This window comes from Daphnia pulex, chromosome 7 (assembly GCF_021134715.1).
Source record: "Daphnia pulex isolate KAP4 chromosome 7, ASM2113471v1".
Lineage (NCBI taxonomy): Eukaryota > Metazoa > Arthropoda > Branchiopoda > Diplostraca > Daphniidae > Daphnia > Daphnia pulex.
In genome coordinates, this window is record NC_060023.1 from 3,400,761 (window position 1) to 3,461,708 (window position 60,948).

A 60,948-nucleotide genomic window follows, 5' to 3' on the forward strand; every position below is an offset into this window, starting at 1 on the left:
ACTTTGAAATTGAGGGATTTGACTGTCTGACAACTGATAACGACAATAGCATCAATCAAACTAAATCTGTTAATAGTTAATATCTCAAGACCATGACAAAAAGTGTTTATCCTTGAAGTATTACTCACTGTTTTTGGTACTTGAAAGAAAGACAACTGGGAGGAATAGGCACAAAAATTTCCTTTTTTATGACCCACACCCCTTTTACAAAAGAATCAAAAGGGGACGAAATGTGAAACGAAATGTGAAGCGAAATAATATCATACAACAATGGGGAAAAAAGAGAACGTACCATTCCCAGCTCCAACGGAAAAAAGGCAGACATTTTGGCATTTTGCCTTGTCCTTTTCTCTTTCTGACATTCCCACACTGTTTCGTGAAATCAGCTGTAAGAAAATGTCCCAGCCAAACAGACAAGGATCGGGGTGGAAATCCAAGTTGCGGCAGGGGTGGTGGTTTTTGCCAACTTCAGCAGCTCCTGGTGTACACCAAAACCCTGTTATATAGAAATTTAGGTTTGTAGATTAATTTAACGAAAGAAACGTCCGTCAGACCGAGGACACATTTCATCTAAATTCGGGGTATGGTCGTTAATTGTGGTGGGGAAAGTAAAAACACTGATATTGAGATGTCCATCTTTGAATACGGCAATGTAGTGGAGTAGAGAAAAAAACAGAATTGAAGATCTTGAATGAAATCAATTTAAGCTAAGCAGAGGACAGATGGTTTGATCGCTGGGTTGAAAGAATACAGTAATTTAACTACTCACACGAGAAAACCCTTCATTAGGCTACTACAAAACCCAGGAACCCATATCTGGGAAAGAGCTAGCAACATCAGCAACATCATTTCAACATTAACTGCGCGAAGAATTTTTTTTAGTGATGTGAATTTCATTATGCCAGGCATATTGTCAAGAAAACTTCAAAGGTTGTCTGCCTTTACTGAGCTCATCACTGTGACTTAATTTAATATTCTGGCCTTTAAAAAACAGTATCAGAATTTTGCTTATCTTATAGTGAATACTAGGCAAAAATAATGTGTGGAATTAAGTTATAAAATAATGCAGGAAACTTAAGATAGCAAATGAGATAGAAATGTCAATTAAGGGTTTACCTCATCATGACTACCTCGTCAGATGGGTAATTGTGATACATGCATGTCTGCTCCCAGCATAGCTCCAATTGGTGAGATGTCACGAGGGAAATGTGTAGCATCAACCAGTTCACCAGGTTCAGAAGCAAAATATTTGTCTCGGCTGTTGACATCTATTTTCAAAAAAGTTTTTTAGGCTGGACTATTAGCGAAACATACACAATACACTAAAGGTTATTAGTTATTATCATCCATACTTGTGAGAAACTGGGCAACAGTCCTAATACCATGAAATATGAGAACTTCTATTCTAAACCATGCAAATAGATTAATAATTGGTTATCTGCTGACATGGTCCATATGGACCACTGGGATGCAATAAGTGTTCAAAACATGATACAGAGAAGTTTTTATCTGGTGCCATCCTTAACATTCACCATTCGAGACAAAATTCGAACGTTGGATTAGGTTGGATTTCTTCTAGTGCCAGCCTATACCGATAACCGATTTACGTATTCAATTTAAATGTAAACTTTAAATACAGACTTGCATTAACACGTTTGGTTTAACCATGGTTCAACGTGTTTTGCAGACGAGATTAGGCGTTTTGAATCACCATCGATAGATGTCGATATCGGGCGTGTTCTTTTCTGTTTAAGCGGCAATTTCGCGAAATACAAAATCAATAATAGAGTAAATAGTTATAAAATCCCAATTCAAAAATGTTTATAAATTATAAAATTATAAAATAAATTATGAAATCCATATTCAAAAATTGGATTGGTGAATTCTTAGTTTTACTAGATGGATTCAGGAAAGGTTGCTTTGTAAAAGGCTAAAAAAATTTCCTGTCTGTAGCAAAAAAAAATGGGTGTGGACACATTCAAGATTTAATGAACACACAAGGACATCAGTTAATCAGTTTATCCATTTTATTTTTCAAATTAGTTGAACAAGTACGAGCGAAAACGCAAACTTCTTCATATGATTAACCGAATGAATAGTATGAATTTCCGATTATATAAAGGAAGACAATTTCCCCAGATTTACATAATTCGTGGAATCTCCGATCCATACAAGCATCGCACTGTCGCAACCATCGGAACCATGAAGCAAACGGTAATTCAAAAAAACTAGTCAAATATTTATTACGCTGGTTAAATATTGCTTCTATTCACCAATGACGTTATTTAAATCGCTTGTTGAATTCCCGTATTTACATTATTTTGATCTTTGTCACCCTGACGGCCTACGGTTCGACCTCCTCTGCCCAGCAACCGACCACCTGAACCTTACTACCCAAATTACAACACCCCACTTGCCCTGCCTACCCAGAAGGTCGCAGCCGATGAAAAAGCAGGAAAATCACATTCTGCATATTTTTCAATTCGTCTCCCAGGGTCTACTCTTCGCTTAACTAAATTTGTAAGCCCCCAGACCTTCAGAGAAAGAAAGAAACTGGGGAGATAGGCGCAAATTTCCTTTTTGATAGGCGCAGTCACACTCGTCATACAGAAAAGAATCAAAAGGGTACGAATGTAGAAGGGACACATTTACATGAATCAAGTTTATTTTTTATCTAAAGTGAATTTAATTATGCAATGGATATTTAATTTCATAAGTGTATGCTAAAAAAATAATTCGTATATGGTGTGCCAGTAGGAGAGACGATTAAAATGGAATAGATTTGGTCGTCAGATCAAATAGAGAAATAAGCGTTTCCTTAAGCGGCATATTCCCTTCTACTTGACATTTTTGTCAATATATAAAAGAAGATAAAGTTACAATAGCAAGTCAGAAAAAGTGACATGTTGAAAAAATATGCAAGGAAACAATTGGCACACAGGCAATAAAATATCGTTATAAGTTCATCGAGATGATGATTGAAAGTGAGTCGGTTCTTTCTCTAATTTGGAGAAGATAGTGCAACGACAGAGAGTATAACGTTATAAAATTAATATTGCATGAAAGAAAGGTGTGAAACGGTTTGATAAATTTAACGGTAATTTACTTAATCAATCTGCTCAAATCTGATCGTTGTACACTCCCACTTCTTCGCCGTTTTCAATAAAAGAAATCTTTTTCAGTTTTTCAGCAGTCATCAGATGTCTCCATGATGACATAAATTTTTTTGTGTTTGCATACACAGGAGAATCTTGTTCGATTATGGAAACTGGATATTGATTATTTTAGATTGGATGGTCGGACCAAAGTGGAGAAGTGGCATAGCATATGTTAAACAATTAATGATCCGAAAAATAACAGAGGACGATTATTCCTATAATATCAACTAAAGCTGGTGGAATGGAAATTAATTTGATAAACACGAATCGTGTCATAATCTTTGACACATTGTGGAATCCTTCGCACGATATGCAAAGTATATTTCGTTATAGTTGAGTTTTTATTTTTATTAAGAAAGATTTGGCCAACCAAAAATGCGTTACATTTTTCGTTTTTTACTCATGGAACAATCGAAGAAAAGATATATAGCTGCCAGGTAAAAAATTCATTACAGAATATCTATAAAAACTTGTTTATTTTTTTATTTAAATATTAAAGCATCAGTCTTGTTCGTGCCGAGTTGTTGATGAACAGCAAATTGGACGCTATTTCAAGCCTTCTGAAGTAAAAAAAAAGTTATGAGTTTGATCCTGAAAGCCAGACACATAACTCTACTCCTGTTATCCCAAAAAATCCCATTCTTGCTGAACTTACCATATCAAGTTGAAAAAATTGAACGTACCACGAATACCGCTCCCTACTTTCCCTTGTTTGAAGTGCGTTTGCAAAAAGGAGAAAACTGCTACCTGCATCAAACAACTTCTTGATACCAGTCTCCAGTTATAAGTTGTGATTTAAAGATGCTTCGATAAATTTGAGCGGTTGTATGGATTTATTAGACACTATTGCGTCATTGTATAATTTCTTTTGTAATTCACAACAAATAGTTCGTTGGCGTGTTGTTTGGAATTTTCAATTGCTCATATTTCAAATTGTATGACGCACACTATTGCGTCATTGTATAATTTCTTTTGTAATTCACAACAAATAGTTCGTTGGCGTGTTGTTTGGAATTTTCAATTGCTCATATTTCAAATTGTATGGTGCGTTTTTGTACTTACACGACTTTCAATATTCAATTAAATAAAAATATAATGAAATTTTTATGGAATTGAAGGCGGGATATCGAAAAAATTATCGCGAAGATTTCGTTTTTAAAATTCTGTAAAAAATTTACTCGTGAAATGTTTTGAAATTCATTGGAAAACTACAACGGACCTATATATGGAAGTAGGATCCGACCTAGAGATTGCCATGGAATATTATTAGAACATCCTTTAGTCGTAATAATGGAATAGATGCTAGTTTGATTTACAGGGAATTCACCAGTGAAGAAAAAATGCCTTTCTGATATTAAAAAGAAAAAGAAGGACAATTGAACATAAATTGCTTCTTCCCTAGTTTATTTGAGTTTTCAACTTGTAAAATAGTGTGATGAGATAAGGAGAGATAGTTAACGGGAAAACAGAAGTGTTCTTGCTTACTACTACATAATTGAATTGTTCTCAACGAAAACATGCTGAAAGAAAGTTGAACTTTGCCCTTTTGAACATGAACTAAGCTCCATTTGCCAACAGAAAAAGGCGAGTTCTACCGTAAGAACCCGCTACCTTTTCCAGACAATCTGTTTTTCCCTGGAAGGTTGGTTCAGATTGGCGACCTGTTCCGGCCCGCAAGACCACTTACAGACAACATCCGGAAGATCACGACGATACACCGAGCAGAACAGGCATTTGAAAACCGTACTGAAAAAGGTCCCATCAAGCAACCAGAAGGACAGAGTCGGTGTTCCTGACCCTTCCCCCTATTCTGTGACCCCGCTGACACCACCACCAACCACCGTAGGTATTACTATTCCCTCCAAAAGGATTGAATAGACTCAGTCCTAGCGTCCTCACTGCTCCAAGAGCAGTCAGTCACTAGTCAGAAACACCTATTCATCAGAAAGCTGTAGAGCCTTTGGATACACTGATCCGGGATCTTTATCCAGAATGTCGCCTCTAACATAGCCTGAAGAGACGAAATTACTCTTTCTTGTGGTGTTGACTCGGCTTCTTACGCCGCTTAGTCTGCCCAAAAAGCCATCCAAGGGGTAGGCTCCCCATGGGTCGAAAGAAAAAAAACCGAAAAAAAAACTAGAAGAAAAACAAAAGAAAGGTGAAATGAGATTTCTTGTATGTATTCTAAAAAATGGATGAAGGAGGAGAAAAAAGGATCAGCAGAAGATCAAAGAACAAAAAAAAAAGAAATGCAGGACCAGGAAGAAGAGGGAGAGATTAAGGAGGAAGTAGGAGCTGGAGAAGTCATTTTCAGAGGCTTTTCTTGACTCTGACGAGGACGACTCTGATGCTTGGGTTGCTTGGGCTGCTGCTCAGCCTCCAAGTTTTCAAATCAAAATTTAAAATCTAAGTAAGATTTTACGGTAGGTAGCTACCTAAGGTAGGCCTGGCTGTATGGTGTTTCCACTTTATCGTGAAACACGTATATTTGAAACGCCGTACATTCACCGTCTCGAAATCACGTTCAAAAAAAGGTATGAAAATTTATCGAATTTTCGATGACCCATTATTAATTAAAAAATTTTTAAATTGCAGGCGATGGGTAAAAAAGAAATTGAAGAAAAAGCAATGGAAAAAAGTCAGAACCAAGGAAGAAGCCGAAGAACCAAGCGTTGGTAATGATGTAGGAAGAATGGATAAAAGAAGAACAAGAAAAACAAAAAGCCATCCAAGAAAACAAGAAAAACAGAAACAGAAAAGTGAAGAAATCAAAGTTTTAGCAAAGCATATGCTCGATTAATTAGCAAAAAATTTGTAAAAATGTTGGAAAGTTCGTTGAAAGAAGAAAAAGAAAAGCAAAAAGCCATAGAGGAAAAAAATCAAGCCAAGGAGTAACAAAAAAATGGAGATGACAATCAATGAAGATAGAGAAGATGAAGAATAGGAGACGGAATAAGAAGTTGATGAATTGGAAAAATCCTTCTCTGACTCATCTCTTGAATCGGATGATGACTTAGATGCTCCTGCTGCTGCACAGCCTCCATCATTCATCATACAAATCTAAAAGTAAGTAAATTTAATTACTACTTACCCATCTTACCGTCACTTACCTTTTCTATACAGATTCTGAGATTCTCCTCGGCAATTTCTTCTAAACAATTTCTTTTTCTCTAACTATCTAAAAGATGTCGAAATAAAACCAATAAAATTTAAACCATTGTAAAATCTTTACCCTTTACTCTTTTCGGTACCTCAAAATAAATAAAGCAAAGATAAATTCCCAAAATCAAAAAGGTAAAAAAGTCGGAAACAAGAAAAAGGAACGAATACAAATTTCTGGTGAAAATGTTAAAAGAATGGCTGACTCATCCGATGATCACATGGCTGACTGACTCATCCAAACTAGAGCAAACAAAATTCTGGGTAAGCATCTAGATAGCAATTAAATTTTTTAAATAGAAATAATAACATGTTTATATGTGTAACGTTTGATGGGCCTATGACGGCCATTGTGAAGATACAAATCCTAGCCCTGTAGGATACAGAATTTGGATTTTAGTCATACCACCAACACCAACACACAACCTTGCTGTTGCTGATCCGGAGATTGTGGTCATACGAAATGAGGGAGTCGGTGGTGGTTGATTCGGTTGCTGAAAAAAACAGGCTGTTTTCAGCACCTCTGGCATACTCTGCGTTCTTGTATGAAGATGCAGACAGACAGTATGAAAACCTAATTTCTTATTAGAGAATTTTCCGCTAAATATATCAATTGTATGATGACAGAGGATACAATTTCTCATTTCTTTGTTTCTCAATTGGATAAAAAAATCCCTTACACCTCGAGTGGAAAATTTAAAATCAATCGGGAAATTTAAATATGAAAAATTGTCTCCCGGTGAGATAATTGCTATTGAAAATCGGTTTAAACTACTTTTTTGCATGTTTTTACAGTAGAATACTTGTAAATGGACAATGTTTTTCAACTGCTTCGTACTTTGCAGACTTCAAACGGATAATTCTGTCATTAGGTTAGAAAATAAGTTTGTTATAAGGTCATAAACTTTAGAAAAACCACAATTTCGAAAAATACTGCAGTATTCTTTTTCAACTTGGTGCTTTGAAAATTTTTCAGGAAGCAATATGCCTACTATCACAGGGAACAAATGTAATCCACAATCAACATTTTTGCTTGATGGGTTTAGGAGCTGTATAGGTATGACGATGGGATTTGGAATGGATTCACTACATTTCGTTATTCAATTCCTGGAAAAAGTTTTTCGATGGCAATTCGGAAACCTTACTTCTCAAAGTTGCCAAAGCTTACCACTTTGCCAAATCCAATTGCTGTTGACAAATGAAGTAAGAATCTCCTCTATAACTTCAAAATACGGAGTAATAAGTAATCCGTTTTTTTATTGAAAACATCTACATTAACATTAAAATAACGACTCTTAAGCACAATCTATGAAATTTTCTTTTAGACAGAAATTTGAGAAAAACATTTAGAAAAAAGATACCGAAACTCTTTGAAATTGATTCATCAGAAAAATCAGTGAATTTCGAAAATAACGCCAGCACATCTTTTGAAACCCAACAGAAGATATTATCGGTACTAGTAATCTAAAAAATGAAAGCGAAGCAAGCTCCATCAGTTGAAAGTTTTGCAACTTTAAAAAAAAAGTTATAAGTTATTTTAGGTAAAGAAGCACATCGGCACTGCTTATCGGATCCCGGATTTAGATGTGATTTGCCAATATGCTAACTGCACTGTTCTGACATAGGACCCCCAAAAGAGGAAGGACGAAAATATTTAATCTTGGGAAAGGGCAATGCAAATTCAGTTTTAAATGTCAAGATTTGTAACTTATTATCTCATGTGTTTTTAGTACAAAATACAGTTTCGATTTGATTATTAGGTTCCATTTTTCTTGCATTCTTTGTAAAGTTTCTACGATGAAAACTAATAACCTTTAATTCATTTCTTATCCTTATTACCATTTCACTAAATCTTCTTAGATTTTCTGAAAAGGATAAACTTTCAGAAGATCCAAATGTTTCTTGCTTTTCCTGATTTTCTTCTAAAAGTCAAGCAGAGAAAGAAAAAAACTTATATTGTTTGTCAAATTTAGCCTTATGGGTGAGTTTACAGTTTTCCAAACATGAAATTTTTATTTTTACTCGAAAGAACCTTCAAATGTCAAAGACTTCGAAGCACTAAAAGTTCGTGTTATGTGAATGCTGTGAATTTTCTTCTCAAACTCTTTTCAACATTCCATATTTTAAGGAAGAATTTAAAAAGATGGTGAAGAATTTTGAAGATTCCACTTCATCTTCACCTATCTCTGAGTATTTGCTTGCCATTTTCGACATTTTGTCGCCCAAAGAAATCGAAAACAGCAGAAATACGTTAGTGAAAGTATCTTAGTTACAAGATATCAAAGAGCTTTTTAAACTTTTCATACTCGAAAATTCATCAAAATTTGTATCACTACACCTTTGTATAAATAATATAAATAAGAGTTTTTCAAGCATTATATAATATAAAAATTGCACAACAATATATTTATTATATCATATATAGATTGAAAACGGTAGTCACTGGGATATTGATTTTTTACTCTTTTGAAAAATCATGAAGTGGAAAAATACTGATTTTTTCTTGGTTTTTTTAAATGAAAAATTGGTACATACAAACATAATAACGTCTATTTCATCGAGATGATGTTTGAAAGTGAGCCGATTCTTTCTCTAGTTTCCATTTCACAGAAAGCCGGGGGTGTACTCCCTGTGCGTTATCAAATGAAGATTGCGTGAAAGAAAGGCCTGAAACGTTTAGATAAAGTTAACTGTTTAACAAAGTTAACAATTACTTAATCAATCCGCACAATTCTAGTCATTGCACACTCCCACTTCTACGCCGTTCTTTCCATTAAAGAAACAGTATTAAACAATGTCCACTTGGCTTGATGAAAATCAGTAGATGTAAAATAGAAAATCACAGGAGGAAGAATCACAAGATGGAACTGTAAAAAAGTGTACTGGATGGATTTCAAATAAGGAGTTGAAAAAAGCACATAAATTGGAAACGCGCTAAAAAGGGTTGGAAGATGGAATTGCTATACTGCAAGGCGAAAAAGAGAAGATGCCAATGAATAACCTTGAATTAAACAGCACGATGTAGAATTCGTTATCTGCTCTATCTGCTGCTTTTGGTTTGCATCAAATTCATCAGAACAGGAATTCAAAATGCTCAATACCCTGCGCTACGCGACCTTGAAATTGTACACTCACTAGCTGTAACGGGTTACCGGATTTACCGCACGAGATAATATCCCAAATAAGAATAACAATATTTCAGCAGTCACTCTCGTCTCTTACAACTTCAGATTTAGAAACGAAAAGAATTCGTCACGTTCAAAAAGGAAGTTGCTTCGTCCAGCCTGCAGAAAATTGAACACTTATAACAATATAACAAATGTGACGATTCTAGATTCTCAGCACCTGCTAGTGCGCGAGCAAACTCCGCACTATATAAAGGACGAACGTTTTCCTCAATTTCCTATCATTCGTCGCCATAAAATCTACGATCCACTACAAGCATCGCAGACAGCATGAAGCAAACGGTAATTTTCAAAATCATCGCTAACTAATTTTGAGGGTCAAATAATATTGCTTGTATTCGCAAATGCCATAAATGTTTGAATTGCTCACTGAATTGAGTTTTTAGATTATTTTGATCTTTGTCTCCTTGACGACCTACGTTTCGACGTCATCTGTCCAGCAACCAACCACCTGGACCAGCCCTTACTTCTACTACCATTAGAACACCCCACTGCCTTGCCAGAAAGTCTCAAAAAATGCTGGGCGATCAGAAACAATTTTCTGGTTACGACCAATACAGTGTCCAAAACACGCTAGGATCTCATGTCGTACTGATATCAACATGTCTAGGGGAGCTGATAAGTAAGTTAAAAAGACCAGCTAAAAATTAATTTTGTAATGGTAAGTCAGATAAATTTCCTTCCTTTCCTCTCTCTTCCATCTCCCTGCATTTTATTTTTCACTGTGATTGAAGAGAGAAAAAGAAACTGAATTTCAAACGTTTTCCAGCATCTACCGCTGCTTCCAGTATCGGTCGAATGCCCAAATCTTGTGACGATCTGAAGCAAATCGGTCACACGAAAAGCGGATTATTCTCAGTTATGGGCAACAAAACGGTCGACAACGTCTACTGTGATTTTACGAAACCAATTAACGGTGCAGGTAATATTGTAGAATAAAAAACTGTAGAAGAATTAATTTACAACTTCGGTGGTTATAGGTTTTCAAAAATGGGTCGGTCATTTCGACGTCAAAACATCGCCCGTTTATTTTTACGCCCAGAAAACATCAAATTTTGTTACGGCCAACGCCGTTGTTCCATTTGATTTGCTGATATTGAACGTGGGGAATGCCATGAACACTTCTGGGATATTCGTCGCTCCTAAACCCGGCAAATACTTTTTCTCATACTCGGGTCTTAGCTTTTCTGGTGTAAAGAAAGAGCAATTTGACAGAGTCGTGTTGCAAGTAAAGACTGCAACAGCGGATTGGGCAAGCTTTTGGCAACGTCGGTGTTCAAACATTTCAACACCATTAACACCATTAACTCGCTTCAAGGTGCACATTAGTCACCTGTCAAAGTCATAACAAATATATTACGCAAGGAAAAGGATGTTGATCGATGAGTCAAATGCCTTGGGTCTAAAGTAAACTGCTGGATGGCATGTTTACAGCCTTCATTACAACAGGAAAGGGGCGTGTCAGAAATCAAAAGGTTCGTTTCGCAATGATTTCAGAATCGCCACTATTTCTAGCACCAAAGGACGTCACGCCTCGGGTAGTAAGTAACCCTCACGCACTACGACTGGCAGAAACTGATCAAAAGTGCTCAGTCGGTCGGAAGGAAGACGGGATTAGTTGGCGTGCAATCGCTGAAGCATCACAGAACTTTCTCAAGTTTTGAACTACTGCAGCCAAGACTAAACGGTACGTAGAGATTAAGCCGTAATCAGCAGGCACATTTTGCCTAATTCCTTTTTTAAGATTGTTCATGTATCTATTTACTCTTAAACAGTAAGTGAGTAAGATCTCTTTGGGAAGGCAATCATTTTCTTGACAACAAGTAATTCAATTTTCATTGTAACAGTTATCGTGAATGGATTAATTCCTTTTCTCGTAAACAAAAGAAAAATCTTGGAAGGCATCGGAATTTTGTCGGAACGATAATAGCTAGGACATCTAAATGACTGACAGTGTCCAAGAGTCCGTCGATTACTTGAATTAGTTGTCACAATACGAAACATCTCTACGGCTCTAATTGACCGCAGAGCCACTAACCATGTTGATGTCTGAAAGAAGACGGTCCACAGTTGTGGACCTATTTCATCCGAAACAATTCGGATGCGATCCGGCGGGAATCTTCCATCAGGTGAGGGGAGGATAGCAAAATAAATCAATTCTGCATACATAGTTGCGTAACATTCCCGGTGGTATAATTGTGGATTCCTTTGTTATTAAGTGCCCAGCATATTCCCACCTGAAGAAGACAAAATTGTATTAGAAAATTATAAATTTTAAAAGCCAGAAAAATCAAAAGTCTCGCTAATTAGAACGTTTGATCAAACCCCCAAAATGTCTGTACTAATTTATGTCCACCATTTCAGGAATAGAAAAATGTCATTGGATCTAGATGATAGCACAAAAGAAGGAAGGCGAAACTACGACATTCTCAAGAAAACTTTCGTCGGAGAAGCGGCCGGCGAAATTGAACAGGGACAGCGCGCAATATGCTGGGTCATTTACAACCGAGTCTTGGGCCACAAAACTTATTGGTACGAAGAGAAAGAAGGCAACGGCATTGCGGGAGTCTGTTTGAAAAAGGGACAGTTTGAATGTTGGAATGAAGGTACCTCCTACTTGTGAATGAAAATCTCTTTCAATCTGTTAAAATTGATTTGGTCTATATTCTTTTTGGGGTTTGTTAGGAGAGAAGAGACGAGATCTGGAAGAGTCACTGAAAACTGATTGGGGGAAAAAAGTAATGGCCCAAATTGACAAGTGGCTTAGAGATGTTTACTTTTACCAAGGGGGGAAACCCAAGAACAATCCGATTGGCAAATGTGATCACTACAACAATCTCGCACTACGAAGCACTACCGAAGACCGCCTAAATAATTTAACTTTGATGAGCATCGAGTCCGACCTACTTAACGATATTGATTTCAATGATATTATCAGTGATTTTGCTAGTAGAAAATCTCGATCCGTTCCAATTTAATTAGTGATTGCGGTAATGTTCGTAAATTACTTATTTGATAAGTGTATTGAATCTGAATGTATGTTCTAAAATAGAATCTTTTCAGCATCTTTTGAATGTCTTGCTTCTTGATATAGAAAATCTCTTGAAAAAAGTGGAAAAAGGGCCCGCGATATCAATTTTGCCCAGGGCCCGCCAAACTCTAATCCGGCGCTGGAGCTAATATTTTATTTATTGTTGAAAGCATAAAATGTAATCTTTACCTCTGTTTTTATTTCAGAATATGTCAGATTCATCAAAAACCAGCTGATACCTTCTCTGTAGATGTGGGTGACGAGTTATTGGAATGAGTTGCCCCAAGAAAAGGCACTTAATCCCACTACAGATGTGGTCTCGTCCACACCACTCACAACAACAACAGCAGCAGCAACAACCACTGCTAGGTTTAGATGGCCCAATCACCGCCTTGGTGAAAGTTCAAGTTTGGGGTTTACTTGAACTTCTTGTGAACATTCTCATGGATTTCCCTGCTCAATGTCTATCTCGCAGTGGATGGATTGTCTCCGCTTTATTCTTTGTTGTTGTGCTAGGGTTCGTTGGTTAATTGTTTTCTCGCATTAGAGTAAATATTAACATTAGAGAAAACTTTTCGTGTTAGTTCGAACCAATCGAATTCTCGAGCCCACATTCACTAAACGTAAGATATTATTTCAGCCTGCTATTATTAAGCCTATATGTAAGTTACTGGGTGGTGGGTGTGTGCATGCTTGGTGGGTGATGGAGTTAGTTACTCTCGTTCGGTTAATTTGGTTCGAGCTAATATCTTATTCATTGTTGAAAGCTTAAAATCTAATTTGTACCTGTTTCTATTTCAGAATATGTCGGATTCAGAAAAACAAAACAGTTGATACCTTCTCTGTAGATTTGGGTGACAGTTGGAATATGTCGACCCAAGAAAAGGCATTTAATCCCACTACAGATGTGGTCTCTTCCACACCACTGTCACAACAACAACAGCAGAAGTAACAAACACTGCTAGGTTTAGATGACCCAAGTCTCCGCCTTATTTTTTGTTGTTGTGCTAGGGTTCATGGGTTTTCTGTTAGTCATAGTTTTTATAAACCTTGATATTCCTGAGAATAGGGGGCCATTTCAGGACTTGTCGTTCACTGCGTACTGCTTGGGTCTCCTTCACACGTTTTTTTAAGCTTTTGCATGATGCTCTTGTTGGGAGGGGGACCCCCGGATATACGTTACAATACAATGTTCAATTCTTGAAAATGTATTTTAAAGTCAATTTCACAGCCTCAACAATCGAAAATTCAGTAACACGAGCATCTGTATATCAGGTATCATAATCCTTTATATCGAGTTTCATTTTTCGTCAATCTTGCTAGGTTTCATGGCAGCAGTGGTCAAAGTGCAAATCCTATTTCTTCTAGAAGGCCTCGTCAACCAAATTATAGATTTTATTTCGGGAGATCGTAGCATTACTTGAATTGTAGTAAGTGTTTTATTGTATGTAACACCTATGACATTTAAAATTGGATTTCTGTTGAGAATTGTGTACATTGAACCAAAAAAAGATAAATTTACAACATTTAAAAAAATTGTTCGGATTTTGTACATAGGCTTGTTGGGTTGGCGAATAATATCGAATTGTGTCGTGATGTGATCAGGATTACACTATCAACTCAGTATTCATCTATAACTCCTTCCAACCACAGGGCTCGGGCTCACACAAGAGTAGCTCGAAGTTAACGACTTAGAGTTAAGCCCACCAGTTCACTAGCAGTCCTGGTGGGGAATCTTGGGACCCCTTAGTAAACACCCACCGTTTCCCCTCAGCGAAAGGAATAGAGTGGTTGTGTATATACAGTAGGCCTACCAACCAACGAATTGAGAACATTCCCCCCCCCCTCGTTTTGCGTGCTTTCTTACGGTGCTACGTGTCTCATTGCAACTCAAATAACTTTTGAACGGCAAGAGATAGAATTTTTTTTCTTTTTTCCGGAGTAGAAGAAAAGAGGATCTACAAATCATACACACTTGACATTTTTGTAGGATGTACCCCCACGTCTCTACACCCTCGTTTACCAATTAAGAACCCCCTCCCCTACAAGCGCAGTGTTAAAACCGGCTTTTTCTACAATCGAAAAAGTACTTTGAATGGCGCTAAAACACTTTTCTTTATGCCAAAAGATTCGGCGTCGTTTATTTAATGGAATCATGAATTCATTTATTTAAAAACAATTATTTGAAGACCCTTTCCTATCCCTTGAAGTTCACTCGCCTCTCAAAAAATGAGGGGCGAAAATCGTAACTTCTCCTTGTGAGGCGCTTGCGCGCGCATCGGATAACAACAACGTAAAGAACTCAATTGCAGGACTGCGAAAATTTAAGACGTCTTTGACACGGTGGCCCCTTTGAATCAACGCCATCTAGGCTGTTGCGGCATATGGACATTCCAAGGGGCCATTTAGTAAAATGAGCGGAGCCCCCCTTATGGGCATTTTAACATTGTCATTGGCAACCATCTCTCCATACCCATACCCCTGACTCTGACGGAGAGGAGAGTGGTAGTAAAACGTTAGAGGAGAGAAGCGTGAAAGAAACGCAACTCGCATACTCCCCGCTAGGTGGATTTGGTGATTCCGAAAGTTAATTTTTAACAATTTTAGTTACCTAGCAAGGGAAAATTTTCGAATTTTTTGCGATTTCCAATTAAATTCCATATTGATTATTTCTTATAATTGAGTGAAAGGAATTTGTGAAAGGACTTGCATTTAATTTCTAATACATTTATTACTTTTCCTTTCAAACGGATTCATTTTTAACAAGCAATCCACCACTCAAGTGCACCAAATCCATGGACCCCACTTTTTTTTCCCATTCCGCTATGGAACCTAAAAATCTGAAATAATTCAGGCATATCCAGTTTTTTACTCCGGATTCACCTGTGTTTGCATAATTTAAATATTCCCTGCCGTTCGGGAGATATTTAATGTTAAAGTTTGGGTTTTTTCAAATTTTAACAATTTTGGGGGGTCTTTGGTATCGCTTTATGGGTAAATGCTAACCTTTAAAAAAAACAAATTCTCCCAAAAGTTTGCTCGTCCATCCCTCGGAATGGGAAAAAAAGTGGGGTCCATGGATTTGGTGCACTTGAGTGGTGGATTGCTTGTTAAAAACGTCTTCCACAAAAACGGTTTTTTACACTACTGAACATGGTCTATTAACTTAAGTTAATAGAAGTTAATGGTGTGTTAATGGTCTAATAACTTAAGTTAATAGATCATGCTACTGAAGTTAAGGACTGCTTGTTCAAATTTGATTTATTCGTTGATTAATAAATTAGACTATACGATTTCGCTTGTCAATAGAAAATATCCAAAAGCGTCCAATTCCGACGCGCGATTCGATGGTTTGGGTTTAAATATTTATTCGACTTCAAGTTGAAAACATCATATAGGCGATATAGTCCTATCCTTGTTCCGAAGAGGAAATCGACACTTTTAAATCACACTAGGTCTGGGAGGCGTTAATTCAGTTAAGAAAGAAATGGAAAAAGAATAAAAGTCAATAAATTGAAACGGATAAAAGGAACAACCAAAGAAATCGAAAGAAATGGTCGGTAGACGAATGGAAACTCCGGTTCAAGATTAATGATTAGCCTAAAAATAAAAATGGTTGAAACGAGGAAAATCGACGATGAGGATTGCCAGCAGTCGTTAGAAATTGATCAGGCATTGTCGCGCGATGCCTGTGTCTTCTTGTTTGGTAGATCGATCAAGTTGACACAATCTCTCTCCGGTATCGTCTTTCTTGTTTACCTTTTCTCCCCCCCCCCTCCTTGAAACTCTTGTTTTATTTTTTGTCTTTGTCCCTTTTTTTCCCCAAGACAGATGTATCGCTTGAACTTTGTTTTGCCTTTCGTGTTTTTTCCAGTTCCCATAACAACAAAAATAAAGGAATTCAGAGAAAAATTCTGTATTATATATACTGTAGTGCTAATGTAATATTTGGCAAAGAAGGAGATGACAACTATATAATGTCATATTTTGTCATGCAAGAAATTCTTGTAAATGGTCGAATTTGTTTCGCTGCAATTTTGGGTCAGAGAAAAGAACTAAGCGAAGCGAAAAAATAAAAAGTAGTAGTTAGTTCAGATTATATTATTGTTGGGCGGTTGATAGGCTACCCTTATCAAGAACGACTAAAACGAAACTTGAGTCTGCTAAACGGAGCCGGATCCCGGCGGTATATATATACGAAAATCGAATAAAAGAAAGAATGATGCTGAAGATATTACACGGTGCTGGAAAGGTCAGGCTCCGCGGTCACGGCCGTCCGCCACCTTTCTTTTCTTATTACCCTTTATACGTAGATAAGAAAAAAAACTGTGTGTCGGTGCTTGTCTGATTGTGTGTTGGCCCCAAACCCGCTTGTGTTCTTCGAGGGGTGCCAAAGAAAAAAACATTTTTTTAGTCGTCACGGCAAACCTTAGATGGCAGTCATCGACGATTTGCGGGAAAAGAGTTGCCGGCTTTCCAAACGGGCAAATAAAACAAAAAAAAACAACTTACGAGTTTGATAATAATAACCCCATCCATGGTGAACCCTTATTTACCTGTAGATCCGTGTGTAGACGATATTTGATTTTAACGCAATAATGGAAACGACAAAATCCAAGAGTCATTGATCAACATTCCACGCTTGTCTGTGGCATGTGATTGGTTCATCGTCGGCGCGTATACACACTCGAGACAAAACCGAAAGGCTGGGAATGAAAACAAAAAAAAAGAGAGAAGAAACACAAGAGAAAACAACAAAATCCATTCCGATTTTGGGCGAACTCTCCATCAGTCGCGCCCGGTGATAGTGATCGCATGACGGAGTGCGCTGGCCGAGACACACACGAGGGCCTTGGCGTGATCGTGTCTTATAGATTGATAGGTTTTTTCTCTTCTCTCTACTTTTCTTTTTCTTTCCCTTTTTCTTCCTTCTTTCTTTTATTCCTTTTGTTGTTGTTGTTGTTGTGTTGTTGTAACGTTTCTCAATCGCACTTTGTAATCTACGGAACTAGGTGATTTGCATAATCATGAAAGGCTATAGGACCTCTTTATATTTATATACAAAGAGATGGATTGAAAGTCAATCAATCAAGTGGTGTGTAGTAGCGTCGACTGCAGCTGTTGATGCTTATCAATGATTTATAAAGAAGCAACTTCATTTATTTATTTCCTATATTTTTTCTTTTCTCTCTTCTCGCCCCGACTTGAATGAAACGGGGGGAGGATCGACGGACACGTTCAAACAAAATGAAAATAAAGGGGGGAAAAAACATAAAACAATCAGAATTTCGGTGAATAGATTGGTGTTTCGGGGGTGCGGGACTCCGATAGTTATATCTGATGTGTCTTCTCACACACACACACACTGTGTCGGGCTGAGGGCGCCCGATACACCTGTTGAGTCGGACAAATCAATTTTGTATACGCTGTTCGATCAATCAAACATTTCTCTTTTTTCAATTCATATTCACGCCCAAGTCATTTAAGCTTACGGTGTATTCAATAATGCAACCGCGCAAATCTTAATTGTGGATTGTAGTTACACTTATAAAAACCTTGTTTTTTTTGTTTTTTTTTTTTTTTTGCTCTGCTGGCATGTCATCAAAATCTGAGACGACCCACCCCTTTTTTACAAGAATTATTTTAAAAAATAAGTTCTTTATATGCATGAAGCTTCTGCGCTTCCGTATAATCATTCCATATATATAAATAACACACGTGATGAAAACCGTCAAACAGGAAAAGGTTGTTCGAAAGCTGTTCTAGCTTAGGAATTACATATACATACATAATAACAAAAATGTGTGTGGATGTGTGTGCTGTTTACACTACTGTATGTGTGTTGTGCGTAGGCTGTGTAAACTATCAATGGCGTGATTCAGTTACACTCCCTATACTAATACACGCCACCTAAAGATTTTTGAAGTTTTCTTTTTTGGCTTGGGCGCAAATGATCTGCGGAGCCGTTGGAAGAGACTGGACAGAAATCCGTGTGAGCCCCCCTTCGTCTTGTGGTGTCCTGGTCCGTCTGTTGTTGTTGTTTAACGAAGAGGAGGAACGTGCTCTTCTTCAATCTGGACTGGTGCTGGGACTTATGTAGCTGGCCAAGACACTGCCCAGCAGCAGTTGAGGTTCCAGTGTAAACAGCAGCAAGTCACGAGTTGTATAAAAATGTGGCCGGTGTTACTGCTGTTATTTCTTTGCGCCCTGCACCAATCTTCAAACAGTTTAGATTGGAGTGGAGGGCCAAAGTCAAAACACTGCGAGGGGCTTCAGAGCTTCCTCTTTCCTCTCTATAACACTGTGGAAGTGTGAGTCACACAAGTTCCTGGCTATACAGTATACACATTCAAGACCAGCACAGCAGCCCAAAAAAGAAAAAGATGGTCAATTCTCCTGGCTGATTGAGTATAGAGGAGAAAGCGCCGAGTCACTCGTGCAGCAGTCACTGGCGGCCCGTCAGCCGTGAGATGAGCGCTCCTCGCCATTCATCACCGCTCCGTTGCCCTTGACGTCGTCGTCATTTCCATCATCGTCCGCGCGCAAATCGCGCTTGATGATCAATTAACCGCGAGCGCTGATTGCAGTCATCATCGTCGAGAGCTCGACAACAAAACCAAAAAAAAAAAAAAAAAAAGAAAAAAGAGTTATATACCGGGGACGGAGAGAGTGAAACAGTTCGAGGGTGAGTCACGAGTGTGTGTCTGTGATCAACATTGACGAGCATCAGAGATGTGAAGGGCGCCACATCAGGATTCGCTTTGTGACAGACTCGTCTTGGATCTTCACTTTGTTCTCCCTTGACAAAGCCACTTATTGTGTGTCTATTTTTTGTTTTCCAAAAAACTTCAAAGGGAGCCAACGAGTGTGGAACGCAAAATGGAATTGTTGAACCGACAGCAGCATCTAGGCATTTGCTGCTTCATTTGGCAGCTGATCACCACGAGCGGCATCTTGGCTGGAGGTGTATATAGATCGCGCTACTGCGCGAAGATATATAGAAATTGAATTCCAGCCTTTTATCTTTTGATTTCAATCGATCAACGACACATATTCAAAGCGCTGTACATTCCACATTTTGTTCTTCTTTTTTTTTCGCAGAGCCGCAAAAGATCCGGAAAGACTATCGCGCGATCGTCCGTGCTAATGTGATGGATAGAGTCCAAATCTCTTGCCCTTTTTATCAGCAATCTGGCGATTCAGCTGGTCTTTTCTTCCGTTGGACCAAGGTATATATATATGTGGGAAAGGAAACTGTTTAGCAACGATTTTTGATTAAAAAAATAATGCGACTGTCTATATTATTATACCAACATAACTATGTATATAACACAATTGATAGGATAACGAGTCCATTTCTCTGACGCGATTTGAAACGAAAGGCGCCCATTTGATCCTCGACGACGTCGAATTAGAAGATGCTGGCCTTTACGCTTGCACCGCCACCAATGGCTTCGGAAGCCAAAGCGCTGGAATAAAGCTGATTGTCACAGGTAGGTCTTTAAGACATCAATAACTATATCTGGTTTCTTTTGCAAAAATAACGTCTTTGAAGAAATGGGAACCTTTCGTCTCCGGTATTATTTACTGTGGCTAAAAAAAACCATCGACTGTGTCATTCATAAGCGTAGATCCCCTGGCGGAGTCGACGACTACGCCTAACTCGGCCGGATTCGAAAGTAGTTCCAACGATCTATTGATCCAAGGATTGGGTTTCACCGAGGAAACGTTACGCCAACCGAGCCGAGTGCGCATCACAGCCGGCAGTTCGCTCGACATCCAATGCGGCGTCACCGGCTACCCTTATCCGGATCTTATTTGGCTCAAGGTAACTTCCGGCAGCCTCTCTCTAGCTCTCTAGCTCTCTTCCGTCTCGACATACATATTATAGAGATGTAGGTCTCTCAGCATCAGACGATGTATCTCTTGATGGATTTGACTCAGCGGATGCTCTGTGCTGTGCCGGCCTTCTCCAAAACTTGTGTGTTCTCTTTCATCGTCTATATAAAACTTTCAATATGTATAATAAAAGAACGGAGCGGAATACAAGCGATCGCCGGAGAACAACCAACCGGACGAGACCAGTTGGAGGAAGGCGTCCCTCTTAACTCTGCCCTTCCGAAGAGCTGCGTCCGGATCGTCGGCCAATTACACTTGTTTGGCACTCGGCTTAAAGGGCCGCATCGAAACGACGTTTGACATTCAAGTTCTAGGTATTAGACACAGCTAGCACATACACTCTGACATTCAATTATAAATATATAAGCCAATTATCAATTATCAGTGACAAATATATAAGATGATGACGTGTCTCGTCCGTATGTGCATTATATATAGATTCGACCTTGCCGGACATGAGCGAAGTCCACCCTTCCAACGTGACCGAGTTCAGAGGTGGAAGGGCCAAGTTTCACTGCTGGGTGCGCAGCACGTCTCGGCCAGAAGTCCAATGGCTCAAAAGGCTTCCAGGCGTCGTCGGCGGCGGCCCAGTAGTCCGCAATGACTTGAACCTATACTCTAACACCTCGTTGGTTGTTGGCCAGGATCACTACCAAAGTATATTATACGATGGCTACGTCTTATACACGCCTCTTATTTTTAGTTTTTTTTTTTTTTTTTTTTTGCTTATTCTTGATGTGCCTAAAGAGATTCAAAGTCATTCGTGTGCATTCGACTCTATGTACTTACATGCATGCACTTTTTGACTCGATGACACAATCGGATTTGGGATGTTATAATAATATCATTTCATTTCTCTTATTATATTATTTCCTCTTGATATTTCCCATTTGTCTTCCATGGCCGTACATGCAACTATAGAATTGGAAAGCGACGAGCTGATGTGGAAGGAAGATGGAAGTTATTTGAAGACTCTCCAACTGGACCCACTCAGCGAGAAGGACGCTGGCCTTTACCTCTGTCTGGCAATCAACCGTTACGGCTACAGCATTGAAAAGACTTACTTGAACGTCAAACCCAGTAAGTCAATTAGCGCTCCTCCTATGTATGTATATTAGAGCTCGCCCGTCTTGTATTACCAATAGCATTAGCGCCCGGCCAAGTGCTACTGATGCGTGAAAGGTTTTTAAAAAAATCTTGTAACTAATAAAATCGATTTTTTGTAAATAATCTCATTTCTATGTGTCTACACCCAAAAAGACTACGAGACGTCAAGAGAATCAAAATCCGTGCCCATTTCCATCATGGTGGCTCTGCCGTCGATGCTCTTGCTCAGCATCGCCTGCGGTTTCGTTTGCTGGATGAAGAAGCGCGAGAAATTGAGACGCCAGGCCGAGTTGGCCGCATTGGCCACCGGCTGGAGCCACGCTTTTGTCGCCCAGCAGCAGCATCAGCAGCATCAACAACAACAACAGCAGCAACAACAAGCGATGGAGGCGACAATTGAAACAACCTCCGGCCGGGATAGTAGTAGCCAGCATCAGCATCACAGCCGGCAAATGCTAACGAGCAGCGCGGGGTGCCATCGTCTTAACGAGGAGGCGGACCCGGGCCTTCACGTCATGGGCTCGCCCGCCTGCAATAAGCGCGTTGAGGTTGACACTAGTCGCCAGTCGTCGTCGCTGGTCCAGCATCAACCGCCTCATCCTCAGAGCGGCGGCGACGACCTCCAGCAGCAGCAGCAGCAGCAGCAGCCCAATTATTATTTCCAGCGGCCTCGCCATCATCAGCTGGAACAGCAGCGCAACACGTCGTCATCGCTGATGATCTGAAGACCGATCCATTAAAAAATCTACTCTCGTCTGCTGCTGCTGCTATGCTGGCCCGTCTGATTTCTCTCTATATTTTATATTCTGCCGCCGCGCCTCTGTGACGACGACCGCGCCATCAATTCCCCGGTCGGCCATTAATGAATTATCGACACGCGACGAGACCCTTTCGCTTGCTATGGCCCGTGTGGAACAACTTCCCTATATACACTGATTGAGAAAACGCATAATAAATACACACGCAACGAAAATAAAATAGACTAGACTGCGTCTCTAGACTACCGTCTCCTCTATACATAAAATAAAAATCATTTCTTTTCGAATTTTTAAGTTTCTATTAGGCGCGCCATCTTGGGAGGGCGCCATTGGAAATAACGGGACGGGGTCGCCCCATTATTTTCTCTTCATCAACTCGCCTTCTATTATGCTATACATTTGTGCTGAAGAAAAGAATATAGAAAAGATATGGGAGCGGTTCGAGTGCCCTGCATAGCTGCTGCGGGAGGAATATCTATCGAATGTAACCATTGGGTACAGAAGAAGATATATCCAGCATAGATACACTCGACGACGTAATAGTTCGGAAATATGGCGATGGAGTTGTTAGCGCAGCAGTGACTGCGGAGTCATTCTCGGCGGCGAGAACGAAGCTGATTGAATGCTAACGATGCGCTATTGATTCGCGATGAAGAAAAGGCGACATAAAAGGGAAGAATACATAAGAACACAGGACTTTTGTAAGAGAATAAGATAGACTCCAGCTCATCTATAAGTGTATAGGTGAATGGGGGCTATTTGAAATCAACTTTTGGCCAAGGGATTTCAATCTTTTTCTCACTTCCCTTCTTCTTTTTCCTTTTCCCAACTGTTGTATATGCCAACAACGATGTTTTCCACCGAAAAAAGTTGTCAACATCATCATCCCCCCCCCCTCTCCGCTCTTAACAACATACGTCACCTTGGACAGTTGACTGTGTCACCATCTTTCATTCTATAGAGTTGCTCTTCATCGTTCCTCTGTATAGAACAGGACCCTCTTGCTCCCTCCTGTTTGTCCCCCTCTCCCTGCCACCTTTTTCCCCCCTATATAGACTGGGGTCGGCTGGGACGGTTGACCAGATGGTCACGTGATAGGATGATCGATGATGTTGACGATTTGCTAATCAACAAAAGGGAAAAGAAGAAGAAAAAAAGGAAAGAGCGAGGGGGAGAAGTCTGTACGTCGCACATTTATATACACAGCAGAAATATAACGACGTAGGGGGGAGGCAGAATAATGAGAGAAGTAACAGCGTGTGTATCATTTAGAGGGAAAGAAATAGGAGAAAAATGGGATAAAAAGGGACACACATGTGTCAGGTGACGGAGGTGAATGTAGGTGATGAATGTGTCTTTCATCATCGGCACAACCGATCGAAGATGCAAACATTAGATCCCCGCATTTCTCTTGTCCATTCTTCTTTCTTTTTCTTTATCCCATGGACAACCATTCAGGGTGGAGTGCTGCATGGGAAATGGCTCCGATGGTGTAGAGTAACACACAAATATATAATCCAGGACGTCTATTATGTATACATCTCTGTCTCTCTCTCTCTCTAACCTTTTAAAATAAAATAAAATGTTCAAGTTAAGAAAAAAAATAACCGGAAAATCATCTTTTATTCATGTTTTCTTTTCTTTCCCCTTTTGATCCTTTTTTTATATTCCCAATAACATTTTATTTTATTTTTTCTGAAATGTTACACGGTCCGGCTTGTTTTTTTTCGCAGGCCCAGCTGATATGCGTCGGCGGCCGTTTTTTTTTCTTTCTTTTCGACGGTTCCGACTGTGCTGCGCGTCGTGGCGGTGAATGGATGACGCCGCTAATGGATCGTGTGCACTCTTACCGAACGGCCCCTAAAGAACATGGGGGGGGATGTGATGAATGATCAATTCGTCTGTTACACACGTTCAAAAAGTACAGAAACGCCGGGCGCTTTAGTAATACGTGAACTCTCTCTCCTTCAAAACTCCTATAATAACTTGGTCCCAAAAATGATCGGCAAAAGATTTTACCCATTTATCGATCGTTCATAAACCACACACACTATACGAAGGGGGGTGAGCTATAGCGGGCCGTCCGTCCATAATAACGGCCGTAATAACCGAACGGCACAATTCAAGGCGCCCCATTAGAGAGAGACCGCAAAAGATGAAATACACAGACGTAGATGTATTTGAGCGTCTATATGGCCGCCTAGGCTATATCCTACGCTGTTGGATGAATCTAAACGCCGTGAAATCGTCGTCTCAAAAGCCAGCCGGATGGCACACCGAGACAAACCGGGCGGGCGGCTGTGCGGAAAATCATAGATGGAAGCGTATAGAATGACGGCAAAAACGGGCGATATAAAAAAAGGCGCGCGGCAGACCTCGGGCGAATAAATCTGCACGACAGGACGCGCCATAAAAAGGAAGAAAAAAAAAGTCTGTACAGCAAATATAATAGCGACGGGGAAAAAAAGGATCAAAACGGTCGTTCTATTACACGACAAGGCGTCAAAAGAAGAAAGAAAGAGAAAAAAAGAAGATGATGAAGACGTCGCTTGATGCTGCTGCTGCCAGAGAGAGAAGACGTACACTATATTGCCACGTCAATGCCGAGGCGGATGAGAGAGAAATGTTCCTCTTTGGCTGATTCATCCGGCAGCAGCTCAGCACGGCCTCTCAGCGCGGCGTTCTATGCGCCAGATGTTTTGGTATATAGAAAAATAGATCCAAAACCAGGGCGTGTATATATATATACGCTCACAGCTCTGTGCCCCCGCGTCGCCACAGCAACACACACAATAACCGAATAGCCGACATATTTGTGTTTCCAAGAGATACGTAGAGAAAAAAGAAGGAAGAGAGAGAGAGAGAAATCACGAAATAAAAATATGAACCAAAAGTCAGATGGAAGAAAGAAGAAGAGAATATGGAAGTTTTTTTAAAGGAGAGAGAGAAGAAGATGACGTCGGCGGAATGATGGAGGGAATGACACGGCACAACTCTGGATTGTCTACGGCCGTAAATAATGAATAAATCACAAATGAAAAAAAAAAAAGAAAAAGAAATAAGATAGGCTGCACGCACAGAGAAAAAATAATAAGAAGAATCAAAAAGAAACGTGAAAAAATGTCGGGATATTTCCAGCAGCAGCCGAACGAAACTTAAGCAGACCAAAGATGGAAAGAAAAGAGACATTCTTTTGAACTGCTGGTGGTATATTATATTGATGACGCGCGGGTATAAGTCGTCGTCGTCGTCGTCGCATATGAATATCTAAGAGAAAGCTGCTGAATATTTCGCAGCCATTTGACTCAAACGACCAATAAGAAAAAAGCCCCGGAACTTTATATCTTATGTATATATAAATATATACCAGCCAACTATTTCACTCTCTTATACATCCTCAAAATGTTTTTTGATGGAAGCCATGAGAATATCTAGAGTTTCCGACTTGTCGTGTGTTATATCGTTGCGTAAGCTTATATAGGTGTGTGTTCTGTGTAACGCTCGGCATTGGAGGAATGCTTCGTGAGAGCTGTACACAGCCCCGTGAATGTGATGTGCCGCTGGTCTAGCTTCTTGGTAGACGGACGTCAGCAGGGAGCAGCTAACAGCCAACAGCCACGCTCCGTCGGTGACAAATCTGTTAACTCGATCGTAAATCCTTAAAAAGTCACGGGCTCACGCATCTAGACGTATATACGTACGTCTATAGTCAGATGTGCTGGGGCGCTTTGCAGCATATAAGAAAAGAAGCCCAAAAGACCCTCTTAGTGTCTGATGGCAGGCAATGCAATACATACACAGCACACACAGCACACTCGTCTGTTTTTTTCTTCTTTCCCCTTTGCCTTTACCCGTTGTATCGCATAACACACACACAGGCCAGGAATTCTAATAAAACAAACAAACCCAACCAACCATCCAACAAAAAAAAGTGAAAGCTTTCCAGTTACATACACAGTTTAGATGTTGTGCTGCGTAGTAGTATATCCTATACATTCGTCCATAACAATCATATTCTCCCCTCGTTAACCATTTTCCTCCTTTTTTTTGTATGCTGTATATGTTATATAACATCCCCTTAACCAAGAAAAAAAAATAGAGTCGGCGACGGTAAAAATTGGCGTCTGGTTCTTCTCAACATCTTTTTAAAAAATTCTATTTTGTATTTATTTATTCCCTTTTTTTCTCTCTTGAAGAGGGTGTAAAAAGGAGAGAAAAAAAAACTCGATGGTTTCCAATGTCTCGTCGTCTAATCACTGGGTCGTTATCAACACCCCGAAAACTTTGTTTTTTCTTCAAGTTTTTCTCCATTCCGTGTTTCTTTCACTGGATTTTTCCAAAGAAAAGAAAAAGTGAGAGGGAGAAAAACTTATATAAGAAAATGTTTAAAATAAAAAAGGGAAATCTTAAACCGTGTCGTGTGGATATGGGCTCTCGTCCATCCATCACTCGTGTTGAGACGGCGGCCGTGTCACGCGTAAAATGTAAAGCGAGAAGTGACCCCGTGATGACCTCTTCCGCACAGCACTACAATCATCCGCAGCTCCTCAAAAATGAAATAAAAGTAGCATTTTCCAAATTTTTTCAACTTTTTTGGGTCGAGGTATAGCTATACACACAACCAGCCGACAGCAATAACTTCCTATATGCGCGCTGACTTGACTTGTTGTATATATAAATAGGAGCTAGACCCTTCATAAATATATAAGAGAGGGACATATATATATACTCTCTTGTGATATATACAATAACACACTGCTGGCATATAGTAGGCCTATACGGGATATCTTTATAGTCTATCCGGAAGGCCTTATGTGTAATGGGGTGTCCAGCTAGAGAGAGTGTTATTTCCGATGTTGATGGAGAGTGAGATGAGTTGAGTAGAGAGAAAATATATATCTAAAGGTCCAGAACACATCATCTCGTTCGGAGTTGTTTCAATCATGTGCTGTAGACCCGGGCCACTGTTCCCCCCTTTCTATACATTCAGTCTCTACTCTGTTGAGACTCTTTAGGTTCATAGTCTCACTCAATCGGCAAGAGGAATGAAAGGGCCGAGCTGGCACAGCAATACAATTCCAACTGTGTAGTGGCCTAGTGGGTGAAATATGAGAGGAGCAAGGAGGGACGAATACGAGCTGGTCACGTTCGTTTGCCACCCTCTCTCTAGATAGGATCCCTGGATCCCCCCCCCCTCAACACTGGATGGATTGGTGTGTGCCTTTATTCTTTTTACTTGTGTTTCATCACACTTGTTCGCTCGTATATAGACACGGTTGCCAGTCTAGCGTGGGAGGGTTCCGCCACACTCTCCCGAACTTTTCGGTGTGTAAGCCGAAACCTTGATGGGCGCCCAGCGCATTATTGTTTGGGCCCGTCTGAAAACACAATGTTATGCCTCGGCGTCCGTTGCCAACAACAGCCCGTCCATGGCATATTGTGTCTTCTACAATTTCAAACCGAGAGACGACCGTTGGCATCAGCAGCAGCGGGACTTGATATCATCTGATGGATCCCCCCCAACGAATGAAAACGGCGCGAAATGTTGTTTTTTCAAAAAAAGGAGCGGAGATGTATTTTAGCGAAACGATTGCGAGGGATGGAGAAGAGCAATAAAATGGCCCTACCTATATACGACCCCCCTCTCTTCTTCATTCCAATAAGTCCCGACCGAGATCCGTGTCTGTGTGTCGCTATCGCGTCTACATATAGACGTATAAATAACTGCGCGCAGCATTCGAATAGATTTAGACGTAATCTAGCTCTTTTTTTCTTTCTTCTACTTCTTCTTTTCTTTTCTCAGCCGTTCCGTCATGTTGTTTCATTCCTGGCCGCTCCAAACGCGCGCGGATAAAGATCCGGCAGCAACCGTCGTTTTTTTTCTTCTTCGTTCCCCCCTTATATACCGACGACGAAGACTCTAATAAACATTTTTATTCCTCCCTTTTTTTATTTTATGTCCCGTATAGGTGGAAATCGAGCGGAGCCAGCACAAGACCCGCAGCCCCAAAAAAAGACAAACACACAAAACTACACACAAATACCAAAAAGAAACGGGAGAAATAAATAGGCAAGTTCAGCAGAGATCCGAACGACACATCTTGATAGCGCTGCTGGGGCGGCCGTGGCAAGTGGGGTCTCTTTCGGAAATGTCTTGTAACGATATGAGGAAACCCGACTATACCGAGTATAGAGAGAGGAGAAAAGAGCCTATTTCTCTGCCTAGAATAAGAAGAAGAGAGAGACTGACGATGGCATAAAAGACTATGCAACTGCTGACTCCTTACTAGTAGACTCTTTTCCTGATGGTTTCTCTCTTCCATATACCATTGAGCTGCTGTAATATACCACACACAGCCAGCCAGTCAGCCCGTGGAATATGGGAGACACACGTGGGGTTTTTTTTCGGCCGACCGTGCAGTCATAAACCATAGATAAACAAGGATATAGAAAAGAAAAGAGGGTAGAAAACATTTTTTTTTTTCAGTATGGGGTGGAAGCTGCGACACAAAACAACTAGAACTGTGAAACAACGAAACCGGCTGGGCTATATAATAACGCACAGCTAGTAAAGATGAGAAAGACTGTACAAGTTATGTATAGAGAGAGAAATACTCAGGTTATTTAATACCTTTTTGGGTAAAAAGCTGCTAGCTTCCTATGTAGAGTTTAGCTTAGAAGGGTCGCAGCAGTACTACTACTATACATTTTGTTTTGTCTTTTTCCCCCCTGTTGTTCTTCTCAAGTGTTTTGTTTCTACGTAACCCCCATATCGTTGGACTAGAGCTTCTTACAGACTTGTGTAGACTCTCTCCTTGTTACACACACACACCCTGGTGGAATTCATTGAATCCAACAATAGAGGGGGGTGGCCCAGCTCCATTAACACACACACACGCTGGTGCAAACTGCTGAACTGCTGCCGACTGAATTTTCATTTTCATTTTCTTAACTCCAAAAGGAAAAAAGAAAAGAAGGAGGCAACACATTTTTCAATTAAGATAAAAGAGAGGAAGAACATTAAAAGAAGGAACTCGATTATTTTTCTTCTTCTATCTGTAGTCAGCATGATAACTTGTATTATATATACGTATACACCAAAAGGGATATCAAATAGACAAAGGGCGTTATAATATAAAAGGAGAGAGTGTTTTAGATTAGAATGACCCTCGGATGAATTGAGCCGTTTGAATAAAAGAAAAATAGAAAAGAACCTTCAGCTCGTTTACCAGTCCATTAATCAACATAAATATATATAACACACCGCTAGCAAGTAGACAGTTGGAAGCTGATAGATATATATATATACTTTTGTTATACAATGTAAACGGCGCTCGGCATTTTTATATTTTTTGTGGACCATCTGTTCGAAGAGAGTTCGTGATTCCGGATGGAAAAGATTACTACGATGATGATGATGCAGCTCATCGTTATTCAGACATATAGCCCCCGGAGAAGAAATATACGATATATAAAATATATAGTATATCTCGTTATACTTTTTGTCCCGCATCCATCGTTCATCCGCCGACAGAGACCAGCAAACTCCCCCCCCGAGAGGCTCTTTTATTTTTTATTCCTTTACGTCCTTAATTCAATTAGGTGAACACCCACACACACGCAGGTATATATCCACCCCCCAAAAAATAACGGGGGAGATAGTCTTCCTATTCTTTTTCGGGGTTTGGCTGCTATCATTATTGTTATAATAATTAATGAGCGGATGAATTGTTTTTTTTTTTGTTTCACACAGGGGGTATAGTGTGGTAACGATGGTTGTGGCCGCCATGTATGCGCATGTAATGCTTGTGTCTAAACCCTTCTAGTTAGGTCTTTTTAACTCTCCTTTTTTTCTGTTGATTGCGCCACTTCCGGCCACCCAAGGGAGGTGTCGGGTGTAGAGCGGAAGAGAAGAGAGAAGAACAAGAGGGAAACACACACACAACTGATGCCGGGGTATCGTGTAGAGCATATAGATGTGTGTGTGTTTGTTAGACATGTGTAAACTTACAGTTGTGTTGAGCATTTTTTTACGAATCGGAAACACACAATGCAGCCGTTTTGTAATATGTATATATCTAGCCAACCGGTGGAAGGAAACAATAACTAGCTAGGGGGGAATATAATAAAGGTGTGCATGTGTTGCCTGGATTTTATTAATAGACATATATATATATATACCGGCACACATTTCACACAAAATGTGATGATGTACCCCCATTAAAACATATAAGCTGATATCCCATCTTATTATTCACTTTCCGGTTTTATATATCTATACCATTGCTGGTCCCCCCCTATCTAAAAGAATAAGCCTTTAAATACTCTAGGCAGATGATCCGATTCCCCCTGGCACATATAAAAACCCTTAAAATAAAATGCTGACGATATAAAAATACACCAGCAGCAGTACTATACATTATATATCGAGTTATCAAGATGTTACTTATTCAGTTATTCTTTATATTATATATACCCTGTTTTATGCTAATGAAAGGCATGGCGCAATGTAGGTGGTATATGATATTGTACGGCTATAGGGAAGGAAAGAAAATTTCCTTTTCCAGCACAGATGTTATCATCCAATTTTTTTGGACATTATGAATATAAAAAGATATCCAGCCGAGTCGAGTCTCTCAGTTGTGTGTGTGCGGGGTCGGATGGCGGAAACACATACACAATGCGGCTCTTTCACACCTGCACGAGGCAACACCTGAAATAAGAAGAAAGAAAAAGAAGAAGAAGACAAAAAGGGGCAGATAGATATTCTTGAACTGTGCTTGGCCGTCTTCTTGAAGAGCGCAATAGATGTGCGCGCTCTCCGGTAACATGTAAGATTTGTCCGTGTGTGAAAGAGAAAGAGGCCGGCCCCACGCTCGGCGGGAGCTGGTGAATTATTTATCCCACTGTTGAATGAATAATGGATGAAACGATCTCTACGAAATAGAGAGAAAAGTTTTTCTTTTCTTTTCTTTTTCTTTTATATAATATACAATCCATCTTTTTATGATTCTTCCTCCGGATGATTATGCACATCGCACACAGGGCGCGCACACACACCGAAAAGGGAAAAAACGTAAAAGAAATTTTCTTTTTTCTTTTTTACTCTGCGCCATGTCATTTGCATCCATCATCATTTCTCACTGCGGTTCACGCTGATGAAATCCGACCAGTCCGTCACTAGACGGCCGTATAACAAAAAGGTACATCGTCATCTTTTTCTAGCAATCTCTTACTTAGACTTATGTATATTGGAGTGCCTGCTGGCCGTCCACTCGCAATCAAAGCGGAAATAAAAACATTACAAAATTCTGGTTGTTACAAATCGTTGACCATTCAATCAAGTCGTTTTTCTTTTGGTTATATATCTCGAGCGCATCATCAGCATATATTCATAGCTCTCATCCATAATTTATGACGCCCATTTTCTCTTATTGTGTGTGTGACTGTGACTTGATTTTCTTTTTTGTTTTTTCTTGAAATTTTTATTTATTTTTACGACTCTGGGGATAAAATTCCGTTTTTTTTCTTCCTATACTTTAACCCTTTTGTTTTATGTCTTTTCGTTCGTGGTTCTTCTTCTGTGGTTTATGATCGTCGTATAAATGTTTCTTTTAGGATGGCATTCTAATTCAATCGCACATAACACCCTCTCAGCATCCTCCCCCCATCATAGCACCCGAGTCCAGCCAACCGGACCGGGTTATATTGTCTTTTGTGATTTTATTTTTCTTCTTTGATTATTTATTTTTTTCTGCTCCCGCGCCAAACAACTCGGAGCTATAATAACAATAATCATAATAATAATATCCATCTCTCTCTCTCTTTCTCTCACCCTTTTCAGTATATATCTTATATGGGGTGACTGCTGGGCTGTCCGTGTCTATCGATAATCGACTTGTGATATGCTGGCCGGCCACGACTCTCCCCACCAAAAACCTCGCCCGGCCCCGACCCCTTGTGTGTGTGCGTGTTTGTATAGTAGAGAAAAGGGTGTCGACTGTGTGTGTGTGTGTTTGTCATGATCGGCCAGAATAATAGATGATCAGATTCCCATTTTCGGACTCTCGGTCTCGTCGTTGTCGTCGGCTCTCTCGCCCGTCCATCGTTAAAAATGGGTTTTTCCTTTTTGTTTTTCTTTTCTTTTTATTCTTCTTCTTCCTCACCAATTTATTCCTCCTTCTTCTTCTTCTTCTTTTTGAAAAAATACAAACACACAGAAAATGGACTATAAAAATCAGAGCTGGACAACAACAACAAAAAAAAGAGCTGCACAGTTGTATATAGAAAATGTTTGAGAGCGCGATGCACATCGATGTAGACAGAGACACACAGCCAAGCACACAGCACAGCATAAGCCATGAATTCTTTCAAAGTGGACACACTCCGTTTATGTTTATGGAAGATGGGCGGGCGATAAAAAGGCGGGCAAGAAGAACACTCGACGAAAATGGCCGATTCCAATCGCTTCTTTTCTTTTCTTTTCTTTTTTCTTTGATTCCATCGCTACATCAGCAGCAGCAGCAGCAGTAGATATAAATAGAAGCGAACTCTCTGCTCTCTCTCTTAAATCCCCCTTTTTTTATACTCTCGGCCCATACAGAATGCATCTCAATCTGACAGGCCTATTACAAAAGATGGCCGTCCTCTACACCAGCTTCCTTCCCCCCTCTCGTCTATTCACCCATCGTGTCCCGATGGAATCAAAAAGCGTTGCTGATGATGACGTATAATTGAATCTAGGCACACACCAGAAAAACGTGTACACGCTTCAGGTCTATAGACCCTTTGCTATACTCCTCGCTTGATTTTCCTGGCCGTCAAGGATCTGCGACATCTGGCACTGACACTAGTAATAGACGATCAAGTGGGTCGACGATTATACATACCGCACGACTACACCAGCAACCACCCTCTTCATCCTCCCAAGTTTTTTAAACGTTTCCCAAAGACGCTGATCGAATTTTTCTCCCACACGCCAATGACCTCCTTCCATAGTCTCACCCGAAATTCGTAGACATGTTTACTCATATTTCCCAGACGCTCATTACCGGTAATATGATCATTATATTTTCTAGATGATGGGGGGCACAAAAAAAAAAACATTTTCGTCAAAAGACCATTTGTGCTGCGAGGGGGGCTTTAGTGTTATTGTTGGAAATAATCATTTAAGAAAAAAATATATAAGGGGGGAACAAACAAAAAAAAAGTAAAAAGGGCTATAGTACAGCTCTATTCTTCCCCATCATCTTTCTTGTCCACATTTTTATATTCCAAGAAGAAGAAGAAGAAAACCTTTTTTCCTGACCATAGGCACTTGGAGAGACCCGGTGCGAGGTGGAGATAAGGGACTCTTTTCTTCTTCTGGTCGAACCCAGGCTATTCACATTTCACACAATACAGAATGTCAAACCTCTCTGAGCGCAGCACATATAGGACATATATATATTTCCCTGCGTATAGTTTAGTGACCTTAAATCCTTTTTCCTGCCCTTTTCTAGGCTCTCTCTCTCGGTCTCTTGTTCACTGAGGGTGCTCAACTAACATCGGCTGCTCTCGCCCAGCACTGTGGCCTATTATATTGTGCGCAGGCAGGCCCCATCTCTCCAGTTCAAGATTTTCAGAGACTTTTGCCAGCCAGAGAGAGAGAGAGAGAGACTTGATGGTTATTCCTTTTGCCTTATGGGTTTATTTTCTTATTTCTTTTTCTGTGAGAGAGAGAGACCCTCCATTTTCAAAAGAATATCAGGAGAAATCAACAAACAGAAGAAGAACCCCTTTTTTCCAGAAAAAAAGCGTGGCCTGTCGTTTTCCACCCTTCTGGCACCGCAGCGAACAGACCCAGAGAATCTGATCAACCGGATAAAAAAAATAAAAAAGAGAATCAAAACAGCCTAGGAAGAAACCCTGGACAACTCTTCTTTGTATATATCAAAGAGAGAGGGAGAAGGGGCGTTGTTGGTTAGTTGCTCCGGCTACACACGCATCCAGCAGCTCAGCTTCTTCTTCTTTTGCTTCCGTACCAGAGAGTTTCAGATAGAAACAGCCCCCCACACACACACACACTAATGAGCTGAGAGAGCCCCACATATACAATTCTATAGTATAAGAAGAAGAAGACCTTGTGAGCTGTATATATCGGATCAGTTGCCATGACCGCGCCCTATAATATAAAAGAACCAGGTGTGTGTGCCGGGTGCCCCAGCAATCGCCGGGGCCCTCCCATGTCGCACTAATGACTCGCTAGTGGAGGGCTCAGCTCACGGATCAAGTCGAAATAAAGAGAAAAAGAACAAAACCAAATAAAAAAGAAACTCGATTCTACTCTGGAAAAGAAGAAGAAGAAGAAGAAGAAGAAAAAAGCGATTGGATTTAGTGTAGTGCAAGTCGAAGGTCTTGCTATCAGATTTACACGACACAAGGGGCGTGATTGATAACCTGGAACGATCCTATACACAAACCCCCAGCAATCTCTATCTCTCCTTCTCATTATCGTGCGAGGTATTTTCACGCCAATTTGGCTACGGTGTCGTCTACTACACCGAGAAAAACTCCCCACCACCACACATCTATACAGACGATATCGCATCCATGCCATGCCAGACTAGTCGAGCTGTACTACACCCTAGCGCGCCAATGTATAACGACCGATGACTGTACATAGCGTCGCTCCCAATTATCTACGGGCGCTCGGCCGGCTCCGACTATGTCGCTTATGCACACACACACATGGAGAGTAGAGAGAGACGCCTTGATGGTTGGGATGGCAACGCCAGGCTCTTATCTCTCTCTCTCTTTGCTCCGGGAGCTGACGGAAAAGCTTACAAGAGACGGGCCGAAGGAAACGCGCGGGCCCAAAGAAGAAGAAGAAGACGACGAAAAAGAAGAAGAAGAAGAGGATGTATTTGACAGCTAGTGAGCGACCGAGAACGCGAGCCGTGACTGAGCCTTGTCTAACTCAATCCCAACAGATTACAGACGAGAGCAGAGCAGAGAAACGAGAAGAGAGAAACGAGAAGAGGAAATAACTCTAATGCTTTCTCGGCTATCGAGAAGAGCGGGCGGCACACACCCACCCACCAAACCCACCCAGCACCCAGTGGAAGAAGAAACCCAGCAAAAGTCCAGGGTGGTATACATATATACGTATATATGCTGGCAGCCAACCGTCAGAGAGAGAGAGAGGGAAATCACCCCTAATCTAAATAGAGATATCAAGTCAGGCGGCTCAAAGCTGGCTGTGCTGAGCCTTCCGTCTCGTCATCCTCTATATAGTCTCCCGTTATATCATATTATATTCCCGTCCGTGAAATGAATCAAACTCTCTCGTGCACTTCAAGCTCCCTGCCGGCCTATCTTCTGCTGCTGCTTCGTACCGTTCACTATTTATGTAATATCGACAAGACGCTTATTCCGCATCCCCCCCTTTGCCTACATTGTCCTCTCTATATTATCCCAGACGGTCTGATCCTCTTCAATTAAAACTATCGATTGCTTTTGGATGTGCAGTAGCAGCAGCAGCAGCTCAGCCGGAGTAGAGCTAGGCTCTCCGAGAAATGGTATGGGTTTGTACACACATTTTGGCCGTCGACCAGCAGACGGGCAAAACGGAAAAGCGACTCGGCTCGTCCGTCCAACAGAGATGGATTGATTTCGGAATTCTCCCCAGCTATTCTATCTTTTTGGATTTTCTCTCCGAAATGTCGACGCGCTCGGTCCACTCGAGATAAGATTTCCAGGTCACACTCGAAACATTGGTATACAAATGTATATATGGCCAAGAACTATATGGACTATAACGGGCTGCTCTCTCCTACTACTCTTTTACTGTATAATATACAGCCATGAAAAGCATAAAATTTCGGATTAGAGTATTCTATCCCCCCCTTGTTAGATTGGGCGCTAAGTTGGCAATTAACAAACTTGAGTTGGAAGGCCGTAAAAATATAGACCCCCCCCATAACCCTATATCCCCCCACTAACCCCCTACTGAGTTTTTCATATTATTATCCGGTGCAGCTGAAAACCTATCGAGCCATTTTCTCAATGGCCTTTTTTTTCTTCTTTTTTAAATTTTTATTGAGTATGTGTGTCGACACTTGAAGGGGCTGTGAATGTAGTAGCAATAGAGCTGATGCCAAGAAAAGGGAAAAGGTAAAAAGAAAAATGTGGAAAATAAGCAGATAATAATAGGAAGGCGGATGAGAGGAGACCTTATGTGAGATATGCGACCCAACTCGACCCAAGGTATACATGTACTTGTAGAGAGAGAGCTACCTACCTACTTAGGTACTATACTAAAAGGGAAAAAAAAGGGCGAGTGGGTGGTAGTAGGGAGTACATGGCGAGCTAGAGACTAGAGAGCCTTCAAATCTAGCAGACACCACCACACGCGAGTTCAGTTGGCGCCTGGTCCTCCTAGTCGACGGACGTGCTGTTGCTTGGCTCTTTCTATTTCTCTCTATACTCCCCTCGTCTTTTTGAAATTTGCATTGGCAGAGTTTTTGGATTGTTTTTCTTTCCCAAAACGAGAAGAACACGCTCGTGTGTGTGTGTGTAGAGTGTTGTGCAATTTTGTTGGTCGTCTTAGAGTTACAAGTGTGCTGCCAGCCATTTCTGTAAGACGAGAGTCCGTGTGTGTGTGTGTGTTTTTAGGGAGACTGACTGGCCAGTGCGGTTTCATAATCAAGTTGACGGTGACGGATTTCCTCGCCAGTGTTTTTATTTTTCTTTCTTTTATTCTTCGGAAACCATCAGCAATGCCACTAGACAAAGAGGTAAGAAAATAGACATTTTTTCGCAAACTCCTCGTGTTTCCCAATTGGAAGTAGCCAACGTCGTCTGCTCAACTCGTCCCCGCAATGTTTAGAGAAAACCCACAACTAACCAAAACAAAAACACACAAATTTTTTTTTCTTTTCTTTTTGGAGCTGTGACGTAAGAGTAGTATTAAAAAGAAACATTTTCTGTTTAAAAGAAAAAAGCTGATCCCAAGAGCGAAATGCGATTTCTGTTTAGCTTCAACTAACATACACTACTGACTACACACACACTGTAGACATTTTGGCCAGTTGTACTCTCTAAACTGGGAGACGGACTCGGCACGGCTGAGCTCTCGCCTATCACCCAGTGATGCAAAAAAAACATGTTTTAGTACTTAAAGCCGCGACTCTCCATCGATCAATCCTCTTGTTCGACTCCATTTGCCGATTTTTGATACTCACCGATTATCTCGTGTACACACAAGTCCCGACTCCCTGCCTCTAGTAGTAGCGTGTACTCACACCCAAACTGCCGCTCACGATCGTTTCAGTGCTGGGGAGGGTTTTTTCGACTCTAGCCGAACTCACTTTGGAAGCTATCCAGTTTCCCGAAACGAATAATGCACACAGCATCTCTTCGTCTATTATTCCGTCGACGCTAGAGTAGCCGGGGCAGTGTCTCGATGGGGGCCAAGGGCCTTTCGGGTTATTCGGCGAAAGCAAACGAATATCAAAAAAGATCGTCTACTCCTCCTTCTTCTTCTTCTTCTTCTTTAGATTCTTTTTGGCCAGCTAGAAAGAGATGGGAGGGAAAAAGCCTTTCACTTTCTTTTGTCGAGTGACTCCTTCTATCTGTTTGCTCTCGCAGCTGACAGACTTGATGGCCGACGACACAGAGCCGCTCTCTGTTTGATCAACGTGTTTGCTCTCCGCAAACAGAATTTGATTGGCCGCGTGTGTGCGCTTCCCGTGCGCACACAACAAACAGACGGGCGGCAGCGGCGGCCAGCCCAGCCCGTAGTAGAAGCTTTTATTTTCTCTGACATCGTCAACCTCCTCTTTTCGATCCATCCATCTTCTCATCCCTGGAAAGAAGCGAAGAAAAAGAACCCTCCCGCCCGTATTGCATTAAACGAGTCATTATGATTGAAACGTTAGATCCTCTCTCTCGTGTGTGGGTTTTTCAAATATTTGTTTTTTTCCCTCCCAAAGAAATTGGGCAAACTGTGTCAATGTTTTTCCAAACGCCCTTTCTCTCTTTCTCTATAATTTCGACGTGAATTATTTCCACAGATTAACATAAGCTCCACTGTAAAATGTAGTCTGGAAATATATAAGAGAATAAGGGGGGGATTATGTTAATTTGAATTGGTCTCTCCTCTCCCAACTGCTGGCCCGGGTTCGTCGGTTATTTTCCACCGAGTGAAACAACTTTTTTTTTCCCCAGTGAACTATTGGAGGGGGGAGTTGGAGTGGCTCATTTGCAAATCAGCCCCCGATATTATTTATTCCGTCGGTTGTTGTTGTTGTTGTTGTGTGTGTTCTCCTCCTTGTTACATATGAATTAGTCAGGCGATATGGAATGACCATATTAGGCTCGGCCGGCAACCGTACAGCCCCGTATACATTACCGATATGCGCTCACGCTCGCCCAGTGTCTAGAAAGAAAAGGGATGAATAACTACACAACAACAACAACAACAAGAGAGAGACAAAAGGAATAAAGAAACAAGCACTTGTTCTATTCCCTTTTCCCCACACAAGAAGAAGAAACGTTGCGGACAAACAAACTGCGTTCGCGTGACGGAGAGAGAGAAAAATATTCATCTTTTAGTTGTACAACAAGAAAAAGAAAAAAACCAACTCGGACGTACATATATATATATCCCAGTCATTTTCTTATCTTGCCTCCTATTGTGAACCTATTTATTTATTCATATTTGCATCTAAATAAGCTTCTTGTGTATGTCTATGTCGGAATGGGGGGAGGGCTATAGAGAGACTGTCGAGCTTGCTCTTACGGCATACACACTGAGAAATCGTATACAAGAATGACACGCTCTCCGTGATTATTATTATGGTCAGAGAGTAAAAAAGAAGAAGAGTGGGGGGAAATGTCAGAGGCACTAAAAATGAAAAGAAAGAAAAGGAATTCCACTGGATTAACAAATCAATTACATGGAAAACCATCGAGTCTGAACGACGGGGGGAGAGAAGAGAGATATGGGAATAGCCCAGCCAAGAGAGAGAGAGAGACTATATAGACGGCCTTTTGGGTTTGGCACACGCTCTCGCTCTGCTTCGAAATGGGATGGTTCATCTGCTCCCGAGCTATTTGCTTGTTAATGAGAGAGCGCTATTTAAGACAACAACAAAAAAAAGGGGGAAAAGAAGAAGAAGAAGAACCGAGTGTGATAACTCACGCCGCTCCTATAGTGTGCGACCATAAAGATTCAAACGTCTTTGAATGAGGCTCTTATTCTTTCGACGACAGCGTCAAAGGCTGAACGAACTGACACACACACAGAGAAAACCTATTGAATCGATGAACGCTCCGGTGTGCTGCTGCTGCTGCTGCCACCCCTTCACACGAAAAGAAAAAGAAAAATAAGAAAAAAAGCACCGCTACAGAAATAGATACGAATCTGAAACATTTTTCCACGTTCAGGTCGACTAGCTAGAGAACCGTGAGGGTTTTTTTTCTTCTTGAGAGTGTTGGATTTTTCCTCGGTGGAGTAAAATAAATAAATAAATAGTGGAAAAAGTTGCATTCCATCATCTTTTTTTCTTTTCTAGATTTTTATATTTCTTTTCTTCCATATTTTCTGTTTAAACTTGCCAGCGATGATTTGGACACGTTCGGGAGTTGGCGTGCAATAATCGCATTCTCCCCTCTTGCTACTACTACACCGTGAAAGCTCAGAGTTGGATAGTCTAATAACAATAATCCTGTCGGATCCGCACCCTTACAATTGTATGCCCAGGATGGAAAAAAAGCTCTTCCGAAAAAAGAAAAAAAAGCAGAGCGAAAGGGGGGAGCAACGTCGATGATGACTCGTTTGTCTGTGTGTGTGGGATCGATAAAAAGATAATTTATTTCAATCTTTGAATGTAAAGAAACGGGAGTGGGGGAGGCGATAAAGAGGCGGCGCTTGCGATTAGCAATGGAAATGAGACGTTTCGTCGGATGTTGATTTCCATTTTGAGAGGACCATTTTGTCTGGCAGAATTGGAGAGGCGGATGCGCATTACCGATTCACCTTCTCTGCTCTGTGTGTGTGTGTTTGCTTCCCCCTCTCTCTTGGCAACTGCCATGGCGATACAAGTTCCCCGGAGAACTAACTTTTTTTTCCACTTAATATTTTTCGATTCCCTTACCTTGTGGATAACGTCGTCAAGTCTCCGTCATGATCAACTTTTCCACGTCCATTTCCATAAATACATTTATAGACGTGCGCAGTTCCGGCGTTAGCCTATTAGGTACTCCGCCCCACTCGTCGACTTCTCCACGGTGACGTCCTCATTTGGCGACCCGATTAGAAATCAAACATGCAAATGAGAAAATGTTTCCTGTCAGCTAAAAATTACCCTGCCAGCAGCTTCTATTCAAACTAATTTTTACTTTTTAAATTTATTTTTTCCCTTAGTGATCGTCTACAATCGAAATTTCTGTCGGTGCTGGCAACTGGAGAGAGAGAGAAAACCCCCCTAGAGAATGTTTAGCCGAACTGTGGACCACCTCCTGCTGTTGCTGACCCTCCACGTGGCCGGGACCCTCTCCGATTCCGGTCTAAAAGGTAATATTTCAAACCAACACTATATACTCCCGACTCTCTCTCTTATGTACATATATTCCACTGTGTATTCTATGCCAGAGAAACCGTAACATTTACAAGCCAAACAGACAGAGGCAGTCACTAAAGACAAATGGATTGAATAGTCGACTCTCGATTGGTTTTCTTGTCGGTTAATTAAGAAAAGCCCAGCCCCACTCCATATAGAATGGGACTGGTGTAAACCCCCGTGTGTAGGAACCGTCTATCTTGTAGATGAATGCGATTCGGCAATAGGAGGAGACACACGGCGAGTGATGGGTGAGAGAGCCCCCTCGGTGGTGTGTGGCTGTTTGAGATATTTCCGATTGGGACTCGTTTTTCTTTTTCACCTATTTTTTCTTCTTCTTCTTTTCTCCTATGGTGACTAAATTTAGAAATAAACGCCACCGGTGGTGGTACTATTTTCTGTTTGTGATGGCGCCCAGCTTTTTTTCTTTTTCACGCCTATATAGCCATCACCCAGCAGCAGACAGTAGAGGACCCAGGGGGATGTTATTGCTAGCAGCAGCCTATATACTTCCTTCTTTTCTCTCTCTCACTTTTACCCCGAATGTTTGTGTAGATTTTTTGATTTTTGGGTTCCGCGTTCACTTTTCCTTAGCTTTCCCTTCCATCTTGGTTAGGTCTAAACAACTTCACCACGATATTTCTGTGTATATAACCAAGTGGCTAACTCCCTCCAAAAGAGAATATCAAACATTCAATAGATAAATAAATATAAGAAGTTTATAAGAACAAACCTCTCAAGTAGAAGACCCATTTACCTCCCCTCCTCCGAATACAAACTCACAGAAAGTTAGACTCTCTTCTCTTCTCCGGCTGGCCGGATTTTTTCTTATTTTCTTTCTTTCTCCAGTAAACACATCATTATTTATTGATGCAGAGTTGCTTTCCATCACAACACATTTTGTGGTAAACATGTTCAAACCCCAAAAAGAGAAGAAGAGAGCTCGGGATGTGTGTGTGTTCTTCTTCTTCTTCTTCAGTCCACTCCACCGAGAGAGAGAGAGAGAGATTGTTGGGAGAGAGTCTTGTAGTCGTATCTGCGGTGGTGTTTTCCTCCCAAGACACGTCCGATTGCCTTGACTGATGTGTTTGCCAGATCCGCCTCCGCATTGCGCCCTCCCTTCCATTACGCAACAACATTTTGAGTTTCGCCAAATGGGCAAGGGAAAAAACCAGCAATAATATCAAACTCTTAGTTCATTTTAAAAGGGAAATAATGGATTGCCCATGTTGATTCAAGTTAACACTTGAAAGACGATTCGAACGTCATGAAAATAGGCAACGGTTTCAAGTTGAAACTTGCTGGGTGGTGGCCGCTTTGAGCGTTTTCTCTCCAGAAAAACAAAAAATGTTTCCCCATCTTCTTGTTATTCTTCCAGCGGCGCGGGGTTTTTTGAAGTTGATGGATAGTTTTTTTTTGTTTTTTGGAGTGGATGATCTAATCGAATCAAATCGGGCGTGTAGCGTTTTCTCTCTCGACACGAAAGAATCAAAAAATTTTCCATCCAGACGGGCCATGAAAGAGAGAAGAAAGAAAAGTAAAATTAAAAAAACGAGTGTCAAGAGTAGGAGGAGTGTGTATCTCATGTTAAATGAGACTGTTGCGAGTGTCGTTAAGAGGTACGAACGCCTTCTACTCCGCCTTGTGTGCATCCGCCGCCTTGTGTGTGCTGGACTGAATTAACGATTCGGCCGAGAAAGGACTAATTAACGTGTTGGACGCTCTTGTTTCACGTTAGCCCAGCAATCTCGGACCCAAACTCCCACCTCTGCAAAGTTGTTGTTTTGTTTTGTTTTGTTTTTCTGGAGCGACCGAGCGAAACGCGAGACGACGCCCGCCGTTTCAAATTGATTAGACGCAAGTCCAGCTCAAATAATTGGTTTAAAAAACAAAACGAGTATCAAAAACCAAAAAGAAGGGGATAGAAAATGATATGTATTAGTTATAATATAAGATCCGCTGGACCTCCCACAGTTGGGAGATTTTTGTTTTTGAAAAGAAGGAGGCGGGTAGCAATTACCAGGGCGCGAGTTTTGAATCATTCAAAATAACCTGAACGGTTTTTTTCTTTTCTTTAAAAAAGAAAACAAATTACACAATGAGGGAAGGATCGAAACCAGAAACTTTTATTTTTTATTTTTCTGGTGTGGTGAAACTGGCCGCTGGTTGGACTCAAGATGATGATGACGTCGACGCTTGGGTCAACATTGAACGCCCAGGGCGCAGCAGCAGCCGCAGCTAGCAGCTAGCAGATGACTGTGTCAATATGGAAAGCACTTCACCAGAGTGCCGAGTGTGTTGCATCAGCACTTGACATGCAACTTTTTTTCTTCTTCTTCTTCTTCCTACTTCTCTCCACTGGCCGTTTTTCTGTGAACGATGCCGACTTCACCATCTTCGTTCCCCCTCACTTTTCGTGATCAATGCCATGCCATCAAGAGGCCACGGTCCTCCTACGGTCCCACTTTCAGCAGTCAAAAGAAGAACGGCCCCATACTGGGCATTGTCATCATTCCCCAATTGGAATTGCTTTTCTTGTTTGTCTTTTTTCTCTTAATCTCAACTGATATATAATACATTATTTTTTCTTCTTTTTTACGTGTGTCAAATTCAGGTCCGCCTCACATTTCTGGGTCGGTGACGTCGAAGCAAACGTTCCGATTGGGCGAGACTGTCAAATTGGATTGCCCCATCCGGGGGACGCCGACGCCCATCGTCGAGTGGTACAAGGTCAATATTTGCTTTGCACTACAATTTTCATTTTGTGTGTGGGGGGGTTAGTCGTCGTCACGCTCCTCCTCGGCTTGACGATGGCAATAACCCAAAAAGCCTCTCCCTCCCTCCTTCCACCCTCCCTCTGGGTTTTTGTAACTTCGATCTTGTTTGATCCTCAAGACCCCGCCGCGACTCTTCATATTCTCTCGGGACCCAAAAAACACAAATTGAACCTCATTAACATAATGTTTTTTGGGTGGTTTTTATTTGATTCCATACTAAATATGTATATATGTACATTTTTTTCACGATTCTGTTTGTACTGGGCACGCAGGATGGCGACAGCGTGACGGCCGGCTGGGAGCGCTTTAAATCGACCAGCCACGGCCTGCGGATCAAAGAAGTCATCCTGGACGATTCGGGAGAATACACCTGTAAAGGTAATGTACTACCATCATCATCATTTTTATTTTTTTAAACCACACCGCCACTTTTTAAAATGATGATACTCAAACCCCGGGCGGGTTAAATACTATATATCCATAATCTAACAAATTCCTTTCTTCTTCTTTTGTTGTTTGTTGTTTGCAGGTGTCAACGGTTTCGGCTCGGAGCAGGTCACCTTTGAAATCGTCATTGTCGGTAGGTCAAAATCCTTTCGGTTATTGGTCGTGAGCGTGTACTTATGCCTAGTAAAAAAACCTACAAGGGCGGATGGCGTTCATTCTCTTTTGTCCTTTTTTTTTGAAAAAAAGTAGAAAAATAACAACATAAGAATACCGGGCGTGATTGTTCCCTTTGGCTCGGGGGGTCCTGGCGATGATCCTCCTCCTCCCCCCCGTCTTTTCTTTCTCCTATATAGTCGCAATGACTTTTTAATGAGTTTTTCTCACTTCCGGTATTCGTTGCTGACACATGGTGAAACAATTAACCGCCGAGAGTTCCTCTCTCTCTCTCTCTCTCTCTCTTTCTACACACTGCAAAGCCATGCCCTTTGCCAAAAGTATTTATTTTCAGCAGTAGTATACTAGCTGCTTAGCAATTTATAGTGCGACTCCTAGTATATATAGAGCGTCAATGGCGCTTTTCTTGACTCAGCCGCCAAAGTCATGCCCTGGCTATTAAAATTCGAACAAAGGCTTCAAAAGCTTATTGAAAACGCCAGCTCATGTGTATATACGTACGTACACACACTCTGTGTGTCTATGTCGCCGTACAGGAGCTGCAGTTACAAATGTGTACAAGAGGAGGATTCCTTTTCCTCAATAAATAAAACCGTTTCAGAGTCAAAATGGCTAGAAAAAGCGGCAGGGTATATTTTCAAGAACTCGCGACCATGTGTTAATTGTCAACCATTTTCTCTCTCTAGCTCTTTTTATGTCCGGAGGGGGGCGAAAAACTATTTGATACACATTGTACAGAGTATTTCTATTTTCATTTCAAATAAGAAGAAGAGGGGGTGTGTTAGAGTAGAGAGAGGTTCTACAATATCTTATATAATATATATTGGTGGGGCGATTCGATTCTTGCCATCAGCCAACCGGAACAATTGGATTTGCAGCCAGTTGCCTGGCAATAAGCTTTTTTTTTCTGGAACATTGATTTCACTTGTGCGCCCGTGGGTGTGTAAAGCGGAGAGAGAGAGAGGGAGAGAGTGGTGTGTCATGTGTGCGCTGCTCACTCCCCCCTCTCCACTATAGATGTATTATAGCGTTTCGAATCTATCTATTACGCTTCCGCAATTCTTCGTTTCATCTGGTTCATCGGGGAATATTAAAAGACTGGGAGAGACACGGAGAAAAGGGGAGGATCCCTCCCCCCTCCACCAGAAACATGCACTTTTCACTCGAATGATTACACGACTGGTAGGACTCTCATAATGCTCCGCCGCTATTACCGAGTCTATATATCCATGCCTAGGGCCGCCAACAACGCCGAAAAGAAAAAAAAAAGAAATATAAAAGTTATTTATTGGAAACGACAGAGACAGGCGGAGCAAGTCTACTGTCTACTGTGTGCGGTACTCCCATTGTCTTTTGGCTATTTTTATATCCACACACGGCCGCTGTCATTGTCACCTGCTCAGTTTCCCACACACGCCGAATTGCCTCTTTTTTTTTTCTTTTGGGTAATTTTTTTAAAGACAAGAGAAATGAGAAAGAAAAAGGGAGGGAAGACCTAGACTATTCAAAGCGTGGGTTGGGCCAGCTTTTTCCAACCTAAAAGTGTCTGTCTACTATAGACGGCCAGCTAGTCGCCCATTTTCTTTTGTCCCTTCTTCTACTATAGGCTTTCTTTTGATGGTTTTTCACTCGGCTCGTCTCTCTCGCTCTCTTCCATCCTATTACGAAATGGGGCTCGGTGAGCCGGTGATCCATTTAACTATCCCCCCCCCCCCCCGCCATATTCGTCTCTCCCCCCTCCACTCACGGACGAAAGGCGCTGATCCGTCCGTCCGCGCGCTCATTTTCAACGAGTTTTGTCGTGTACATTTAAGCGAGTGATGGGGGTAAAAGCGAGTTAGGACGGCGAGTCTAACGTCGTCATTCGATCCCGAGATCTAAAGAGACCAGACACTATGACACACACACACACACACACTAAACAAGGCCGTTGTGTTTTGAATCGATTTTGGTCGTCTTATCGCGAAGAGCGAAAGGAGTGCTGTCGGTTCGTGCGTGAGTCCCGAACCGATCGGACTGTCAGAGTAAACAAGGCGCTAAATGGCCCGGAACTTGCACGACCAACGAGACTACTGTACAGACAACATAAATACCAACCAGAAATAAAATAAAAATAAGATCCCGTATTTTTTGGAGAGAGTTTAGTGGCTGTTTTTGTTCTTGTTCTTTTGTTTTTCTCTTGCGCAATTCTTGGGTATTTTTTTTTTCTATTTTTCTAAATTTCCCTCCCAGCTGTTTGATTTACAATTATTAATCAATAAATTAGCCACAGAAGCATTGCGTGTGTCGCAGAGTTGGATATTGTTTTTTTTTAACATTTCGACGGGGACTAGTGTAACTCGTTTGATTCGTGTTCAACCTAAATTAGGTCGCCCATTCTCATCCGACTGCAATTACCAGTGCTCGAATGCAGCAGCAGCAGCGGGCCTAAACCCAAGCTGTGTATATAAATCGAGTAGTTGTAGTAGGTAGGACTCTCTCTACTCTCTAAGGCTGGCCAAGGCTTGCGGCTGTGCTGGTCTCGCTCAGACGAATTTACCCCCCGAAAAAATAAAATATTACGTACAAGAAAGAAAAAGGACAGAATAAATTGACTCTGGGAAAAGTCACGCTATCGCCACTTGCCGGCCACGGAAAGAAAAAGAAACGAAAGAAGAAAAATGCAGTAACACGCGCGTTTATATATTATATGATTACAACAAGTTGGAAGAGAGAGAAAAAATAAAGACAGTGCTGATAGTAATCCTCCTCCTCCCGTTGGTGTGCTGGTCTCTCGCTGCCCAGCTGCGGTTTTTCGTTGACGTGAGAAAATCAGCTCCTAGAGGTGAGCCGCTATATAAGAAACGTGTACACAGGCCGACGCAGTCGTACATATTTCACAAAATTCTTTTGTGTGTCTTGTGTCGTACTGCCCATTTTGGTTTTTATTGTTGATTATTCTAGATGATGGGTTGGAATCTCGTTAATCACACAAACAAAAGGAAAATAAAAAGACTGTCGTCCATGTCTGTCGTTTGTATTTGACCAGCCGGTCGAGTGGTTTTCTGTCCTGCACTAGTTTGGACCGTTTCTGCGTCGTAACCAGGTCATGAGATGATCAAGTCAAATGCCTGACCCGCCATATATCAAAAGCCAAACTCTCCTTTGATCATTGACGATTGTGTGTGCATCCATTGGCTATGGCTTTGATCCTTCTGCTGCGATGTTTGTCCTTCAAAATAAAAAGAACCATCCACTAAACAATCCGTCTGTGCTTCTTTTTTGTGCCCAACTACAACAGATCCAAACGCCAAAGTGACTGATCCTCCGCCATCGGACACCATTTTCGGGCCGGAAGACACCGAGACGGACTTGGTGACGTGGAGGAAAATCGTGCGGCCCGGCTCCGGATTGGCTCCGCTCCTCGTCGAGACCAGTCAAATGCCGGCCGGAAGGATCTGGCAGCTGCCCGTCGATTCAACTCTCCGACTCAAATGTCTCGCTCAAGGAGAGCCCGAACCTCATCTCATTTGGCTCAAGGTACACTCTACACACCTTTTTTTGACATACGTAGCTATATATAAACATATACTGTATAACAAACACATGTGACGAAAGTTGATTGCTTGCGCCACTTTGATTGGCTCCCCGGTTGTTTGACAACCTTGAAGAACGAAGGTGAGGAGAGGGGGACCTGTTTCAACAGCTTATCTTGATTGTATATATCCCATGTCCTCCCTTTTACCAAAGTAATATTCGAGCGAGTTTACACGTTGGGAAAAGAGGCGAAAGTAATTTGTCTCCAAAGTTTACACATTTAACAGTTTGGCAACGTGCAACCGGTCGTCAAAGAGCTCTCTACTTCCCCAACAAGTTTTTGTTTGTGTTCTCGTGTCCTCGGAGAGATGAGCGTATTAAAACATCTCCTATGAGCACCAGCAACCAGGAAAACTTTGGAAAGCCATTAAGGAAATGGTGTTTGAAAGGGGGCTCGGATGAATAGTAGCACACACACACACGCTCTCTAGTTATTGAATGTTGACATTTGCCAAGGCACACACATCAGAGAAGAAAGAAAATATCTAAACGACGCACTTAAATTAATGATGATAATAATGTTTGTTTTTTTCTTGAAAAATAACAAAAATCTTATTTTTATTATTATTATAGGACGGCAAGGAGATTGGAGAGGATCGTCGTGTCGGTCGCTGGGAGTTGCAAGTCTCGCGACTGAATGTCGACGATTCGGGAACCTATTCGTGCCGGGCCGTCAACCCCTACGGATCGATCAACGCTTCTTTCGCCGTTCAAGTTCTCGGTATTATATATAGACGCACACAATCTTTTCCTCGCCGAATGAAAAAACTTTTTTTTCTTCTTCTTTTTCTTGTTTTCTCTCTCGACGACGACGACGACATCTTCCAATTCAATTATAACGCTTCCTTTCCTCTCTCACTCCCTCTCTCTGTAGCCTGGCCTGTATATTCTATATAGATGTGTTAGCTCCCTCTTGACTCTTTCCTTTTGTCGCCCTATAATTCAGTTACCATATAGACATCGTCCTTCCGTTTTTCTCCCATCCAAGGCGAGAGAAAAAGAAAAAAGAAGAAATCCAATTTTTGGGGACTTTGTGTATACACGCCCTTGCAAGTCCTTTCATTTTCTCTCTTGCCCTTTGGCTGCAGAAAGTTGCCATCAAAAAGAAGAAAAAGAAATCGCCTATAAAAAGTACTTGGGGAGTTTTGTCCTTTTTTTTAAGTCTCCCAGACGTGGGGGGATTAAGTTGAAAAGGACCACTGTGGGAATAGTAGTAGTACAGAGAGAAGTCAGTAATGAAGAGCTAATTGTAGAGCAGCAGCAGCAGCAGCGATGTTGTCTGTTGTGGAAAAGCTTTGACTTGATAATCAGGTCGCTGGTGGAAGATGCAGCTCATTAAAAGGACACGCAAACGCCAAAAGGGTGGAGTCATTGCTGCCATGACAACTGCTTTCAAGTTCCCACTGTCAAGTTCATTAGCAACTAATTAAGCTATAGGGAGAATAGTAGTTGGGGGTCCCCACTCTTGCGCTCGTATGTTTCCAGTCATATCGCTGGTTCAAACTCGAATGTCGCACACACACGAAAATGGCTAATGTAATTTTTTCTTCTTCTTGAATGTAGATCGGACTGTGCGGAAGCCGGACTTTGTGGGTCTCTACCCTCAGAACGTGACTATCATGGAGGGTTCAACAGCCCGTCTTCAGTGTCGCGTCATTAGCGACACTCCGCTCTTTCTCCAGTGGCTCAAGAGACTCGATCGTCTTTCCCCCTATGAGGCTCATCGTCAAGCAGTTGCCGGAGTGGACAACGGTCGACCCGACTCGGATGGTGTCCTACAGGTACCAAATTATGACCGTCTCTCTCCATTAACTATGACCAAGTCCATACACTTTTACCATTTTTAAAAAAGCGTATATACATACATCAATGTGGCGTATAAATATATATACATGCGCAGCGTATGACTGTATATGAGTGCACAAGTGGGGTAGCATACTATGGTGTGCCTTGTATATATATATATGACACTCGTGATTTATGGACGTTGTTGAGACCCGAGTGGTGGGAAACCATCAGTCACGTTTCCGGCTCCGTGCCCGTATGGGCATTCTTCGCTTTGACCATAAGGACACACATCGTCTTCTTCTTCTTCTTTTTATTATTATTATTTTTGAGTTTTTTTATTTTTTTATGGTCGGAACGGATTTTCATTCCTCTTCTACAATGTTCGCATCATCAGTCTTAACGGGCAAGGGGGGAAACAGATATAGAGCAACTCTCAATGAGATACAGAATCATTTGGGTCAGTTGAGGCAACGAAACATCCATCAGTGGCGCTTCTTATTTTTACAAGTTCCACACATGTTGGAATGATTTGGAGCGCATTTTGACATGGACAAATCGATTCGAACCCGATGAAATTCAAATTCCCCAATTTTAAAAACCAATTCTATTTCCGTTATATTTGGCTCTACCCTCACACAGTTCGAAGGATGGAGGTACCGGGTGCTGCGATCCGGCCACCCAGCGTTCCAGGCCGACGACGGCTCCTATCTGGACAAATTGGCCCTGGATAACGTCCACGTCGCCCACAGTGGCGTCTACATTTGTATAGCCACCAACGAGGCCGGCTACCAGTACCGAGAAGCCAGCGTCAACGTCATCTCAGGTAAGACGAAATGAACACTCAAAAATTTGTTCTCCCTCAATTTCCCTGTGTCTTTTTTAGGAGTCTACTACTAGTAGACTCTTGCTAATAGTTGTCCGTAATAGCCTACGGTAAATTTGTTGTTTTAACTATTATTCGTTTCTCCTATAACAGAGACAAGAAAGAACGTAGCCGAAAGTCTCATTGAAAACCGTTAGGTTCTCTTTTGTTTAAGGCTGACTGAATTCCAGACGTCAAAACAGTGGTTACGCCATTTTCGCCCATCTTGTTTCTTTTCTTTTCTTTTCCTTTATTTTTTCACGGTGCAGACTAGACTACTATAGTGGCACATAGCTAACAAGATTTTACGAGTTCGTCGCTCGTTTCATTTGGGATGCAAGGATGATTGAATATAAAATGAGAAGAAGAAAAAAAACAAAACGCAGTTTTTTTTTACGGACTTTACCGAGCGAGACGGGGCGAGTATGGAGATTTTTGGTTATTTTTTTTTTTAAGTAGATGCGCGAGGAGAGCTCATCACACCAGCCATTGTGAGTGGCTTGCCGTAAATTTTTCAAACGAATCTCTCGCCTAACTCGCTAACCTCGGCTGATGGTAAAGTTCCTTGTTTTCTTCTTCTTCTTCCCCGATGCATAAACAAACTCAATCAACTTGCTTCTTTTTTCTTTTGATTCTTTTCTTTTTGTTTTTTTAATCAGCTCCTAGCGCCGAGAGGCTACGGGCTGGATCAGGAGATATACCCGCGTGTGTAATATTCGATATTGAAAAATTCACCAACAGGGAAAAACCAAAAGAGCTCATTTTTAATCAACGGTTTCCTTGTTTTGTTTTTATGCTCAAAACAACTTGCAATGTACTAGCCGGGTATTGTGAACGCGGGAATCCCGCATGACATTTAATGGCCATTATTTTCGGCTTTCTCGATATCGCCTTTTTTTCCGTACATACGACGTTGGCAGCAGCAGCTAGGAGCTTATAATGACGCCGCGCTCGGCTCCTCAATCTCTTTTTTTTGTGCGCGCCACGGAGCATCAAACGGGCGGCGGCCTACGGGTCCCTTATATGTTAATGCGCACGACTTTAATGTTGAGAGAGACGGTGGGACTCATCGGTGGTGCAGCTCACCTGTTTTCCGCCTGCGGCCGCAATGATAATTGGAAATCCTTTTTTTTTCTTTCATTTTACCTCGTCGTTCGATTCTTAAAAAAAAATTTACAAATTTTCGTGAAACAACAGACGAACGTGAGTACCTACTACTACCCGGGACTGGTGTAAAGTCGGCCACCCTTGAAACGGCCATTGCTTGAGTCTGTGTGTATAAATAATCGTAATAACAGAGTCGATCTGACGTGGCCCCGCTACATCGTATAGTTTCTGGATATTAAAGAGAAACCGACACAAATTCACACACGATGACGACGATGCCGCCGCCGCCGACGCTTGACGCCGATCCTCCTCCCCATTTCTTTTTCTCTCCGGAAATGACTATTTCATGACACACACACATACACGGACACTCGACGGTTGTCGCAATTATATTCACGGTTAAATGGTCCTGTTTCCATTACAGCCAATTGAATTTTGTTTCTTTCTTTTTTTCAATTGAAAAAAGTTTCTGTAATCGGTTCTCTCTCTCCTTTTTTTTTCTTGTTTTCGGCGGTTTATTTTATTATTTTAAAGTGCCGTCGCCACGATAATGATACGATCCTCTACAGGCGTTATATAAGATGGGAACCGAAATAATAAAAAAAGAAACGGAGAGATGTATAAAACGAACGGAAACTACTATATAGTCTTGGTTCTTTTTTAACCTGAAAGGATTCCGAAGCAATATAGTAGCTAACGCATCTTCAATTCTCATTTGACGCGTGAATGGCGGTAATTCCCACATGGATCGGAAAAGGGGCTCTAGATAGCTCCCCCGTTGTTGTAGTTTCAATGATCTCCGCTATGTTGATCGGATCCTCTTTTGTTACTGTCGTCTTACTTCTTCTTTTTTCTTTTTTCTTTTTCTGTTCGATGGGAAAAAAAAGAAGAAAAGCAATCGAAAGGGCGGGCTTGGAATTGAATCATTCATCCGTCGTATATCCCTTTTTGATTCCATGTTCTCGTCGTGTTCAAGTGTTATGGTGTGGCGCGTCGCGGGAAGGCGTCGTTCTATATCGATCCCTATTCCATCTATATTGCTTTTTTTTTTGGTTGTTGGGTGCCATCCGAACTATGATGTTCAATATATATGCTGCTGTCTCGTTCCATTTGCGCTTTGACTCGATTCCAACCGGCGGAATAAATATCCCAACCGAACAGGCAACCGGGAAATTAGTCATTCAAAGGGCCTGATATTATTTGTAGGAAGCTTCCAAAGATTTATATTTTTCTGATGAGAAAAAGAAACAAATAGAACACGTTGTAGTTATCTACACAGACGAATCCGGATGAAATATCAATGAATAACTGAATTTTTAAAAACTAAAATTTAGTCGTCGAATGACTCGAATCTACGCAGCTGCGGTTGCTGTTTGTTATCGACGAATAATTTTTGGGAGGACGATGATGGAGTTTGACTGATGAATGTTGTTGATTTCCATTTGCATTCTAGGTTCTGGCCGGCCGTTGGGAGACGTGTCATCGTCGCCGGGAATGGGCGTTGGCAGCGGGAGTGATCCGGCCAGCAGCGGTGGGATGCCGACAGTGGTCGTCATCGCCTTGGTGGTGGGCGCCGGAGTCGTCCTGGTGCTGATGTGCGGCATTACTTACTATTTCAAGTCGGAGCGACGGATGCGTGCGAGGAAAGAGGGTGTGATCGGAGGTGTAGCAACCCATCATCAACGCCATCCCCATCACCAGCGCGAGATCAAGGATCTCAGTTTGACTGCCCCCTGTTTGCCCCGTGGCGGAGATCATCCGCCGCCGCCCACGCAGCCGCCCCAGCCGCCGGATTCGGCACCGATGCATCATCGATTCCAGCCGCAGCCGCCCAGCTGCATGCCATATTCAGTAAGTTCTTTCTAGTTATAACGACTTATATATTTATACGCAAAAAATAATAAGAAGAAAAAGAAAAGACGTCAAAATAGTTCAACAGTCGTTTGGGAATTTTTCGTCCATTAAAAATTTGTGTGGGCCGGATACGTGCCAGAGAACGCCATCTATGGCGCTCAGAAATCATCGCTCGCCCTTGCACATTCCTTTTTCAGTCGCAGATGCCAAGTCTTTTGAACTTGCGTGTCAGAATGATATGGTTAGATCGCACACTCTTGTGAAAAACCCGATTTGGTTCGTCCGGCCCTGATTCCACACTCGGTTTACTGCGATCTACACACGCAATAAACATCCATCCATATAAAAAAATAATAAAAACCCAAAGAAAAGAAAGAAATGTATTTTTGTCTTCATGAAAAGAATCATCATCTGTAAACGTTCCAATCTTTTAACGATCTTTTTTGTGTTTTCTTTTTATTTAAATCTGTTTTGGTGGTGCAGACTCCGTTCATGGGAACCATTCAGTTGCAGCAGCAGGAGATGATGCGCCTCCATCACGGGATCAACAACGGTAGCGGCCGCCAATCGGGAATGAGGTCGTGCCATTCGCCTCTGGTCGGCACGGCAACGTCGTCCAGTGGAACCGCCGGAAGCAGCAGCGGTGGACCGCTCTTTTTAGGCGGAGGCGGAGGGGGCAATTGGAGTCACGTTTATCGACCGCCACCCTGTGGCAGGTGAGTTTGGTTGGCGGGATCAATTACACGCACCTGTGGACTCTCTCTTATATTCAACTCGCCATCGATTTTTGTCTTTCGAGCAGATCGGGTGACCACAGCAACAGTTATCCGTACCACCACGAAGCCGCCACTCTGATGATGGGACCACCGCCGCCGCCGTCCGAATCTGAACACGCCTACGCCTCTGTGCACGGCCTCAGTAATTACGAAGATCTTCGCCCGGCTGCCGTTCCCAGCAGCAGTCTCATCCGCCATCCCCACGACCTGCGAAACAACAGATTCCAAAGAATCGAAATGGTTTAACGTGCAGTTGTTACTAAAAAAAAAAAGAAAATTCTTGTCCCATTTGATTCAGAATCCAACACTCAGAAAGAAAAAAATTGATTCAAAACCCTGTAACATGGAAATAGTGTATCTCAATTATCTCTTCTTCTTCGCTCTTTCTCCTTTGTCCGTTCTTCCTAAACTTTCGTTTTAATTTTTTTTTTATTTGTCTAAATCTTTTCAAAAAGATGTTTAACGGTCATTTGTTTGGTCGAGTCAATTTCATGTTTTCTTTTTTTGTTTTTAAATAATTGTAAATTGTTGAAATAAGGAAATGATGTTTCTCCAAACTGTGACGATGATCACGTACTGTGTGTTTTTCGTTTGGAAAACTTATATTATAGATGTCGACGATGTACTACGTACCGCTTATTACGACTTTTATCGGAGTGAATGCCCAGCTTTAAATTGTTGTCGTTTCGAAGAGAGCCAAGACAGTTCTTTAAGGCTGTCATCAAAGCTTTTGCGTTTTTTTTTTTTTTTTTTAAATAATATTTTGTAAATATATAATATACACAGATGATTAATACAATGCCAACAAAGAAAGAATCAACAGAATATTTTTGGTTTTCTATTATTTATACATATATATTATTACGGTAGTTATTATTATTTATTATAACTACCGTACGACGGCGACAGCCTGGCGACGATATTACTCAATGTGAAACGACTAGATGGCGTACGCATGATAGCTGCAAAATGACAGGTTTTTCGACAAACACATGAAGCGCGAGTATTTGGTATCCATTTCAGTACGACTGAAAAATAAATGTTTATAGCTCTGGCGAACGTATACAACAGCACTTGTACTCTAGGCCACTCAGCTTCCGATTGCCATCGATCGATCGACAACGGCGACGAGTTTGATATATAGGCGCAAGTGTGTGTGGATCAACGAGTGGGTGAGTGCTGAATTTCAATCTCAATGCGTCAACGATCCGGATCGATCGTCTCGATCTGGCACTAGACTATTGAATCTCAAAGCTGATCAAAGCTACTCTCGGGAGACGGGTGAGGCAATCGAATGTGATGGGGATGGGCCGACCAATCGGGATAAAACGAGTCGCTGTGGAAGGAAGTGTCAGTCGTCAACGACCTGGCTTCTGGCGGCACTGGTTGGCGGTGATGGTGATGCGATGGATTGATATAGTAATGATGATTATTGGCACTCCGGGGCGATGAGCGATGATGCTGGCGAGATCCGTTTCCGCTCCTTCCGCTGGAACTGTTCAGTTTCGTTCGCTGCTGCTGCTGCTGCTGGATTACTTTCGGCTGCCGTGGGCTGTTGGTGATGGTGTTGGATGACGGCCGTGCTGACAGATAATACACTCGCGGCTGTGAGACTTCCTTATTGGCTTGCGGAGCCAACGCTTGAGGATTCTGAGCTGGATCCGATCGAGAACTATGGGAGGCTGGAGGCGTTGCGCCATTACCGCTGGATAGTCCCTCCCTATTTGAACCGAAAATCCTCATGAAATATTGAAATATATTATACGAAAAAAATTATTCGATAAAATTTACCGGAAGACTGAATAATCCGGAAGTGTTGGAGTGACTGGAGTGGGTTGCTGTATGATAATAGCTTCCGGAACTGAAGGGCAAAATGAGGGAGCCGAAGCGCTAAGACTTTTGTCTTTGAGATGATTTTTGCGCCTCTTCCAGACGAAGCATGACACAACCATTGCGAGCAATCCGCAAACGACCACGACGACAACAACTGCAGTGGTTGTAGCATGATTCTTATCATTCCATCCTTCACTCGGGTTACGCCCTGGATAGTTTTCATCTACGGAAAAGTAAAGAAACGTGATGATACATTTCGCTTGTGTAACGAAATAACTGTCGTTGGTAATAAATACCTGTAGTTGGATGCGGGTAATTATTGGTGACATTGAAGTAAACTTGTCGGTAGTTGAATCCGGCATTATTCAAAGCCAAACAGACGTAGATTCCAGAGTCAACTTCCTGGCTCTTTTTGGACAGTAGTAAAATTGAGGAGTAGTAACCGTCTATCAGTTTAGGTAAAGCCGAAGGTAGAATCTATATTTGCAGACAATTAATTTAATTAATTTCGAATTCTTTTTGATTAATGAAAAAAAATAAATTAAATTGATGGAGGTTATTTATCGTACCAACCTGATATTTGATGTTTCCTATAGTGATTGTTCGGTTGACGATAAACTGGGAATGAATGTTTTCGACTTCCGCTTCATCGGGCGTAGGAGGCTGGATGATTTTCGACGAGCCAGGACTTGGCGTAAGCCGCTTAAGCCAATGGATTTCGGGTGGAAATTCTGATTCGACTCTGCAAGATAAAGAGCCGGCTTGCCCTGCTTCTACCCACGTATGAAACGGCGGGAAATCTGGATGCAATTCTGGACGTCGAGGAACTTGACGTTCTGCAATAAACAAAATAAAATTCAAGAAATCAAGAAAGAAAGTTTTTTTTTTTTTTTAATTTTTCAAAAAAGTTGATCGGCTAAAGGGTGCAACATTTTCTCGTTAGGTGGCTGCCTTGTATTAGCATATAAAATCTATTTTTTTTTTTAATTTCAAATTCTTCACAAGAACTTTTTATGACGGATTTAGCCATAGAAAAAATCCAATGTAGCAAGCCAAGCACATTTTAATTGCGTAATCTTCAAGGATTTTAAATAAAATTCCCGTTTATCTTTTGTTTCATTCAAAATGTCGACAAAGGTTTATCTTTTCGATCGATTAAAAACCCAAATCCCCATTTACGTAAACACAGCCCTTGTTTTTAGCACTATCTCAACTATTATTTCCACGAAAACTAACAAAAGCCTGACAAAAGTATTTACAGAATGTTGAAATTAACAATACAAAGAGGCTTTAGCGACCCTTCGCATTAGTCGTTCTAATAGTAGTAATTAGCCAAAAGTATAAAATAATTTATTACCGACAACTTCCAAGATGTGCGTCAACTCATCCCATCCATGTTCGTTCTCGGCTCGGCACGTGTACTGCAAAAGAGATTTCGTTAATGTGGGAATTTGTCAGCCAGCACTAAGCCGGTCTATTGTTGTTTTCCAAAGTCCAGCATTTGAGAATTATATGTAAGCTTACGTTGGCCGTATCCGATCCCCTGGCATGGCGGATATGCAGCGTGGATCGCATGCCCTCCTTCTCGTTGACTTCAGTTAGATCCTCTTCCGAAAGTACGATGGAGCGCACGGAATATTTAGGCTCCGCGTTTCCCTTCTCGGGAATGATCTCCACTCCGTCCTGTTTCATTCATCAGAGCCATTCACAGACAAATTAGACACTGACGTCGTGCTGGGATTTCAATTGAATATCGTGAAAAGAGGATTATAATAAATTACTTTGAACCAATGGAATTTGGGAATTGGCTCGGCGACGGCGATGCACTTGAGCATGACATCATAACTGGCCGGTTTGAGCATGTGCTTCGACTTTTTGGATTTGTGTAAGATGATGGGTTTGGACGATGAGAATACTTCGTCGCTATTAGATTTACAAGCTTCTTGCATCGAGTCGTCTGTAATGTGAAATTTTTAAAAAATATATATTATTTAGGTTGAATTAGTGCATGTCGGGTTATAGTATCAAATGGAAATACCTAGGAGATCCAATTGAAAGCTTATTTCATGAACGCCAAAACCGTTGACGGCCTTGCAGATGTAAGTTCCTTGATCCTCGCACTCAAGGCGTTGAATATTGAGAGAGTAACCTTTGCTAATAAGCCGATAGCGGTCCCAGTACTCCATGACTCTTTCGCCGTTCTATATAGTTATTTTGTTTCGTGTTACATAATATATCTAATGATGATCATCTTTAAAAAAACGACTTACCCTATACCATTCGAAAATTGGTTCAGGATCACCTCTGATGGGACATATAAAACGGATGACTTCTCCTAATTTACCAGTAAAACGTGGTTGAAGAGAAGTGGTTATCACTGGAGGACCTGCCATATTAAACAAATTCGTCATATTATAGGACATTCGTAAAAAATAAATGAATAAACTAAAAATTAAAATACCCTTGGAAAAAGTTCCAGTGATGTTGCTGGCCAAAAATATGATGACAGCGATGGTGAAGTATGTTTTGGTCATCTTAAGAGCATCAAGTTGATGCAACAGATGGTTGATTAGAGTCGCCAATCGTGCGTAGTCACTGATGCGTTTTGCAGTGACGCAAAATCGATTATACGACTGGTTCAACCCCCGTGTCTTTTTCACACCATCTGTCAAAACACATCATTAATCAGCCATCGCGTGCGTGTTAATACTTTATTCTGTCGTTGACAATTCATCTGCGTCTGGAAGATTTACTATTGCACTTCCAGACAGAACCACGCGTCAACCGAATCTGTTAGGTTATTTAACAAACAGAATGACGACAACTGATACAAAGAAAGTCTTTGTTTCACCAGTAGGTAAAACAGAATCGTTAAATGAAATCGTCAACCTTTAAACGGCGTAAGACAAAACAATCGATCAGGGGAAGTTTAGATTGTTATTGTTCCTAAAATTATATTGATAAACACGGCACTTTTATGTTTTCTTTTAAGTGTATATAAGTATAAAAGTAAAAACCAAGGTAAAAACAAGCATCATTGATGTACAAGCGCGCAGTTTCAACTTTTGTTTTTTTTCCAAAATCGGATTTATTTTTTTTGTGTCTGTTTCGATATTTCTTTTTGTTTCATGATTTTAAATCCATTACTGACACATTACACCCCTGTGCTCCCTTTCAAAGTCAAAGTTATTGTTTGATGAAAAAAGATGTGTTTGATATTTGAAACTCTTCGCGGATGAGTGCTGTTTATCGGATTATATCCAGCAATATTGAGCACTTGAGCCACGCAAGGTATACCTTGAAGCTAGAAAGAAGCCAGAAATGTGTACATTGCTGCGCAATGCACTCAGACATTCTCAATAAACATAATGTCATCATCTCTCCCCCTCTATTTATAAACTTTGGGACCGCGAGAATACCCAGTTCCCTATCCAGCCCGCCATGTTTCACCATGTTCAAACTCACCTCGCCCTCTTTTCCCATGAATGTGATTGGTTAATACTTTAGCCCATTTACGCTCATCGGGTAGTTTCCGTATTCACCCACACGTACATCCATTAAGAATAATCTCTCTCCCCATTCATTTGGACGACGAATAATCAATTAGCATGTTCAAACAATGGACATGTGAACACTATTTGGTTCCAATACAAAACACGTTTCACTATGGATACATAAATAATTCAATTTTTTTTTTTTCAAATAAGTAGACTGTTATGTACACCCGCAACACAGGTTCCCTTAAGGTTCATTTGTTAAAACAATGAGTACGATAAAACTTGGTTGTGTTGACACGGCTCTAATATAGCCAAGTAGAATAGGAAAACTTGACCCGGGTTAGATTTACCTGAACTGATTAGGTGATCCGCTATGGCGCCAAAACCGGATCAGCCTTGTTGGGTAGACTCGCAGTGATAAATTGTCACGTTCCACCGTGTATAATAATAATGATGTAATCACAAGATGAGACAATGTCACGTTCACGCGCACGTCCGATGGTCAACTTTTGGCGTGTTACTCTTTATTTGCTCGAATTAAAATTGAATGTTTTAACGGTGTGGATAGACTGAATGGTGGAAAATTGTGAACTGCGTTGTCCGGTGGTATATCAGCTAGAGTTATCTGTGAGCGTGTAGCAACAGGACTGGGGGGAAAGTCATGTGTTTGGTTTTGGTATATACTTTTCAGATGGGGAGAGATATGCTGGCTGTTGGCGAGGTGTGCAAGCTCGACACCACCGGACGCAAGGAGGAGCCTGTTTGCAACTCCTCCCAGAAAGTTCTCGTTAAACAACTTAAAGAACTCAATGGACTATATTTTATTTTTTTCTAAATTAGCGAAATTTGGCAACACTATTAACACGCAATAAACCATAAATCCGATTGTTATTTGTTTCATACAAGGCGTTGCTTTTCACACATTAATTTCTGAACCATCAATGTGTTTTTGTTACGCTGAAGTCAATGAAGGCTATTTAGTATTAATATATATATAGTAGGGCACCTTGTTTAGGCAATTTATGGTCAGACTGCCCTCCCTTGTTGACGTTTATTATCTCGTCACATTCTCTTTTTGTCTCTCCTACTTCTCACTTTTTATGTTCATATCTCGTGCGCAAACAAAAAGGCAATGAAGAAATATGACAAAGCGCTAAGTAAGCAGCGATTGTCGTGATGTAGTGTGCTGATTTTTTAAATTATTTATTTTAGAACTATTTCTCGCCACGAAATGGTGCGTTCTTTATTTACTAATGGGGTGACGCAGCGCGAATTTATTTGAAATGTCCCAGCAACATTTATTCTCTTTTAACAATTATTTTTCGTGTCTACTCTCAAATCTAGATTAATGATAA

At 41.3% G+C, this 60,948-nt stretch overlaps 4 protein-coding genes across 6 annotated transcripts; 3 read left to right on the plus strand and 1 right to left on the minus strand.

Annotated features, from left to right (window-relative positions):
- Positions 1–11,077: 11,077 nt before the first annotated feature.
- LOC124197814 lies at positions 11,078–12,518 on the plus strand. Of its 2 annotated transcripts, XM_046593365.1 has the most exons (4): positions 11,078–11,189; positions 11,350–11,631; positions 11,867–12,108; positions 12,188–12,518. In XM_046593365.1, exons 3-4 carry the CDS (start codon positions 11,877–11,879, stop codon positions 12,478–12,480), a joined length of 525 nt encoding a protein of 174 aa, XP_046449321.1. In that variant the 5' UTR covers positions 11,078–11,189; positions 11,350–11,631; positions 11,867–11,876; the 3' UTR covers positions 12,481–12,518. The 2 variants fall into 2 exon arrangements, with proteins under 2 accessions (XP_046449321.1, XP_046449320.1); XM_046593364.1 differs by lacking the exon at positions 11,350–11,631.
- A 6,138-nt stretch (positions 12,519–18,656) lies between these two features.
- Positions 18,657–22,531, plus strand: LOC124197764 (fibroblast growth factor receptor-like 1). Its single transcript, XM_046593308.1, has 9 exons — positions 18,657–19,218; positions 19,388–19,497; positions 19,635–19,762; positions 19,876–20,026; positions 20,165–20,361; positions 20,566–20,746; positions 20,871–21,089; positions 21,354–21,512; positions 21,693–22,531. The coding sequence occupies exons 2-9, from the start codon at positions 19,413–19,415 to the stop codon at positions 22,262–22,264; spliced, it is 1,692 nt and encodes a 563-aa protein (XP_046449264.1). The 5' UTR covers positions 18,657–19,218; positions 19,388–19,412; the 3' UTR covers positions 22,265–22,531.
- A 14,158-nt stretch (positions 22,532–36,689) lies between these two features.
- On the plus strand, positions 36,690–54,521 carry LOC124196570 (fibroblast growth factor receptor-like 1). Of its 2 annotated transcripts, none has more exons than XM_046591698.1 (12): positions 36,690–37,074; positions 40,707–40,856; positions 43,517–43,632; positions 43,952–44,057; positions 44,209–44,259; positions 47,581–47,819; positions 48,450–48,597; positions 49,440–49,657; positions 50,304–50,487; positions 53,087–53,484; positions 53,962–54,203; positions 54,290–54,521. In XM_046591698.1, exons 2-12 carry the CDS (start codon positions 40,775–40,777, stop codon positions 54,507–54,509), a joined length of 2,004 nt encoding a protein of 667 aa, XP_046447654.1. In that variant the 5' UTR covers positions 36,690–37,074; positions 40,707–40,774; the 3' UTR covers positions 54,510–54,521. The 2 variants fall into 2 exon arrangements, with proteins under 2 accessions (XP_046447654.1, XP_046447655.1); XM_046591699.1 differs by having other exon boundaries at positions 53,971–54,203.
- Positions 54,522–54,701: 180 nt separating this feature from the next.
- On the minus strand, positions 54,702–60,265 carry LOC124196571 (fibroblast growth factor receptor-like 1). Its single transcript, XM_046591700.1, has 11 exons — positions 59,944–60,265; positions 58,558–58,761; positions 58,367–58,482; positions 58,135–58,297; positions 57,878–58,053; positions 57,621–57,779; positions 57,454–57,517; positions 56,670–56,932; positions 56,393–56,573; positions 56,055–56,319; positions 54,702–55,983 (listed from the first exon to the last, which is right to left on the minus strand). The coding sequence occupies exons 2-11, from the start codon at positions 58,628–58,630 to the stop codon at positions 55,512–55,514; spliced, it is 1,932 nt and encodes a 643-aa protein (XP_046447656.1). The 5' UTR covers positions 58,631–58,761; positions 59,944–60,265; the 3' UTR covers positions 54,702–55,511.
- Positions 60,266–60,948: the final 683 nt, after the last annotated feature.

Coding starts and splice junctions, on each gene's coding strand:
- LOC124197814 (XM_046593365.1), top strand. CDS start 11,877: ATGTCATTGGATCTAGATGATAGCACAAAAGAAGGAAGGCGAAACTAC. Junction 12,109..12,187: donor GTTTGAATGTTGGAATGAAG/GTACCTCCTACT, acceptor GGGGTTTGTTAG/GAGAGAAGAGACGAGATCTG.
- LOC124196571 (XM_046591700.1), bottom strand. CDS start 58,630: ATGACCAAAACATACTTCACCATCGCTGTCATCATATTTTTGGCCAGC. Junction 58,298..58,366: donor CAATTTTCGAATGGTATAGG/GTAAGTCGTTTT, acceptor ATAACTATATAG/AACGGCGAAAGAGTCATGGA. Junction 56,320..56,392: donor TTACCCGCATCCAACTACAG/GTATTTATTACC, acceptor ACTTTTCCGTAG/ATGAAAACTATCCAGGGCGT.
- LOC124197764 (XM_046593308.1), top strand. CDS start 19,413: ATGGAATTGTTGAACCGACAGCAGCATCTAGGCATTTGCTGCTTCATT. Junction 19,763..19,875: donor TTTTCTTCCGTTGGACCAAG/GTATATATATAT, acceptor CACAATTGATAG/GATAACGAGTCCATTTCTCT. Junction 21,090..21,353: donor TGGCCAGGATCACTACCAAA/GTATATTATACG, acceptor ATGCAACTATAG/AATTGGAAAGCGACGAGCTG.
- LOC124196570 (XM_046591698.1), top strand. CDS start 40,775: ATGTTTAGCCGAACTGTGGACCACCTCCTGCTGTTGCTGACCCTCCAC. Junction 48,598..49,439: donor TTTCGCCGTTCAAGTTCTCG/GTATTATATATA, acceptor TCTTGAATGTAG/ATCGGACTGTGCGGAAGCCG. Junction 50,488..53,086: donor CAGCGTCAACGTCATCTCAG/GTAAGACGAAAT, acceptor TTTGCATTCTAG/GTTCTGGCCGGCCGTTGGGA.